The sequence below is a fragment of the Vicia villosa genome, unplaced genomic scaffold (genome assembly GCF_029867415.1).
Source record: "Vicia villosa cultivar HV-30 ecotype Madison, WI unplaced genomic scaffold, Vvil1.0 ctg.001659F_1_1, whole genome shotgun sequence".
NCBI lineage: Eukaryota > Viridiplantae > Streptophyta > Magnoliopsida > Fabales > Fabaceae > Vicia > Vicia villosa.
The window spans coordinates 177,647-245,000 of NW_026705690.1; the positions used below are offsets into that span (position 1 = coordinate 177,647).

Consider the following 67,354-nt stretch of genomic DNA (forward strand, 5'->3'; position numbering starts at 1 on the left):
CGAATGGTTGCCTACGAAACGATGATTGTCCCTTCGAATTTTCTAAAGGTACCTCTACTTGTTTCCTTCAACGACCTCCTATGACCCTTCGATTGTCCCGAACATCCAATCAATAGGATTACCTACCCTGAATGGTAAGGATAGCCATATCTCTCTTAGGAGAGTAAAAAGTATAGAAGAAGACCACACTTAAGGTAGTGTTCTTAATTTTCTTAGCTCAATTAAAAAAGCTTTTCGCACCTTTCTTTTCAAAGACTAAGGCTACACTTTTAAGCTAAAGTCCTTAAACTTCTTTGCTAAACAAACAAACATGAGCTAAGTGAAGTAAGAGCCCGTAGATAACTACGGATGAAAAGGATGCTAAAACCTTCCCTTTTCATAATCTACCCCCCGAGCCCGTTTTTCTTAAAAGGTCTTTTATGTTCTTTTTGCCCTTCCGAGTTATTGGATAAAATAAAAGTCGGTGGCGACTCTTGCTCACCGCAACATTGCTTGCAAAAATAAAGTTCTTCCACCGAGTTACAATGGGGATGCGGCTTGAAGAAGGTATCTGAGAAGGCCACCTAGTCAAAGAAGCCAGTTCATCACTTTCCGGTGGTGGCGTCAAAAGATTTGGTAGTAAGAAGGAAGAAACTATTAATCCATCTCAAGAGAAAGAAAGAGACGATATCAACCACAACAAATTGCTGATGTGACTCCAGTTGTTAGCAAGGTCCGCCTCAAAATGTGCAGAAGCCTCAGCTTCAACAGCCTCGACAACAGGCTCCTCAACAAAATCAACAAAGAAAATATCCACCTTTTGATCCTATTACAATGACTTATACAAAATTGCTTCCTATGTTACTTCAGAAAAATCTGGTTCAACTGAGGGATCCTCCTCCTCCTGCTAATCCACCATTTTGGTACAAGGCGGATGCTCGATGTGCTTTTCACAAGAATGCTCCTGGTCATACTGTGGACAATTGTTACCCTCTCATGAGTGAAGTACAGAAACTGGTTCGAAGCAACATGCTCACCTTCAAGGATGTCAATCCTAATATTCAAGTTAATCCACTGCCCAACCATGAGACTATCAATGCGATCCAGACTCAATCCGGTTATAAATACCTACATGATGTTTGTGAATCAACTCAATCCTTGGTGAATATGCACGCTTTTTGTGTGATCTTGACTATTTTCCTCCGCATGACTATAATGCTTGTCCAATATGTTCCAACACCATTCGTGGATGTACTCTCTTAGTTGAAGACCTTCAGAAATTGCTAGACCGAGGAATTATCAACATATCAAGAAAGAAAAGACATTAAGAAACTCACTCTGTTAATATGGTGCACGGATGCCCTGGGAAATACCAAGTTTGGGATATTCTCTTCATCAGAGAACCATTAGAACTTATGCACATAAGGCTATGTCGGTTGGCTTTCTTTCAATTTGATCATAATGCCTGTAGAATTTGCTCTAGAAATCCCCGAGGTTGTCGTCAAGTCAGAAGAGAAATTCAAAAGATGTTGGATGAGAGGACTCTCCATATTACCTATGAAAGAGATGATGACATTAATATGGTGATTGCTGAGTTTCCGATCCCCGAAGTGGTGGAGATATCTTATGATAGTCAAAACATGGCTGTCATTCCTCTCAAAATTCAAATGCCAAAGACATTTCCTTACAACTCAAGTACCACTGTTCCTTAGAGATACGGTGCTACTATCATAACAAGGAAAGAAGAAGTTAGTTCTGGACCTGAGTCGACTGTTGTAAACATTGCTGATGTAAGTCGTATGACTCGAAGCAGTCGTTTGTTTGCACCAATCCCCCCTAAGACGAGAGGTAATTTGTCTGTACAAGTTCCTCCTCAAAAGGATATACCTAGGAAGGAGCCCGTTATCACTGAGCCTGTCTTTGAGACTAAAGATGATGACACAGAAGAATTCCTGAACCTAATCAAGAAGAGTGACTACAAGGTGGTTGACCAACTCCTTCAAACACAATAAAAAGTATCCATGTTGGCCTTATTGGTACTGTAGCAACCTACCTAAAAAGTTATGTTCAAACGGATTCGCCACCCACTTTATTTGGGTAAGTAGGTTAATTAGACAAAGGGAATATCTTAGGCACCCTTTGCCTCCCTTGTATTCAAGGGGACCCATTTAGCCTTTAGGTTTAGGTTTTATAATAAGGGTTTTGAAAATTGTTGCCTAATAAATTAAAAAATAATATGCCTTTGGCCAAAATGGCAAAACCTCAAAGGTTTTGATAGGGTCATTGTCAGATCGAGACAACAATGACCATGGCTAAGACAAAATATAGCAAGAATAAATGGCCTCAATGTATCATCATTGGCCAAACAAGGTTTTAAGTAAACAAAGTTTTAAAAAAGAAGACCTCATAAAAATAATTGGCCAAACTAAAGGTTTGTAAAAAATATATTGACAATAGAAAATACCATTTTTAATAAAAGGGCGGCTTCATACCAAAAGGTTTAATCATCGGCCAAAAAGGTAAACCCAAGGGTTTTGACGGAGTCATTGTCAGATCGAGACAACAATGACCAAAGGCCAAAAGCCATGTATAATGAAAATAGGCCATTGTCAGATCGAGACAACAATGGCCAAAAACACATTTTTTGGGGAGACCGGCCATTGTCAGATCGAGACAACAATGGCTAGAAACCCTTTTTTGGGAGGCCTCATAGGTAATCATCGGCCGAAAATTTTTGAGTTTATGATTGAGTTTGAATGATTTGAAATCGCATTTAAGTGGTTTGAAAAGTTGCGTTTGAAAAAGGGAAAGAGTTTGTTGGTCGTTGTCAGTTAATCGACAACGGCGGGTTATGGTTGTTCGAGACAACCCTAAGACAAACCCTCGGAGGGAGAAGAGAAGCGTAGTAAAAAAGTTAAAAAGTGTGTTTTTTGTAAATTTGTAAATTGTACGTGAAAATGAAAGAAGGTCCCTTTCAGGGTTGCTAAGACCCCTTTTTATAGAGTTAGAAATTAGGTTAAAATACATAAAAGAAGATAACCCATATCCAAAAGCCCAACAACCCATTTTGAAAATTAGTAAAAAAATAGGAGAAAAAGTGTGGAAATGCCACTTGTGGTATTCGAACCCGTGACTTCTTACTTGTAAGCCTTATTTCTTCCCAATTGTGCTATGTTATTTATTTGAAATAAAAAAGACATTTGAAAATTAAAAAGGGTGGACAAATATTTGTTATTTAAGAAATACAGATAATTTAAATTAAACTATTCATATATTCTCAATTAAGCAGCATAATAAATCATCGTCAAAATGTTAGTAAAAATCCAAAAAAAATTTAAAACCCAAATTTAGAAATAATTCGACTGTTAGAAATAGGGCGGGAAAATTTGGGGTATGACAGATGCTCCTATTTAATTACTCTTAGATCGAAGAGCGTGAGAATAAGCAGGTCTCACGCGTTTCGGATTGGAGGGTTATTAAATAATGGAAGACCCCAAAATTTGCCCCGAGTTTTTAAAGTTGTGATAGTAAGTGGGAAGATAATGATGACGTGGGTATAGGAAATTCACGACGCGAGGGTCGGAAAGGCAAAAACTGTTATAAACTCACGACTCGAGGGTCAGAAAGTAAATGATATATTGAAAACTCACGACTCGAGGATCGGAAAGAAAATAGTATGTTAAATACTCACGACTCGAGGGTCGAAAAGGAAACGATATGTTTAGAAACTCACGACTCGAGGGTCGGAAATGATAAGTTGAAAACTCACGACTCGAGGGTCGGAAAGGTAGTGATATGTTTAAAGCTCACGACTCGAGGGTCAGAAAGGAAACGATATGTTTAGAAACTCACGACTCGAGGGTCGGAAATGATAAGTTGAAAACTCACGACTCGAGGGTCGGAAATGAAAAGTTGAAAACTCACGACTCGAGGGTCGGAAAGGAAGTGATATGTTTAAAACTCACGACTCGAGGGTCAGAAAAAGAGATATATTGAAGACTCGCGACTCGAAGGTCGGAAAAAAATGATAAGTTAAAGACTCACGACTCGAGGGTCGGAAAGGAAGCGATGTGTTTAAAACTCACAACTCGAGGGTCGGAAACTCACGACTCAAGGGTCGAAAACAAACAAATCATAACACCAGGGTTGGAAACTCACGGCTCGAGGGTCGGAAAACAAACAAATCACAACACAAGCGTTGGAAACTCACGACTCGAGGGACGGAAAGGAAATGGTGTGGAATATTCACAACTCGAGGGTTGGAAACTCACGACTCGAGGGTCGGAAACTCACGACTCGAGGGTCGGAAAAGAAAATGATATATTTAGAAACTCACGACTCGAGGGTCGGAAAGAAAATGATATGTATGGTTTAACACCAGAGTGTGGTAACTTTATGAATGATAAAGATTTATGATGACTTGGATTTTTTTGATGGGTGCTTCTGTGGTGGGCCATGAATTGATTAAGGCTTATAGTGAATGCTTGTGTATATTGATAATGCTTATGTACATGCATAGAATGTTTATGAGTGAAATTTCTGTCTCTTTTTAGACCATTGAGTCCTTAGCCAATCCCCTAATACCCTATGTTTGTTGATATCTAATTGTTTAGATAGTTTGATGTATGGAATGTAATGATTTAACCAATGTGTGATACGTGACTTAGTATGTTTCAATAATGCCCCAATGATGGGTCGTGGATAACCAAAGCGTAGATAGCTTGCTTAATGTAATAAGGTTGTTTGTGAGGGTAGGGTGTGATGCTAGCGTGACTTCCCAATACCTGCTTTTGAACTCGAAGATCGTAGTAGTAGGAGAGAGATTTATTGGGGACTGTAAAAGTATGAAGATATCTTTTCCTTTCATCGTATGTCTTGCTTCAGTTTGTTGGGTATTTTGCGGAGGTTCGCCATAATATGAGCTTGGACGCAGTTTTATCGTAGTACACATTTTGAGATGGCTAGCCCCATTCTTGGTTTTGTAATACGAGGCCCCTTGATTGGACGACTCTTGGGATCCACTCCTTTTGATTGGGCCTCGTAGTGTTTTGCCCCAACATTAGCTTTTGAAAAATATGTCCCTCGATCTACAAGACATGAAGGAAGTATCCTTAGAGGGGGTTCGAATTTCGCCATGTCGTGAACTTGATATGCGCTGCCCCATTTTTTATAGTTGAAAGGTTTGCCCTTAATCTCCAGGATATGGAGGGCTATCCAAAGTGTGGTATCAATTTGATACGGATTGCTCCGAGTATTTTACTTTTGCACTCGAAGTTGCTTCACAGTGGAACTCGGGTCCACCATTAAGATATGAACTGCCCAAATATTTGGATTTGTAAAAGATATGCCCCTGAGTGTTATAGCTTCGAGACGCGACCCAAGTCGATTGGATCTTATGGTGAATGTCCCTAGTTAATAGGATCTTTGTATACCCCTGTGATCATTGGGATTTTGCCCCTAGTTAGGAGAACCCCCTGGACGTGGTTCCCCCATTCCAGAGTCTTTATTAGAAATGATCGCCTTTGATTAAAATAATTTCAAGATCTCCTTGATGCTAAGTGTGTATTTGTAGATAAAGTTGTACCCTTTGAGAAGTAATTCCAACGTGAAGTACATGCAAGTTTTGAAATCGAAGTTTGTTATGAATTGGAAATGGATGATTAGAAATGGATGTTTGAGGAAGTGAAGTGGTTAGCCATTAACAAACAATAGGAATCAGTTTAACCAAATTAATGCCAAGTATGCTTTCGTAGTTGACCGAGCTTCAATTAGGACTTTTGAAGGTTGTAACGTGGTCGTGGTTCACGGTTTAAGAAACACAGGATATAAGGCTCAAAATTTATTTAACCCACCCCTTTCTCCTTGATGTTCTCCAATCCTAAAATTCGTTTAATCATACGAATGTGTTTCGTTTGCAAGAGAATTGTTTCAGTTCCGATGATGAGCGGAAGCATTAGTGAAGATCCAAGCAGCGTTGAAAAATGTTGTAGAGATCCAAGCATTGATGGGAAGCTTCGATGATTTAGCAGTCACAAGATTATCCTTTGTTTCTTGCTTTTGTTTTGTTTTTATCCCTTATTTTTTCATGGGCCAATTCTTTAGAATTTTGTCCATCGGGATGCCCTGATTTTTGCCTAAGTCAATTTTTGTTTTCTTTATGGAGTTTTCCATCTGACTTAGCGGGCCCTTTTTTTTGAAATTTTCTTTTTTTTTTTTAAAAATTTACTTTTTGGATTTTGAATAATGTGACTGCCATGTTGACTTTATTTTGTAAACTTTTATGCTTCCTCGATCTCGAATGATGTATTGAGGAAGAAGATCTTGTGAATGTTATCTCCATTGCTTCATCAATCTTTGATGAACGCAATGAAGAAGATATGCTTGAACCTTTGCTTTGCTTGACTGATTCTCTTGACCATAAAATACAACATTGAATTAATCAAAATCTACCCTGCCCCTGGTTGAAATTAAGGCTTATTTGAAAAATAGAAACAAACTCCAACTCCTGGCTCGAGGGGGTTGGCTACGGATTATCTCCTTATTTCTCCACTGTTTAGGGATTGAGACAATGCCTTACCTCATAAGCTCGATCTTACATTGAAAGCATATGTCTAGCAAAATTTAGTTATTTGTATTTCGTTATTCTCCTTTAAGTTTGTCAATAATTGAAAGTGGCAAGTTGAAATAGAATCGAAGAGTTAAAATGGAAAGTCGTAGTAATGCTAGAGAGAAGGGAATGAATCAATTCCAAAACATGCATGATTATTTTATTAGAATTGTAAGTTAGAAGGTACAACGCTTATACATGGTAACACTTAGTGACGTAGGGGTTGCAATTTTGACATGATAAACACCTATTAATCCTAGGGACAATCTCCTTTGTTAATCCAATAACTTTGTTTTACTTCTTAGTTTTGTGACTTGTAGAAGTAAAGGGTGACCTCTAACTCTCCTTGGGCATACCAACTTTGTTTGCTGGGAAATTGATCTTAGCGTAGGGGAATCTTCGATGAGAACAGAATCTAAGGCGAAGACATAGGCAGTCGTCTTTCGTATGTATATGCGTAAATGATATCTGAGGCGTGTAAGCCTTCCTCGTGGCATTGGATAGTCCTCTTAGCGGTGTGTGAGTATGACCTATCCTTCGAAGGACCAAATCCTGACATAAAACTTAGCGGCGGGTTTTCGTCACCCGGAACTTCATGAGTTTCCTTAGACTGAACCTCTTTTTCCTTTTCTTGTTTGTTCATAAGATCCTTCGTAAATCCCAACATCTGAGTCGTAGGCGTAGGCAGGCATGTAGCTTGTACAGTGAAGGGTGTCCTTTTCTTCTTGTAGAACCAAACTCATTTGAATCTCCAATAGTTAATTCTCCTCTCTCCATAGTTCAAAACCTTTTTTTGAGTTTCTTCGCGAGTCTCAGGGAATCAGCTAGCATAGCAAGGATGGATAAGGGCGCAGGTAGAAATGTAAATGCAAACGTATGAATGTATGAAAATAAAAATGTGGATGCATGGGTATGCAGAAGACTCCTTTTTTCCAATGTATGTTAGACCTCCTTATGTGCAATGCAATGCAGACGTATGGTAGATATAACCCTAAGGATAGCCTATACTGGTTTAGAGACAACAGTAGACCCAATGAAATCCTTACAAGATAAATGTGATGACATACCAATAGAAATCCCTATAGACTAGGGAGTACGTGGGATATAGCACATGGTGACCGTTCAAGACAGTTACCAAATCTCATGGCCATCTAGAGGTCGTTTGACGTGTATTAACAAAGATATCCCTCGTGGGAAGGTTCCTTACGAAGAACACAACCTTTTGAGGATAATGACGGACAAAGTGGAATCCCTACAGGCTAGGGATGGAAGATGTATAGACAGAAATCCAAGTCCTACAAGTCAGGCGACGAGCGGGAACAAGCACATGGTGACCGTTCAAGACAGTCACTAGATCTCATGTCCATTGGGAGACCAATCGACGTGCATTAATGAAGATGTCCTTCGTGGGAAGGTTCCTTATGAAGAACACACCCTATCTAAGGACAATGTCGGACGAAGTGGAATCCCTACAGGCTAGGGATGAAAGATGTATAAACCGAAATCCAAAACCCTACAAGATAGGGGATGCGTGGGGGCAGGCACATGGTGATTGTTCAAGACAGTCACCAGATCTCATGGCCATCTAGAGGCCAATCGACGTGCATTAATGAGGATGTCCTTCATGGGAAGAACACGCTCTTCTGAAAAGAAATCCCTACAGGCTAGGGATAGGGTTAGTAAAGCATTAAAACGCGGTTATGGTAATAGAAAAACATAAATCATATAGTCCTAGGTTCGTAGGTTCAATATGATGGCGTAAGGTAGTCTACCCTTCCCGTAGGTGGTTCTAAAAAGGTCTCATGGGGTCCCTCGTAGCCTCCAAGACTTTTTGTGTCTTTGGATTTTAGAAGGATCATTTACCCATGAGGTTCGAGTTTTAGGGGTAGGTTCCCAGAGAGATAATCTAAATACCAAGTCCTGCCCTCGACAAAGTCAAGCCTCGTCTCAGATATTTTCGGGTATTTAACCCACTCTGAGTTGAATTATCACTAAGACTCGTAGGCGATGCAAGTCTCCTCTGGTCTTAATGATAATTCCCACACTTAGGTTTAACAACAATATATTATCCTACCAACAAGTATAACAAAATGATAATTATACGAACAAAATAGAGATAATGAAACAAATATATAATTATCAGCAGAAAAATGAAACAATATAAACACCAAACAAAATTGAAAAAACCTAAGACTAAAGGGGAGGTGAGTTAATTGTTTGATTGATTCTTGATAAAGAATCGTGATCTTTATCAGAATTAATTCGCTCAAGGCGAAGAAATTTGACTCAGGTTTGTTTGTTAGGTGACTCGCCTTGGTTTCGCAACCGTGTGCCTACGTATCTCCATCAAAAGATGAGAGAAATCAGAGTCTCGTAGTTCGGGGGTTTGGTTGATATTTTTTTTATTGGATTGTGTAGATGTTTTTTTTTATATTTGGAAATAATAGCAAAAGATTAAAGTACTAATAAAGTGGGCTCAAAATAAAAATAAAATGCCCCAGGAGGGGGGTTTAATTCGCAGGCAGGGATGTGTAACATGGAAAAAGTATGATGCAGTATGGGAAAGGATTCGCTGGGCCAAGGAATTGCATCAAGGGCCCAATGTCTTTTCAATAATTATTAAGGCAAAGGGGTGCATCGTGTAAAGGTGGTGGGCTAAGGAGAAATAGAATTGGACTCTGGTTTTTTTTTGTTGCCGACCCGGCCCAAAATTACAACACAAACAACAAAAACCTAAAAGCTAATGAGGGAGCAGCCCTCCACACCCATTATTTTTTCAATTTTCGGTCTATTCTCCCTCAATGCACAGAGCAATAACAACCAAACCTATCTCACTAATTTCCTACTCCCTCTGTGCACGAAAATGGAGAAGAAAAACTCCATGAAAATCAAACAGATAGTCCCTTCTCATACCTCAAACTCAACATATCTCTCTCCAAATTTCTGCTTCTATGAACATTAAATCTACCGCAGAAAATCACAAAATAAAACGAGCAACAGCATCTCCAAAATCAAACTCAGAGATCGAATCCTAACTCTCAATCGGAGCCGAATTCAATTCATACAAACAGCAAAGTAAATGTAGTGAAGATCGAAACGTACCGATTGATTTCTTGATTCTAGTAATCACACCGCTTCTGACTTGACGTTGTTGCTGTGCGTGGCTCTTGAATGAATTTGATTTGAAGTCGAATCCGTGGAGCTGTTATACTTGCGTTCTTGTGCTAGTGAAGAGGTCATGGCTTGACGTTGATTTTTCGTCATTGACGGTGTTGGTCTGTGAGTTGTAGGTTGCATTGAATATGCTATTGAATCGTTGTGTTTCTTTTTCCTTCTTCTGTACTTTTTGCTGTGTTTGGCGGAGGTGTTGTGTTTGAAGCCTCAAGTGCTGTAGTTACGAAGATTTGTGGTTGAACTTTGATTCCAGATTCGCCTCTTCAACTTTGGAATTGTTGTTGTGATTGTCATGGGTTTCTTGGCCATTTTTCTGCAAAACAAGAGAACTGAGATTGCACATAATATGATTTCGTCATTTTCGTCAATCTTGTTTACAGAATTTGAAAAGAACTTGATATGTTTATTGTGTGATATTTATAGTGATTTTTAAAAAAAGCATGTACATAGCATGATTTGTGATATTTGATTAGTGATGACAACTTATAATGGTAGTATCGAATCTTGTGTAGAACTTGAACGTTCGATTTTATTTGCAACTTTTCGATTCGGTTTTATTGAAATCAGATGGATTAAAACATGAAGAAAAAAACTTCCGGTTGACCAAACTGGTAAACGAAATTAGTGGGTGTATGGTGAAAAGAAAGCATGTGAGTATTTTTGTGAATGAAATGGACCTCTAACAGAAAAAACATACATTTTCTTAAAACAAAAGATCATCAGATAATATCATCATATGACAAAAACGAGTTAGAAATTAAAATGAGAAAAGATGACAGATTGAGAATAAAATTGGGGTTACAAGGAACTAGTTTCAGAATAATTGTAAAAAAAATAAATTTATTATTATTATTATTATTTAAAAGTTAGTAAAATATTAATAAACAATGGGGAGAAATTAATAACAATTATTTAAAAATAAATTAAATGGGGAATAACCAAAATAAAACTCAAAATCTAAAACCTAAAGGCTAAATTAGGATAAACCTTTTTTTTTTTAAAAAAATTCCCCAGCAGAGTCGCCAGTGGTAGCAACTTGCCTAAAAATTTACGTTCAAATGGAGTCGCCACCGTGTTAGGCACCCTTTGCCTCCCTTGTATTCAAGGGGACCCATTTAGCCTTTAGGTTTAGGTTTTATAATATGGGTTTTGACAATTGTTGCCTAATAAATTAAAAAATAATATGCCTTTGGCCAAAATGGCAAAACTTCAAAGGTTTTGATAGGGTCATTGTCAGATCGAGACAACAATGACCAAGGCTAAGACAAAATATAGCAAGAATAAATGGCCTCAATGTATCATCATTGGCCAAACAAGGTTTTAAGTAAAAAAACGTTTTAAAAAAGAAGACCTCATAAAAATCATTGGCCAAACCAAAGGTTTGTAAAAAAATATATTGACAATTGAAAATACCCTTTTTAATAAAAGGGTGGCCTCATACCAAAAGGTTTAATCATCGGCCAAAAAGGTAAACCCAAGGGTTTTGACGGAGTCATTGTCAGATCGAGACAACAATGACCAAAGGCCGAAAGCCATGTATAGTGAAAATAGACCATTGTCAGATCGAGACAACAATGGCCGAAAACCCCTTTTTTTGTGGAGACCGACCATTGTCAGATCGAGACAACAATGGCCAGAAACCCTTTTTTTTGGGAGGCCTCATAGGTAATCATCGGCCGAAAATGTTTGAGTTTGTTAATGAGTTTGAATGATTTGAAATCGCGTTTGAGTGGTTTGAAAAGTTGCGTTTGAAAGGGGGAAAGGGTTTGTCGGTCGTTGTCAGTTAATCGACAACGGCGGGTTAGGGTTGTTCAAGACAACCCTAAGATAATCCCTCGAAGGGAGTAGAGAAGCGTAGTAAAAAAGTTAAAAAGTATGTTTTTTGTAAATTTGTAAATTGTACGTAAAAGTGAAAGAAGGTCTCTTTCAGGGTTTCTAAGACCACTTTTTATAGAGTTAGAAATTAGGTTAAAATCCATAAAAGGAGATAACCCATATCCAAAAGCCCAACAACCCATTTTGAAAATTAGTAAAAAAAATAGGAGAAAAAGTGTGGAAATGCCACTTGTGGGATTCGAACCCGTGACTTCTTACTTGCAAGCCTTATTTCTTCCCAATTGTGCTATGTTATTTATTTGAAATAAAAAAGACATTTGAAAATTAAAAAGGGCGAACAAATATTTGTTATTTAAGAAATATAGATAATTTAAAGTAAACTATTGATATATTATCAAATGAGCAGCATAATAAATCATCGTCAAAATGTTAGTAAAAAACCCAAAATTTTGTAAAACCCAAATTTAGAAATAATTCGACTGTTAGAAATAGGGCGGGAAAATTTGGGGTATGACAGGTACACTCAAAAGCTCACCGGAATGCACTGATGATGATTCTGAAGCAAGCCTACATTGAACCAGATACAACCCTCGAGCAGTTTGATAATGTTGTTTCCAACATCACCGTCAACAATGTATTGAGCTTTAGTAAAGAAGAACTTCCCCCAGAAGGATTGGAGCATCATCATGCCTTGCACATCTCTATGAAATGTGGAGAAGATACCCTGACAAATGTTCTAGTTGATACTGGTTCATCTCTAAATGTCATGCCCAGAAGCACCTTAGAGAGACTGTCCTATCAAGGGGCAACTATAAGGCTGAATGGGATTGTTGTGAAAGCTTTTGATGGTTCAACGTGCACTTGTGATTGGAGAAGTTGATCTTCCTATCCGCATCGGACCTCATGATTTTGAAATCACTTTTCAGATAATGGATATTTATCCCGCTTACAGTTGTTTGTTGGGAAGACTCTGGATTCATAGTGCTGGAGCTGTCACTTCCACTCTACATCAGATGCTAAAGTTTACTGTAAGAGACAAGTTGATTATTGTTTATGGAGAATAAGCTATGTTCGTCAGTCAGTTGTCTTCTATCCCCAATATTAAAGAGCTTGAAGCTTAATCCCATGCTTTGGAAGTTGCTAATCTTGGATACGGAAATAAAATCGGTGCTTCTATTTCATCCTGGAAAGATGCCCAACAACTGGTTGCCCAAGGATCATACGAAGGCGGGGGGCAAGTTATTGAACTTCCCACTAACAAGAACAAAAGTAGTCTAGGATTCACATCCCAGAAATCAAAAGGAAAAGAATATGAGTATGGAAGCTGCAGCAAGACTCTGCACGAGACTTTTTAAAGTGCTGGCTACATCAACCCAGATAAACAAGACATATCTACCATCATTGAAGATGTTCCAGAATGTTCAAGCTTCGTGACGCATGAAGAGGACAACTCCAAATGGACTTCCATCAACATCTCTTTTGTTATTCACAAGTCTAAGTAATTTTCTGTCATTTTAAAAACCTTTCGCTCTGTCCAAGGAGAAAGAGTAATGTGTCGGGATGTTTAAAATAATTCCTTTTATTCTGCCCAAGACAAAAGTGAGCTTATGTAGGGCTTTGTTTCAAATCATTAATAAAAAGCAATTTTTTGCTTCTCTTTTGTTTATCGTTTATCTTTTTCTGAAAATGATAACATCTAAAAAACCCATAAAATCAATCAAAAATTGTTTTTCTCAAATTTGCACATACACCTTTTCTTTTACTTGTTCCTAAAAAGCAAAACATAAATCATGTGTAGATTATCTCTTGATAAACCCGTTGAAAACAATGATCCTAGGCGCCCTCCCAAAGTTGAATACCCTTTGAACGAAGCTGAATGAGAGAGTAGTGAAGAGATCCCTGAAGAGATCACCCGTATACTTGAGCACGAGAAAAAGATCATTGGACCGCACAAAGAGCCTTTGGAAGTGATCAATTTGGGTACTGAAGAAGAGAAAAGAGAAGTGCGAATAGGGGCATTGTTAGAAGCAAGCATCAAAAAGAAAATGGTTGATTTGTTGAAAGAATATGTGGATGTATTTGCTTGGAGCTATCAAGATATGCCTGGGTTGGATACCACTATTGTAGAGAACAGGTTACTGTTAAAGCCAGAATGTCCGCCTGTTAAGCAAAAGCTAAGAAGAACTCACCCAGATATGGCAGACAAGATTAAAGAAGAGGTACAGAAGCAAATCAATGCCGGTTTCTTCATCACATCAAAATATCCTCAATGGTTGGCCAACACAATGCATGTTCCCAAGAAGGATGGAAAAGTCAGAATGTGTGTTGATTATAGAGACTTAAATAGAGCAAGTCCAAAAGATGATTTCCCACTATCCCATATTGACATGCTGGTGGATAACACTGCTAAGTTTAAAGTCTTCTCATTTATGGATAGATTCTCATGTTACAATCAAATCATGATGGCACCTGAAGATATGGAAAAACAGCTTTTATCACGCCCTGGGGCACGTTTTGTTACCGTGTGATGCCATTTGGTCTGAAAAATGCTGGAGCAAATTATCAAAGAGCCGTGACGACTCTCTTCCATGATATGATTCACAAAGAAATTGAAGTTTATGTGGATGACATGATTGCCAAGTCTGCATCAGAAGAAGAACATGTGGGGCACTTACTGAAGTTGTTCCAACGTTTGAGAAAATACAAGTTGCGTATGAATCCAACTAAGTGCACATTTGGTGTCCGCTCTGGAAAACTACTAGGTTTCATCGTCAGCCAAAGAGGTATTTAGGTTGATCCCGACAAAGTCAAGGCCATTCAAGAAATGCCTCCTCCAAAAACATAAAAACAAGTCAGGATTTCTTGGACGATTGAATTACATCTCCAAATTCATCTCTCATATGAATGTGTAGCAACCTGCCCTAAAAATTAAATGTTTTAGAGTCGCCACCTATTCTACCAGGGCGAATAGGAAGCCCTACACAGTTAAGAGATTCGGGGTAAGTTATTATATTCGGGTCAAGGGAAGGTGTTAGGCACCCTTAACCCTTTCCTAAGATTTGCATTGTAAGGTAAAGGTTTATGGCAAAATTATTGAGGTTAATAGCTAAAGAAGTGAAAAGGGAGAAAAGTGAGATTTTGAATGAATTGAAATTTTAGGGAAGGGGGACTCGCCTTGTTGCCAAGTGCCTACGTATCTCCTTAGGGAGAATCAGAGTCAACGTAGTTCGGGGCAGCGTTGTACGCCTTAGAATTTGATATGAAGTGGTTTGAAGGTATTTTGAGTTACCTTATCGAAGTTTTGAAATGCGAAGTTCGCAAGGTATTTTGAATTACCTTATCGTAGTTTTGAAAATCGCAGCATTGAAGAGATGAGTTTTGAGTGTTTTAAATGACGTACAACCCTGGTTTAATATGTTACCGTTAGTTGCGATGATCAATAGGTTTGATCACCATAGTTAACGAATTGAATGGAGGATTGCTAAACATTCTAATGTATAGATTCGATTATCACGAATAGCAAATGAATGTGTTTTAAATAATTTAAATTATTAATTTTATCGTTACCCCTCATAATTAATAAATTTGATTATTACATGATAACGAATTGAATATGCTAATCATCGTAACCAATAGATTTGGTTAAAACCATTTAGCAAAATAAATGTATTTTATTATTTTATTTCTCACCAATGCGACTATTAGATATAATCGGATCGAAGAGAAAATTGATAAATTAATCAAGAATCGATTGAATTAGAATTAATACTTTTGCCAAATGGTAGTGGGATTGGACAAACCCTAATGCATTGATAACCTTTCTAGGGTTTTTTTGTGATTTTTATTATTAAAGTTAAATTAATTAAAACGAAATAATCGGGAAATATTATAATCCTAAACCCTAATCCTGATTATATTATTAACTTAATTCTAAAAAAAAATCAAATTATATACATATAGCAAATATATTAATTTCAATTATTAACTACACAAACTAATATAAAAAAAATAAAAAAACCTGGGGCTCAATCATGTGCAAGGCATCCCAGATAGTCCATGGTGGACCTGCAGACCCACACGCATCAGATCTGACAATGGTGGGATCTTGTGGTTGCTGGTTGAGAGCGCATGGTGGACATCTCTGGGTCGTATGCACTGGATTTTGCAACTTGCTAACTTACCAAAAAAATATATAAAGGGACGGGGATCGAAACGTCCAGCCAATCCATCCACGTGCGCTAGCTGTTAATCCTTTTCCTACCACCGGTATATAACAAGATAAAACACGAATTTGAATTTCAAAAGAAAAGTGGCGCGCGTTGCTTCTCCGTCTTCCCCAATCCCTTTGAATTTCTGAACCAGACTTCTACCTACAGTTTTTCCGTAGAAAGAGCTTTTACCCACGGATTCTCGCCGTAGCTAAAAAACCTGCACACACAAAAACACCACACAAGTAATATAAACTCCAACTAAGACCATGTATCGATCCGTTTTGATTCCTTGAGTATGATGGTGCCCACAATTAAGTCCAATTTTGTCTCAAACAAGAAACCCCAATTTTGAAGCTCTAAAACCTAACAATGGTGGATTCCCTATCTTGCAACGAAACACCATATTGTCAGTCCAGAAACACTCCTTGCAATCATACAAACTCAAAAACATAATCAAAAACCGTTTATGACATATAAATTGGCATAATCGAATGAAAACTTTTCTTGACAAACCGTGGCATATGTACGATGACTTTGAACCTGTTGGATGTCTATGGAGGATGAGTAAGCTTCAGGGATGCTCCAGGGATGTACTTGAATCCTCAAAACTCTTTGAATTGGCCTGCCACTTTGAATTCGAATTTGATTTTTTTTCTTGAATTTCCAAGAACTCCACTATGGCTTTTGGCTGCAAATTCTCCCCCCTTGCATCTGAGTATGTTTGGATACTTATAAGGAGTGTATTAGTGTCATACCCCAATTTTTGACCCATACATTTTGCTCCACTAGATCATTGGCATATCATTCATTCATTCATTCACTAAGGCATGATTTCAAATGATCAACATTTGTACAAAAATCAAGGTTTCTGCATGGTTCAAACTGGGTATGTCAATTGAACGTGATTCAAGTGTTGTTTCTAGGGGAAAGAAATTAGGACTTTCTATTTCATCGATATGGTGATCCAATTATCAATTCAAGAATCATTTTTTGTCATAATCATTGGTTTTGAGTGAGTTTGTGTTTCTTTGCATTGAGAATACAAGATTAAGTGTCAAATTTGCAAATGCTTGATTCAAGAATTCAAAAGACAGAATTCATGTAGTTTTTGATAAATATTATGAGATAATTCCTTAAGTTACAAAGATATTTGTCATTTAAATCCTAAAGTCCATGAATCAAAACATGAAGCTATATTCCTTCAAAATCATGAGGTTTCATTCCATCCAATTTCCAATAGCTTTGCATCTTACAAAGAAAAAGAAAGATCTCATCTCTATTCCATTTGATCAAGAATGAATTGTATTCAATTGCAATTATATCTTACAAAAAAGGAAGAAGTTTCATTCAAAATTTCATTTGAAAAATTACAAGAATTGCAAGACTTTTTGCTAAGATTCTTAATCATTTGAAATAGTCATTTTTTTATTATTAAGAGATTACACTTGAATTGCAAAAGCTGTTACATAAAAGATAAAACCAGTCCATAAACTTCAACTCTAAAGGCCCTAAGTTATTTGCTTGCAAAGCCCAATTTGTTGCTGCTGAAACTATGCCCAAAGCCTTCTGTCCAAAACCAACCAAAGACTTGCAAGAAACCTGCTGCCTGCTGTGTGCACCAAGCCAAGAGTTACCCGAATTGACCAAAAAAAAGGCTGTAATAGAAAGAGTAAAGTCAGAATGCCATATCAAAGAAAAGGTTTGCAGCAAGACAACAAAATTTGCATTAAATTGGGGAGAAAAAAGAAAGCAGTGGAGAATCAGAGAAAGCATTGCCCAGAATTACCAAAGCCAGAAGTTTATTCAAATCTCTATTCCCCCCAATTCTTGAAGGCTGACCTAGTATAAATACTGATAAACCCTAGAGGAGAAAGAGATCGGCAGCCACACACAAAAAACCTAACAAAAATTTGCAGCCACTAAAACCTTGCAATAATCCTCTCAAACCTTTACTGCAATGGTCACACAACCCTTCTTCTAAACCTCCGCGCCCTCAATACAAAGCCAATCACTCACGCCATGATTCACATATAACCACACTCTGCAACTCAGACCTCACTCAACTATTTCACTCACAAATTGCAGAACCTAACAACAAGCCAACAATCATATTATAAAACCTCTGCCAAGTTACTCGCAGCTCGGGGATCCCTCCTAAAACTACTCTCAAATTTTCAACCAAAACCCATTTACCTTCAACAACCTCACGCACAGACAATTCAAACCCTCCCTAACCGAATCACTCACAACACACCTCAACACAACACCATCACGCTTAGCCGATTCATAAGCCATTTTCTCGATAAACCTTCATTCACTCCAAACACCTTCAACCTTGACTTTACGCACAACAATAACACCGGATTTTAGAAGGAGTAGAAATCAGAAAAGAATAAACGTTATTTGGAACTTCGCTCGCCGAAGCACTCGTCGGAGGCGCCGTCTCCTCTGAAGCGGACAAGAAGCAGAGACGAAGAGTAGAACAAGTGCAAATACCTGAAATCGTTGAGGGATTCACATCGGTATAATTTCTTCATCATTGTTGCTTTCATTTTGATTTTGGTTTCCATTATCTTCGTAACTGTAACTTATAATTCCTGGTATAATGAGAAATTGGGATATGGGCTTTGTTGGGGATAAGGGTATAATGCTGTTTGTTTCTGTTCTTGTTTGATTTGAATCTTGATTTGTGATGTCGATTGCGTGAGAACACGTGAGATATGAGATCGAGAGAGATTTTTGAGAGTGAAAATCGTGTGAGATGAGTGAAAGCAGAGAACGATTCCTTTTTCTTTTTCTGTTGGAACATAGAAGGGGCGTGTGTTTTGGCTCTTAGGGTTCCATAACCCATTTTTGTGTGTTGGATAGGTAACCGGGTTCCAATATGATCCGGCCCAACACAACTTTTTTTTATTCTATTTTTATGGGTTACTAACTTTGGGCCTGAGCAATCTCAGCACACCCGAACTTCTCTTATGCACACCCTTTGTTTTTTTTATTTTAGCCCATGTCATTGTTATCTTTTTTTGTTTACTTTATTTTAGTTAGTATAATATTCAAAATACAAAAACATGTTTTATTTTAGACCTTATTTCATATAACAAAACACACAAAATATTTTTATTACATAGGTTTTATAGATTTTACTTCTCATATTAAAACGTTAAAAATATTAGATTAATCTCAATTCAAAGTCAATAAACCTTGGTCCAACGCCAAGCGGTTACAAATAATTTCTCGATCCAACATCGAGTTTCTTCTCACAAAAATTCTTTAAACCATACCGAAAGATCGAGTGACAAGAAGTGTACACCTCTTGAATACCTCGATTCTTTTGGATTAACACCTTTTTTAATTCTTTCTTAATTAAATCGAAGTGATCGAGTGACAAGAAGTGCACACCTCTTGAATACCTTTGATCCTTTGAATCAAACTTTAAAAATTCTTTCTTAATTAAATCGAAGTGATCGAGTGACAAGAAGTGCACACCTCTTGAATACCTTTGATCCTTTGAATCAAACTTTCAAAATTATTTCTTAATCCAATCGAAGTGATCGAGTGACAAGAAGTGCACACCTCTTGAATACCTTTGATCCTTTGAATCAAACTTTAAAAAAAAAATTATTAATTAAATCGAAGTGATCGAGTGACAAAAAGTGCACACCTCTTGAATACCTTTGATCCTTTGAATCAAACTTTAAAAATTATTTCTTAATCCAATCGAAGTGATCGAGTGACAAGAAGTGCACACCTCTTGAATACCTCTGATCCTTTGAACCAAACACTAAACATCCTTCATAAAATTAACCAACGATCGCTCTGACTTTCCCATTGCACGAGGGAATACGTAGGCACAAGACACAAACGTCTTGGCGAGCATAATAATGAAAAATAAAAACCCCTTTTCTTTTATCGATTAATAAATTAAAGAACGCAAACATCCCGCAAACACTCATTCATAAAACTAACTAAATGGGTCCCATCGAGTACGATGGAGGTGAGGGGTGCTAATACCTTCCCCTTGCTTAACCGACTCCCGAACCCTAATTTGGTTGCGATGACCATCTTATCCAATTGTTTTTATTCATGGGTTTTATTCGACATTTTCCCTTTCCTTTTTGGAGCAAATAAAGATCGGTGGCGACTCTGTTCTTTTTCGAGTGTGTAGATACCTCGAGTATTTTTTAGCGCTACAATTAGGTCAACCTATTTGGGTCCCATCTTCATAATTTTTTGAGATTGATATTTGATTGATTCTTGAAGAAATATGATTTGTAAACTTTCTAAAATGTACTCAATTCTAATCCAATCTTGCCAATCTGGTCTAGAACGAAATTGGATGCAGATTATGGCCTTTAAGTGATTGAATTTGATTAGCAATCAAAACTAAAACAAATCTTGCATATTTCCTTCATTTATTTTGATTTAAATTATGTTTAAAATGAATAAAAATTCACTAAAATTATAATAAAAATCAAATAGTCATGGGATTGAGTTTAGAGCTCCTTAGTAACTTCATAACCAAGTTTGGATCATAAAAGGACAGGCCCATTTGGAAAAAAATCCAAGTTTAACCCTTATTTGCTTTACATTTCCCTCCGAAATCGACCAACTTTGACAAGGCATATCTCCCTCAATTTTTAAGATATGGAGGAGTTCTAGGACTTTTTGGAAACCTCAAGATGTCCTCTACAAGCCACATTAAAACATATTTTTCATTTGGGGATTTTATCTTGATGATATACCCTTTGACAAAAACTGCTTTTTAAAATAGGCTTTGGTTGGGAAATTTTTGATACTCCATGTGAAAGTTATGACCAGTCAAAGTTGAGTTGACTTTCTCCTATAAAAACCCTAATTTGAACCTTTTGAATTTGTTCATTTCTGAATTTTTATTAATGGATCATGATCAATCTTTGATCAAATGATGGGTATAACTTCAAATACTTGATGTTGACCAAAAGTTTTGAAGTTTGACTGTATTTTGACTATAGTTGACTTTTAGGTCAAACTAAACGACTGTAAATCATCCGAGCTTTTGAATGAGTAATGGAGATGCTTTGAGACATGTGAGATACCTTGAGATCCATTTGAGACCTTAGAGATTTAAACTCCTTTGATACAATGCAAACCCTAATTTTGGAGATCCTTGATTACGAGGAGCTTTGACTGATAGAACCCTGAGTGCTCTTGGATAATTGAGGAACCTATGATTGAATATAAGAGGGAAAATTTTGGGGTATGACAGACTGCAACTTGTGGACCGATCTTTAAGCTTCTCCGCAAGGACCAAAAGTATAAATGGATAGAAGAATGTCAGAAAGCTTTTGAGGATATCAAATAATACCTGCTGGAACCTCCAATTTTAAGCCCTCCAGTGGAAGGAAGACCTTTGATCATGTATTTGACCGTACTTGAAAATTCTATGGGATGTGTCTTGTGTCAGCAAGACGAGTATGGTCGAAAAGCGTATGCCATTTATTATTTGAGCAAAAAGTATATCGACTGTGAAACAAGATATTCATTGCTCGAGAAAACTTGTTGCACTCTTGTATGGGCTGCTCGCTGGTTAAGGCAGTACATGTTGACTCATACGGCATATCTCATATCCGAAATGGATCCAATCAAATACTCGTTTGAAAAGCCTGTGTTGACTGGAAGAATTGTCCGCTGGCAGATGTTGTTATTAGAGTACGACATCCAATATCATGCACAAAAAGCCCTCAAAGGAAGTGTTTTAGCCGACCATTTGGCCTCTCAACCTATTGATGATGATCAATCTTTGCAAGACGACTTCCCATAAGAAGAGATCATGTATTTAAAATCAAAAGACTATGAAGAACCTTTACATGGAGAAGGACCAGGTCCTGAATCCTGATGGGGTTTGATATTTGATGGAGCTGTTAATGCTTATGGTGAGGAATTGGGGCAGTCATTGTTATGCCACAAGGTTCTCATGTACTGTTCACTGCAAGACTGATGTTCGACTGCACCAACAATATGGCAGAGTACGAAGCTTGTACCATGGGACTAGAAGAAGCCATTGATCTTAGAATCAAGATTCTGATGTGTATGGATATTCCGCTCTAGTCATTAATCAGATCAAAGGAGAATGGGAAACTCGTTATCCTGGTTTAATTCCTTATAGAGATTATGCCCAAAAACTGCTAACCTTCTTCAACAAAGTTGAATTCCATCACATACCTCGTGAGGAAAATCAAATGGAAGATGCATTGGCTACCTTGGCTTCCATGTATCAAGTGAAGTTTCCAAATGAAGCTCTTCAAATTACAATCATGCACCTGGATAGGCCTGCTCATGTATTCACTATTCAAGCTGACACTGATGACAAGCCATGGTTTTATGATATTAAAATCTTCTTACAAAAACAAGAGTACCCACCTAGGGCATCTAGCAAAGACAGAAGAACTTTGAGAAGATTGTCTGATAATTTCTTCGTGACTAGGGATGTGTTCTACAAAAGGAATTTTGAAATGGTATTGCTCAGATGCGTCGATAGACACGAAGCAAACCAATTAATGCAAGAAAATCATGAAGGATCTTTTGGCACTCACGTTAATGGACATGCAATGACAAGGAAGATACTGAGAGCAGGATACTATTGGATGATGTCATACCCCAAAATTTGCCCATCTTATTTTAAAATATTTTGGCTCAAGCACTGAGAAATAAGCCTGACTATCTCTCTCCTAAGCAATCAACCCACAACTAGGGTTTTTCTTCTCTCAAAGTAAAATCAGGTCCTGACACCTTAAATGGACTTCATGGCCTCTCATATGCTTCAAAGTATCCTCATGCCAACTTTCAAGCTTTAGTTCATAAGATTGCTCAGTCAATGGTTCAAATGATCAACAGTCGACTAGTTTGACCTAAAAGTCAACTATGGTCAACATACAGTTAAAACTCCTGATTTTTTTGTCAACATGAAGCATTTGAAGTTACATTCATCATTTGATCAAGGGTTGATCATGATTCATCGAGGAAAGTTCAGAAATCAACAAAACTCAAAGTTTCTAAGTTAGGGTTTTTGAATTAAAAATAAACTGAACTTTGACTGATCATAACTTTCACATGGTTCATCATAAATTTCCCAACCAAAGCTCATTTTGAAGGAAATTGAATTATCTACAACTTTGTCTCTCTAAAGCCAAGGCAAAAAATGCTTCATTTTGGAGATATGAGCCAAAAAATTACAGGTCCTTTTTGAAAGTCAACCAAAAGCAGTTTTTTGTCAAAGTCCATATCATCAAGATAAAATCCCCAAATGCGAAAAAACGTTCCAAAGTGGTTTGTAGAGGACATCTGGGGATTTCCAAAAAGTCCTATAACACTTTCATATCTTAAAAATTGAGGGAGATATGCCTTGTCGAAGTTGGTCAATTTTGGGTGAAATATGTGAAGCAAATAAAGGTCAAATTGGATTTTTTTCTGTAAAGAAGCCCGATATTTTATGATCCAAGCTTGTTCCCCAAGTCACTAAGAATCTCCAAATCCATTCCCACGCCCATATGATTTTTAATCCTATTTTTATTGAATTTTATTCATTAAAAATACATTTTAATCAAATAAGTTGAAGAAAATATGAAAGGTTTGATTTGGTCTAGTTTCTAATCAATTCCAATCATCAAATACTCCATATTTGATTCAAAATTCATGGATGCAAGATTGGTGAGAGAATGGAGTGATTTTGGCCAAAATTGGAAATATTTACAAATCAAATTTCAATCAAATGCAATCTTTGATTCAATGAAGATTCAAGCCAAGTTTGTTGCCCTGATTCAATCTTATATATACATGAAACAATTCCATATGCCAAGGATAAGGATTGCAGTCCTAGAGAACACGTTAAAAGCTCACAAAATTTCAAGAAAGTGTGAAAGTCGGTTTGATGGTTGGAGGAGGATTCAGAAACTTTTGAAGGCTCAAAAACGACCCTTGGAGATCCAGGAAGTTGTCCCAATCATTCTCAAGGCTTGTGGCATCTGGATTTTCGCCCAACACCCCACGGTTTGCATCAAAAGTTTTTGAATTCAATCATATTCATACACCAATTATAAACAACATGTGAATACATATTTTGAATTGTGATGATGTTTAGAAGCCTTCTGTACCATTTAATTTGTATTTAGTTGCAGGTTAAAGATTGTGCCATGGCTAGGGTTTATGAGTTTTGAATTAGGAACTCTAGTTACACGAAAAATTGGCCGAAACTAGTGGTCATATTGGATTCGTAAGGTGATTTACATTTGATCTGGGTTATTCTCTTGCATTATTTGATGATGATTTGCAGGTTGGAGTGAGGAAGACCTACGGCCACGACGTGAAACCGTGGCTAAAGGCCCTGCGTTTCTGAAGATCCACGAAGAAGAAGAAGTCTGTGGGCGCGTCTTTTTTTTCTCTTTCAAATTTTCCTAAAAGGTTTTGCGTTATAATGTTATTGCTGCGTAAATATGTCAAATAAATAAGTCTGGTACAAATGGCAAGGAGCATTTTGGGTGTTTAGCAAGCGAAGGACCCGGGATCGATCCTCATAGCCGACATTTATTTTTCTCTATTTTCTTTGATAACTCACATTTGCATATTCAATGCATTGCACCCATGAATGACCAAGGTGCATCCTCAGACGTACACCGCCAGATTCACAAGAGGGCCAATCCATAGACTCAGAGCACGCTTGGGGGAAAAGGGTATACACTACGCATAAAGACTCGTCTATCACATGCATTTTATTAACTAACAAAAAAAACAAAACATACTGAAGGGAAATAAAAGTGATAAATACTCCTCCCACACTTAAATCGGACATTGTCCCCAATGTTCCAAGATAAGGTAGGTAGGAGGCACCTGAAAATGCTAGTGGGGTCCACTAGTACCCTCACCGTCCTGGGTGGTACGGCCGGAACGGCGGCTACAGCTGTGACAGCGGCTCTCTCTGCCCAAGGCTAGCTGCTCCACTCACTCTGTCAAAACGGCATTTGCCACTTGTAGCTCTCGTGTCCTACCAAGGAGGGTACCTTGGGTAGCTTCCATCAACTGGAAGTGACTATCATATGTGGTCTGGTGAAGGTGCTGCTGATTCTGGAAAGCCAGTTGACTTTCCATAATAGTGCACAAGGAGAGGGCATTCTGCTCTTGCGATGCTCGCATATAAGCCATGTTATCTGCCACCTGTTGCTGCAGGGTAGCAAGGAGGGTATCCCTCTGGGCCTCTCGGGCCATATACTCACGCCATATGTCCTCAGTGACATGGAAACTAGGAGCGGTACCTGCATGTGGGTTAGAAGAAGAGGATGCAGTGTGTGATGGTGAAAAGTGGGGTGGTTCCTGTGTACGGTAGTCAAACTCATCATCAGTGTTTTTACCCTCATCCAGTTGTGCTCAAATCTGATATCAGTACGACGGGTACAAGGCATAACAACACTGGGTACGGCGGCACCACCAACCATAAGGTAATAACCACCTTCCGGACTCGTCTTGCATAAACGCATATCCTTTAAAAACTTAAGATTTGCAATACGAGGGGGGAGTGGTTCAAGGGTGGCAAGCTCCATGTCCAAACCAATGGCACGAGCAATAGAAGTAACCAGACCACCAAAGGAAATCGGTCCATGATCGCGACTTTACGTGTCTATAAATCTGATAACTGCAAGTGCACAGTCGTGTCGTGTAGTTTTAAAAGATATCGAATCCACAGGGACTATGAATCAATCTACCGTTATCTAAGGTTACTATGTAAAGCTAGGAGTACTAAAATTTCGATTGTTCCTAAGGGAAAGTGATTGTGAGAAAATAAAGAATAATAATAAAAGACAGGTATCAGTATGTATTTCGTTTAACTAAAGGTAATCCGAAGGTCCATTGGCTTTTGCATAATTAAATTAAAAATCTTTACTAATTCCAATTGATTAAAAATCCTCGTCTCAAACTTTCGCTCTGTTGATTCAGACTACTATCCTAATCCTAATGTACGCTTTCGCCATCCCATTAGATTTTAGAAGAGCTTTTTGGAAATAATGTAATTAATAAAATGCCTATTTTACGAGGTTGTTATCTATTTAAATCTCCTAATCTCAAACTTTCGCTCTGTTGACTCGGAGCAAGCTAATAACCCTAACGTACGCTTTCGCCATCCCGCTCGAGTGTAAAAACAATTTTTGAAAATAAATAAGTTCCAATTAGTTTTAATACGCTTTCGCCATCCTTAAAACTAATGTCCTATGTCTACTATCCAGTTAAAGTCCTCAAACTTTCGCTCTATTGGTTTTAACCTTTGACCGTCCTAAGCCCTCAAACTTTCGCTCTATTGGTTTTAGGACTTACTAATTAAATTAGACATATAAACCAAAAATAAGTGATAATTAATAAAACATAATTTAAGCCAACTTATTTCGGATCCCTACGGTTAACTTACTTTACATACCGACACCTTTAGTAATTTAGCCAGACATATTAATACGATTAAACATGCATAAATCGGTTCGGTTCATAATAATAGGCATATTAAATGGCATATAATATATCATGCAATAATAATATAAATAAAGGCGGTAAATAAAAACCTGAATTAAAATAAATCTGAATTGAATTGAATCTTGAAGTACTCGAACTTCCACCACAGGTTGGCTGGATCGTTCTTCGGAATTTAAATGGCAGAAAATAAAAACAATGAAATAAAACGATAAATCTAACGTAAGGCTAGATCTACGAAAAGTTCACAACAATTTCCAGTGTAGAAATCGTTGTGAGAAAATAAACGGTTAAATGAAAGCAGAATAAGGAAAAGCAGTTCGCGGTACAATTTCGGCAGCACTTCATTGGCATGAAATCGGACCCTTTGGAAGTGAGATAGCAGGTCCTATTTATAGGAGAGGCTTTGCAGTTGGAATCCGTGAATTGAGGGAGCTTTTCTGACTGGGACTTGGAGACGTGCGTCTCCGTTTCTTCAGGAAGACTTGAGACGTGCGTCTCAAGTGGAGGAAAGATAGGGGCAGTTGGAGACGGGCGTCTCCTCTTGGTGACGTGGCAGAAGAGAACGTGGAGACGTGCGTCTCCACTTGCTTGCATGGTTTGGGCTACGCATTTTTGTTCCTTTGTGGGCTGGTTCATCTCTTTTGGGCCTTTGGGTCCTAATTGCACCCCTCTTTCGCTTCAGCACTCCTTTTTCGTCTTTTAGACATAAATATCGGTCATTTAAGCTCTATTTTCTTTCCTTTTCGCAAATAGTCGTAATTGAAGTGTAAAACCTGAAATAAAGCAAATACACGCGTAATATCATAATAAATTAACATAATAAACGGAAAATGCTATAAATATCTATGGATTTTAAGCTAAATATACGATATAAAATCGTGTTATCAGTCCACCTTTTCTTAAAACATGGTGCATATGGGCAATCATAAATAGGACCGGATTAACTTTGGTGTCAGCTAGGCAGCTTTGCATGATAATTAGCTCTTTAGCATTCACCTTGTTCGGGTTCTCCCGAGCAAAGATGGTGGATGCTAGAAGAAATCGAAAGACACGAAGGGCAGGATTATGGATATGCGAAGCAAGTAGGCCATCAAAAGAGTTTGCATTTTGTTTAGTGATCCTGGCCCAGAATGCTTCAAATGCCCAATCCGTGTCCAAAGGTGCTTCTTAAATAGCACCCTCCCCATAAGGCAACCCTAACATGGCTGCTAGACCGTCGGTGGATTAATCATACTCAACATTAAACATTCTAAATTTGACTCCACCTAGGGTGCTAGCAGTGTTAGGCGAGACGTTATAGATTAAGGGACTAATAAATTCGAACGTCATCCTAGGGTAGGTGGGTGCTTGAGTAGCAAATATATCATGCATGCCTAGTTTGTCGAGAAGGAAGAAGACACTATGGTATATCCCTAATGAATAAAGAGAGTTTTCATCGATATACCTGGTGGAGTGGATTGGTGTGGTTAGCAACTTCTCAAGCAGTTGACGTTGCTTAGCCCTGGGCTTGCCTTCTCGCAAAGTGTAGCCTTCAAACTCCATAGGATCTTCTTTGGATGAATGTAAAGAGAGCAGGGAGGTTATGGAATGTAGAGGTAGTGAAGATGTGAGAAAGAAAATAGAATAGGGGGTATTTATAGGTAGTGAAGAAAGTGGTGGTTGATGAGTATTTATGGTAGAAATTAATGTAGTGGAGTACTTATGGATGACAATGGGAGTTATGGGGGGTTAGGAATGGAATAAAATGGGATTGGAAATGGAAAAAGGGGAAGAATGGGGGTGGTTTTCGAGCAACTAACCGTTAGGTGACCGTTGCGTCACCGCGGCCGCAACAGGCCCACCGTGGGCGCGGCTAGTTCAAAAATGGTTGGGCAGATTTTTGTCCTCTTTAGTTTTTGGGCCTCTCTTCCTTGTCTTTACTTACACCTTGGGGGTGTACCTAGTACCTTTTTTTTTCAAAAATAGAATATATATGCATATTTGCATATATATATATATATATATATATATATATATATATATATATATATATATATATATATATATATATATATATATATATATATATATATATATGTGTGTGTGTGTTCGCCTACATATGTATATATATTTTTAGAAAAGGATAAAATATATATATATATATAATTTTTTTTCTTCTTTTTTTTTTTTGTTATGATGACCAGAAAAACAAAAATATTAGTAGAACAATATAATTACAAATAAGGGAAAAACACAAACACATATATATATATATATATATATATATATATATATATATATATATATATATATATATATATATATATATATATATATATATATATATATATATATATAAGTACGAACGTCAGGTCATCACAATGTAAATAGTACTATAGTGCATAAAGCAGAGAATGCAGCAAGTGTATCAAATGAGACTGAAAGGGAAATCAACATAAGGGAAATCACACACACACACACACACACACACACACACACACATATATATATACTAAGACAAGAGATCTCGTGAATAGCACAGATCTATCACAAACCGGGAGTAGGGGTGGAAATAGGCCAGGCCTATAATAGGGGCCTACAGGCTAGCCTATATAGGCTCAGGCCAGGCCACACATTATTTTTAAATAGAAAAGGCCTAGGCTTCTTTATAAGCCTATTTAGTTAAAAAGGCCAGGCCCCAGGCCCTAAAAAAAGCCTTTTAAGCCTATTAGGCCGGCCTATTTAAATAAATATGAATACTTATTTTATGATCATTATGTTATATTTTGTATTTTGAATTAAAATACATAAATAAAACATGGTTATCTTAAAGAATTTGTGAAAATAAGATGAAAACACCTGATGAAAATTGTTTTCATAAGTTTTCTTAAACAAATAGTCTCTTAGAACTTATGCTAATAGATAATTTAAAATAAGTTAGTCTATTTAAACATTATTTTAATTGGTTATTTATATATGTCTAAAACAAATAGGCTTTTATGTAGGCTAACCAGGCCTTCGAAAAGGTCAGGCTCAGGCCTAAAAAATAAGCCTACGACAGGCTACAGGCTAGGCTTAGGCTTCGGTTTTTTTGAGAGGCCAGGCTCAGGCTTGGCAAAGCCTAGCTCGGCCCAGCCTATTTCCACCCATAACCGGGAGGATGCTCTGCAGGAGGGTCTGGGCCACGTAGCTCAGTCAACTGGCGTCGAATCTCTGCCACCTCGCGAGCTAGATCATCTAACTCACCAGTAAAGGAGGCATCGTTTAGCTCCAACTGTAAATGAAGGTCAGCCACCTCATTGCGGAGCGTGGCTATCTGTCTGATCATTGATGAGTAGCCTATACTGATATGGATGGAAGGAGGCCCTCCTCATGAGTCCACGATCCATACAGAAATCTAGATCCAGAAAGGTATACCCGCAGTATGGAGTCAGCTGAAATAACATCATGTCCAAGCCCAGAGCAGAGGCTATCTGTGTCACATTCCCTCCGGAATGTATGAATCCTACAGTAGATCTGGCAGTGTGGTCTAAGCTCTCTATCAGAAAACCTCCACTAGTGATGGGTCTGGACTGGCTGGCACAGTATATGAATAGGACCTCCTCAGCAGTGACTAGGTGGTCACCATAGCTCCTCCCAAAGAATGTGTGGCAAAGGATTATCTCAAAGTATCGGAAAGCTGGATTGTGGATCTTCCTTGACAGCTGGGTAGAAGGGTCAAGGCTAGCTCCATCAGTAATGTCCTGCCATAATTTGTCAATATCTCTGCTCAAAAAGTAATTCAATGGCATCTCAGTGATGGCGGTCGGTCCAGTTTGGAAACCAAGTAAATCCCCAAACTCCTTGATGTTCAGGGTGTACTCAGTGCTAAACAATATGAAGTTAATCCGCCCTCGGCCATCTCCTTCACCCACCCATGGGTTATAATCTAAGGAGCTAAGGAACTCCAGAGTAAGGTTCCTATAGGTCTTGTGGACATCATCAGCATAATCATTCCAGCCAAGTTGGTTGCACAGATACCTGATACTCGGCTCAATCCCGAGTGCTTCCATGCAGCTTTGATCGGGGTACCTAGTGGGTACCATAGGTCTAGCAGATAAAGCAGTAAATCGGGCTCTCTGTGCTTCATCCCTGAAAACCACAACCATTCCATCGAGGTAATTCATCCTGAAAATAAGAAAACACGAGAAATTAGTCCAGATAAAATATATATATATATATATATGTACTAAAACAAAATAAAAGTAAAAATAAATCATGGGCTGCCTCCAATGCAGCGCTTGTTTAACGTCATTTGCTTGACGATTAGATCTTACTTCATGTAGGTATTGGAGGGTCTATCAGAATATGACTAGAGTAACCAACGGGCAGATCTCCCCCTTTGTATAACTTCAATCTTTGTCCATTTACCACAAACGGAGCACATGAATCATTTTTAATTTCCAGTGCTCCTGACCTTAGAACTTTTGATACTTCAAATGGACCTGTCGATCGTGAGCGAAGCTTACTAGGAAAGAGTCGTAACCTTGAATTGAATAGGAGAACTGGGTCACCAATGTTGAAATCTTTCTTTATGATCTTCTTATTATGCCATATCTTGGTTCTTTCCTTATATATGATGACATTCTCATATGCATTCAAGCGAAGCTCTTCCAACTTGTGAATGTCCAGGATACGTTTCTCTCCGGCCTTTAGGTAATCTAAATTCAAGGCCTTAATTGCCCAATAGGCTTTATGTTCCAGTTCGAAAGGTAAATGACAGGACTTTCCGTAGACCAATTGATAAGGGGTTGTTCCAATAGGGGTTTTATAGGCTGATCAGTAAGCCCACAGAGCATCTCTAAGTTTCGCTGACCAGTATTTTCTAAACAATGACACAATTTTCTCTAAGATCTACTTAATTTCCCTATTCGATACCTCCACTTGGCCACTGGTTTGTGGGTGATATGGTGTTGCTACTCTATGTTTTACTCCATACTTACTTAGAAGCTTGTCAAATATCCTAGATATAAAGTGTGATCCTCAATCACTTATGACTAACCTCGAGGTTCCAAACCTAGGGAAAATGATATTCTTGAACAGTTTGATAACTACCTTGGTATCATTTGTGGGTGATGCAACAGCTTCGATCCATTTTGAGACATAGTCAACGGCTACTAGGATGTACTTGTTACCCATTGAGGAAGGAAAAGGTCCCATGAAATCAATACCCCAAACATCGAATAATTCTACCTCTTGAATGTTACTCAAGGGCATTTTGTCACGTCTTGAGATGTTCCCAGTGCGTTGGCATCGGTCACATTTTGAAATGTAAGTGTGGACATCGCGCCAAATGGTAGGCCAGTAAATACCTGCTTGGAAGATCTTAGCGCATGTCTTAGACGTGCTTGCATGTCCGCCATAAGGTGCAACATGGAAGTGTTCAATGACGTTGCCTACTTCCTCTTCTGGCACACATCGTCTGAATATGTTATCTATGCATCTTTTAAATAGGAGGGGTTCGTCCCAAAAGAAATGTTTAACATCACTGAAAAACTTCTTCTTCTGTTGGTAACTTAGGTCAGGGGGTATGATATCAACGGCTAGATAATTTACAATATCTGCGTACCATGGCACGTTGTTCAAGGTTGAGATCTCCTTATAGGTTTCCTCTCCAGAGGTATGCAGAGTATCCTTCTCAATTGTGTTCATTCCAGCTACTAGTCTTTCATAGGTAGAGTGATCATCTATAGGTATTAGTTCAGGTTTAAGATGTTCTAACCTAGAGAGGTGGTCAGCAACTAAGTTCTCTGTTCCCTTTTTATCTTTGATATCAAGGTCAAATTCTTGGAGTAAAAGAACCCATCTGAGCAATCTAGGCTTAGCATCTTTCTTACTTAACAAGTATCGGATCGCTGCGTGATCAGTGTAAACTATTATCTTGGCTCCTACCAAATAAGATCGGAATTTATCGACAGCAAACACTACAGCTAGCAATTCCTTTTCTGTGGTTGTATAATTAAGCTGGGCAGCGTCTAGGGTTCTACTAGCATAGTAAATGACATGTAGTTTCTTATCTTTTCTCTGCCCTAGTACGGCTCCTACAGCGAAATCGCTAGCATCACACATGATTTCAAAGGGTTGTGTCCAATCGGGGGGTTGTATGATAGGCGCTGAAATCAGTGCTTGCTTTAAAACTTCAAAGGCCTCAAGAAATTTTTGGTCAAATTCAAACTCGAGATCTTTCATCAATAAGTTTATTAAAGATTTTGTTATTCCGGAAAAATTCTTGATGAAACGTCGGTAGAACCCAACATGACCTAGAAAACTCCTCACTTCCCTAATGGTCTTAGGTGGTGTCATACCCCAAAATTTGCCCATCTCATTTTACTTCCCAAGCTCATACCAAGACTCAAGACTAAAAGACACATTCTCTTATGCAATGGCTCAATAAACTAGGGTTTTGATTCTTCTGAAGAAACTTAATAAATCAAGATCCCCAATGCATTTCATATGGCTTATGATGCTTCAAACTATCTCCATGACAAAGTTCAGGTTTCAATTCCAAAGATTGCTCAGTCAATTGCCCAGAAAGTCAACAGTCGACTGGTTTGACCTAAAAGTCAATTGTGGTCAAAGTACAGTCAAAACTCCTGATTTTTTGTCTACGTCCTTATTTTGAAGTATCATTCATCATTTGATCAAGTATTGATCATGATTCATCAAGAAAAGTTCAGAAATCAACAAAAGCCAAAGTTTCTAAATTAGGGTTTTCATAGGAGAAAGTCAACTAAACTTTGACCAGCCATAACTCCTACATGGAACATCAGAAATTTCCCATCCCAAGCTCATTTTGAAGTAAATTTAATACTCTACAATTTTGTCTCTCACAAGCCAAGGCTAAAAATGCTTCATTTGAGAGATATGGATCAAAAGATTACAGGTCTTTTTAGAAAGTCAACCAATTGCAGTTTTTTGTCAAAGCCAATATCATCAAGATTAAATCCTCAAAAGCAAAAATCTTCCAAAGTGGTTTATAGAGGACATCTTGAGGTTTCCAAAAAGTCCTAGAACTCCTCTATATCTTAAAAATTGAGAGAGATATGCCTTGTCAAAGTTGGACAATTTTTAGAGAAAAATGTGAAACAAAAAGGCCTAAAAATGAAATTCTTTGCAAAAAAACCCAATCTCTTTTGGCCCAAGCTTGACCCTAAAGTTATCCAATATTCAAAATCCAATTCTCACGAAATTACATGATTTATTTAATTTATTATGGATTTTTATTCATTTAAAAGATAGTTAAAATCAAATAAATCAAATAATAATCAAAGATTTGATTGGAGGGAGTATTTTAGCCATATTCAATCATCAATTAGGCAATATAACTGATTCAATTTCATGAAGAGAAGATTGGTAAAAGAAATATTGAAATTGACTAATTTTAGAAACTTTCAAAACCAATTTCCAATCAAATTTCAATAAATGATTTATGGAGATTTTATTCAGTTCGCATTGACCTAATTCTGCTCCTATAAGTACTTGACTAACACAAAGCATTAGGAGAGTTTTTTTGGCAGCAGAAAGAGACCTAACTCGTGTCTTCAAGAACCAAAGAAATCTCAAAATCAATTTGAGGTTTGAGGCCAATTCAAAGCGTTGTGACCATCCCAAACGATTCCCAGGAGATCCCCAAAGCTTTCTGAGTTATTGTTTGCAAGCCAAACGTCCAGGATCACCCACCATACACCACGGTTTGTCACTTTCTATTTTGAATCGATTCATATGATTTACGAAGCATAATCGTGTTTTGAACATATATCTTGGTTTATCATGATGCTCTGAAGCTTTCTGGGTTGTTAATTTGAGTATTGCGCACGTATACCGTATATCACCATGTTAGGGTTCATCCCTTTAAAATTAGGGATTATGGATTTAGGGCGAATTAGGGGGAAACACAGGTATTATTGTGTTCGTATGACCAATAGGATCACAACCATGGCTTTGGATTGTATTTTTGGTGCGTATACACGACTTTTGTGATTACAGGTTTAATTTGCTACGAACGGAGTCGCAGCCAATTCGTAGCGAATATTAAGGTGAATTACAGGTCTGGAGCTTGAAGATGAAGGCCTGTCGCTTGGTAATTGGCCCGTTCAAAAACGCGCGCCCTTTTTTAATTAAGTAATGCCTTTTAATATAATTTGTTCCGTTTGTATAAATTAACAATTCAAGTGGTTGGTGGGAATGGTAAGTGCGCAAGCCTTTCACCCAAGGGTTCAGGGTTCGATCCCTGGCCTTGGTGTTATTTTTTTCAACAAATATCAATCTCTGATCCCATGCCCCTCACTAAGAGAGTCTGCCATGCGCTTTCAATTCATCCACCATCAGATCTCCAATGTTCCAGATCCAACGCATACGATCATGCAGTTACACCATGGACCTCCCTGGGTGCTCCACACTGGAACATTTCGCTAAGTTTTCATTTATTATTTATTGTTTTTTTCTTTTTATACTTTCTTTTCCTTTTGTTTTTTTTAATATTTTTGTTCATTTTTATTTCTTTAAGAAAACTAAAACCTTTTTTATAAAATTATAATCATTTTATTTTTAATAAAATTTATTTTATAATTAAATGATTAAATTAATTTAGTTGTTTAATTATTAATTGATTAAAATACTTGTTAGGGTTAGACAATTTAATCGAAAATTTATTTTTGCCGATTTAATTAATTAAGTTGAACACCGTTGATTAATTAATTTGGTTTTCATTATTTTATTAACCATGGTTAACTTGTACCCTAAATCAGGGTTTGCGAGGTTTGTCCTTAGATCATTCATACACTAAAAATTTCTCTTCTTTGTGTCTGACTTTTTCAGGGTTAACCAAGATCCTCCGACTACGCGCCATACCAATCGAAAGCTAAGTTTCTAATTCTTTTCTTATTTAAATATTAGTTTACTTTTATTTTTGCCTTATAGATTGAATTAGGGTTTACACAAATAGTCAATGAATTTCTCCTACACTCACCCCGTCTTTTGCCTTTATTGATTTTCAAGGTTAACCAACCGGTCAAAGCTCGAACCTTCGGTAACCCTAAAACTCGTTCCTTTTTAATTTCTTCTTTAATTATTACTTGTGTCAAACCTATTGCTTTGTTGGGGTTTATTTTATTGCTTTTTCCCCTTCCCCATGGCTTATTTTGTAACTGCTTCTGGTTGTATTGTTTGGCCTTGAAGGCACTTAAACTGCTATTATGTCTGCGTGGTTATTAATTTAGGGAGTGCAACCTCAAACTGAATATAGAATAACTAATTTACAAAATAATTATTTAAATTGAATCACGTGATTGTGAACCCACACACCTTTTATGGTAAACCCTCTGTTGCCTGTTGCCTGTTGCCTTGTTGCCTTTTCAGTTCAGAATAGTCAAGTCCCTCGGATACGAGGACGCCTTAGCAAATGTTGCCCTCGGTTCATTCTCATCACAAAAGATCATAAGTCCGAATGATGTTGCCTTCGGTTCGGTTATATGATCTCGTCCATCGAAGTTGCCTATGATGATGTGATAGTCCCTTTCGATTATTGCTGAGGTGTCCTCTTGGTTTCCTAATAATGACTATTCTTTTCCTTCCCCTAGACTACCTGCCCTCTCTATGAAAAGGGACAGTCTTATGGCGAATGAACTCTCGATGACCCTTTAAACCTCCAAATAAAAGGACTTCCTACCTTCTTATGGTATGGATAGCCCTGAAAGGCTAAAAGAACTCTTTTTAAATTTTAAGGTAATTACCTCATAATTGCTTGCTATGGTTTAAATCCTTTTTTACCCTTTTTATCAAAAACCTTCAAAAAGGCTACGCTTATTTACAAGCTAAAGTCCTTATTCCAATGCTTTTTCTATGTATTTCTAAACCTTTGAAAACTAAAGAGCAGAGCAATTAAGAGCCTATGGAAAACCATGTATGCAAAGGGTGCCTTGCACCTTCCCTTTGTATAAATTACCCCCCGAACTCAAAATTTCTTTTAAAGGTTTTTTTCTGTTCTTTTAGCCTTTCTATAATTTGGATAAAATAAAAGTTGGTGGCGAGATCTTGCTTACCGCGACATTTCTTTAAAAGTCAGTTCACCGTATTACAGGTGGATTTAGGTTTTCTATAACTTCTATCTTGGACTTGTCGACTTTTATGCCTCTCTCAGAGATGATGTGTCCTAAGACTATCCCTTCGTTCACCATGAAATGGACACTTCTCCCAGTTCAACACAAGGTTCACTTCCACACATCTTTCCAAGATTTTCTCTAAATTTGAAAGGCAGTTTTTAAAATCAAATCCACACACCGAAAAATCATCCCTAAATACCTCCATAATTCCATCGAGGTAGTTTGCGAAAATCGACATCATACAATGTTGGAAAGTGGAAGGTGCATTACAGAGCCCAAAGGGCATTCGTCTATAAGTGAATGTTCCATAAGGGAAAGTAAATGTGGTTTCCTCTTGGTCCTCTAGGTGAATAGGGATTTGGAAAAAGCCAGAATATCCATCAAGATAGCAGAAATACGAGTGTCTAGATAGATGCTCAAGCATCTGATCTATAAATGGAAGAGGGAAATGGTCTTTCCTAGTCGCCTTGTTCAACTTTTTGTAATCTATACACATGCGCCATCCTCCTTTTGTTTGTTTTGCTACACGCTCACCTTTCTCATTTTCCACGACGGTGATACCTGCTTTCTTTGGTACCACATGGACAGGGCTTACCCACTCCTATCCGAAATCTGGTATATGATGCCAGCTTCTAATAACTTAAGGACTTCTTTCTTTACTACATCACTGATGTTCCCTTGAGGGTTTCAAATTTTCCTCTAGCATAATCCGATGCATGCATAAAGACGGGCTTATTCCTTTTAAATCAGAGACTTTATAACCTAAAGCTGAGGGATATTTCCGTAAGGTATCTAAGATTTGGTTTGTTTCGATTTGGTTTAGAGTGGCACTTATTATGACAGGTCGATTCATCTATTCATCCAAAAACTCATATCTTAGATTCTTGGGTAGTTCCTTAAGTTCTATGGTAGATTTCTTGGTGCACGGCATAGGGTCAGGGGTAAGTGCTAAGCATTCAAAAAGGTTGTCGTCAATGTAAGGTTCATTACTCTTAAATCCGTCATCCTCTAAAATGGGGGTAGAAGGTAATCTAATTAAGGATCCGCTGAGCTCATTTACACACTCATCAATGACATCGATGGCATAACACGCATCTCATATCACTGGTGCCATTAGAAATTTGATAGAATGAACTCGATCTTTTCATCTCCTACCTCAAAAGTCAGCTTCCCTATCTTAACATCTATTATAGCTCCGCTGATCGACATGAATGGTCTGCCTAGGAGGATTGGGATGTCATCATCTTCTTTGATATCCATAACTACGTAGTCGGTCGGAATGTATAACTGACCAATTTTGATAGGTATGTCTTCTAAAATACCCATGGGGTATTTGATAGATCTATCGGCTAGTTGTAATGACATCTTAGTAGGTTGAATTTCTCCTAGTTTTAACCTCTTACAGACTACCAAAGGCATCGAACTTACGCTTGCTCCTAGGTCTAAAAATGCTTTGTCTATCATATGATTTCCTAGGACGCAAGGGATAGAAAAACTTCCAGGATCTTTGTCTTTCTTGGCAAGTTTATTCTTGGATATGGAATGGCATTCTAAAGGTTTGGGATCGTCGAGTCGCCGTTTGTTGGACAAAATATCCTTCAAGAACTTAGCATATGAAGGTATCTGGGTTATTGCTTCGGTAAAAGGGATTTCTACGTGGAGTTTCTCTATTACCTTAATGAACTTTTGGAATTGGTTTTCTGTTTTGGTGTTTTTCAACCTTTGTGGGAACGGAATAGGTGGCTTGTAAGGTTGTGGTGTGCTATTCTCTACCTCTGGTTTTGAATGCTTTTCGGGTTTCTCTGGTTCCTCTACCTGGTCCTTCGGTTCAGCATCTTCCTTAGGTTTTTCTGATGTGCTTAGGTTAGGATTTCTAGGTCCTTCATAAGCGGTTCCACTTCTCAAGGTGATAGAATTTGCTTGGCCTTTGGGATTGGGTTGAGTTTGTCCAAGGAATTGTCTTCCAGGTACAACTTGTGCAAAGGTGGTTTGGGCTACTTGTGAAAGTTGGGTCTCAAGCATTTTGGTGTGGGTCATCATCTAATCAAACTTGGTTGCCAGTTGAGTAACTAATTTGTTTGTGTGAATGTGTTGATTCATAAACTCTTTATTTTGCTGAGTTTGATTCTGAATAAAGGTGTATATGGTTTCTTTAAGGTTTGGTCTTGGTGGCACAACTTGCATAGGTTGGTTTTGTTTTTGTGTTTGGAATCCTTGGGGTCTCGAAGATCCGGAATTTTGGATGGGGTTATTGTTTTTGTAAGAGAAATTTGGGTGGTTCCTCCATCCAGGATTGTAGGTATTCGAGAAAGGGTTCCCTTGGGTATAGTTAAATTGGTCTGAGCTAGAGTCGTTCAAAAGGTTACAGTCAATGGTTTGATGTCCTTGAGTTCCACGGAGTTCGCACTCAGATTGGATTGCTGCCACTGTGGTAGGGGTTTGAGACATGTTCTCGACTTTCAAGGTCAAGGCGTCCATCTTAGTATTCATCATGTCCATGCAACTTATCTCATGCTTTCCTCCATGGCTCTCCTTTTTCTCTATCGTCGCTCGTTCTATTCCCCACTGGGCGTGGTTTTGGGCTATGTCCTCTATCAGAGCACAAGCGTCGGGGTAAGGTTTGTTCGTCAACGCTCCGCCAGCGGCAGCGTCAATGGACATCTTCGTGTTGTAATCGAGTCCATTATAAAAGGTGTGTATGATTAACTATTGCTCTAGGCCATGGTGCGGACAGGCTCTCAAAAGTTCTTTATATCTCTCCCAAGCATCAAAAAGTGATTCGCCTTGGTTTTATGTGAAACTAGTGATCAGGTTCCTAAGGACAGCGGTCTTACTTCGTGGGAAATATCTGGCAAGAAAAGCTCTCCTAAGGTCTTCCCAAGTCGTTATTGAGTTGGCTGGAAGGGCATCTAACCAGTCATGGGCTTTACCTCTAAGGGAGAAAGGAAACAATCTTAAGCGGATGGCTTCGGATGTGGCTCCATTTACCTTAAGGGTATCAGCTAACTGGATAAACACTTTTAGGTGTTGATTCGGGTTCTCTGTAGCGAGACCACCGAATTGGTTTTGTTGTACTAGTTGTAGTAATGAGGGCTTATGTTCGAAATTGTTGGTTGTTATAGCGGGGTTTACGATACTAGAACTGGGCTCCTCATTAGATGGTTGAGCAAACTCTTTAAGCGGTCTTTGGTTATGGTCTTCGGTCATAGCTTTCCTTAACTTAAGGATAAACAGACGTGCTCGGGCGTAACTGTCGGGTTCCACTAAAGGGTTTAATAGGTTACCGATGCTACAATTTCTACGCATCTACCGGCTAGAATAACCTTAGTTTAAACGGGATAACAATAGGATACGAAATTTGACGAAGTTGGTCCCCGGTAACGGCGCCAAAAACTTGATGGGTTGTTTACGTATAGCCTAAATATAAAACTGCAAGTGCACAGCCTATCGAAGTAATATATAAGAATATCGAACCACAGAGACCAATCGTCAATCTATCAACTCTATTGCTAAGGTGCTTATCTAAGGTGAACAAGAATATTGTTGTGAGTGCAGTGCAACAAGGTAAGTAAGCGAAGTGAATAACAGTTTAAGCGACAGGTTGGAATGTAAACCATGAAATCAGACTATGATCCAGACATGCATAAATGAAACGACTCATGGGGCAGTATTTTCTATTCGTAGCAAAGAATCAATTTAACGGGAACTTGTAGCTTTTGGCTACTAAGAACCGAATTTATCTTTAATTTAACTTCCTTTATTCTCACATATAAAGGGTGCCTTCCGCATTAAAGAGGTAAATCTATTTTTAAGAAATTGATAGTTTTGACTTAACAGAAAAGTAATTTTGACTTGGAAATATTAACTTAAAGAGACTCTTGGCTTTTGGCCAAGAGTCAGATTTCAAACCTACAAACGCATCCGAAAATAGTTTCAAAATCGTTTTCTAAAAAGAGTTAATGATTCCTATCTAACCAACCAAATCGCTTTCGCTTCTTTTGTTTGGTTAAATAATAATCAAGTCATATCTTTGATATGGACGGCTTTCGATCTTACCCAATAAACATTTAAACACAAATTGACTTAAGTTAAAAGAAAAACATCCCTAGAGTATTTTCACTAGCATGATAATTGGAACACAATCATGATGACAATCATTACATTCAAACCTTTATAATTTATCCAGACATAATAAGTGCGAGTCTATAACACATGTAGACTATGATAAGAGCGAGTAATTAAAAGGGTGTGAGTCTATGAATCGTGTAGACTATGGTAAGAGCATTTAGAGTCTATAAAACATGTAGACTAGGGTAAGAGCATTTAGAGTCTATAAAAACATGTAGACTATGGTAAGAGCAAGAAGATAAATAAAGCAATTAAATTGAACCTTACTCCGATCGGAGATTTGAATTTGATACAAAGTGAAGGCTGGTATGATGAACTTCAACCAAAGTGCTCCAAGACTCGATTACAACTCAATCTACACCGTAGTAACTCCCCGATGTGAAAAGATTACTACTTTACAGAAACTGATAGTATATGGCTTAAGTTTGTACTAAGCTTGGATAAAACTTAAAAAATGAAAAACGAAAACTATATATAATGGATTCTGGAAGTGCGTAAGGACAGGAGTGTCCCTCAACTCCTTCTGAGCGGGAACTACTTTGTGAAGGCCACGGGCGCGGCAGCCTCACCGCGGGCGCGGTGCTGAGTAACGGACGGGATCGTGGGATCATGGCAGTTGGCCCCATCATGGAGTGGGCCACGTCATGGCGCCCCCTATGGTCGGTGCGGTGCTGAACGCCACAAGTGTGAATCTTCTTGAAAAACCTTATTTTCTCGGCGTTTTGTCTCGTTTCTTCACTAAAGGCTCCGAAAGGTCAAGAATCCTGAAAACAAAGGAAATAGAAGCATAATACAAGAAAATGATAATAAAAACTAAGGAAAACATGTGATTTTCGAGTCAGAAACATAGTGTGTTTTAGTGCGATCACCCTTCATGACTCTTAGGATACTTTTCTCTCCTTGGAAAACATATCATTTCTTGTCGAATTCACCAAGAGAAAGCAAATTTCTCTTCAAATCAGGAACATACCTGACTTCATTCAACAACCTTATTGACTCATCATGTAGCTTGAATCTCACAAATCCAACACCTGCAATCTTGCAAGCTTTGTTATCTCTCAGCAATACTGATCCAATATCTTAATCACACAGTTCCTCGAACAAGTCTCTGTTTGGAGTCATTTGTTAAGTGCAACCTGAATCTATAATCCACTCTCTTCTAGAATCACTGTTCGAAACCAAAAGGACATCAGATGATTCGAAATCATCTTGAACAATGGTTGCATTGCCATTATCCTTACCTCCATGATCTTTCAGGCGTTCAGGACACACCTTTCTTGTGTGACCCTCCTTCTTACAATGACAGCATTGAATACCAGATGCATCACCACTATAAGACTTTTGCTGACTTTTTCCCTTCTTCTTATCAAACTTACCATCCTTAATAGAATTTGCCCTTAACGGCCAAACCTTCACCAACAGTTGAAGGTTTATGCTCCTTTCGTTCATTCAAGTCCTTAGAATACAAGGTTGATTGAACTTCTTCAAAGGTCAGGGACTCCCTTCCATACAGGAGAGTTTCTTTGAAGTGAGCATATGATAGAGGCCAAGCGCACAATAGTAACAGCGCTTGATCTTCGTCATCGTTCTTCACATCAATATTTTCAAGATCAAGAATCTGCTTGTTGAACATATCCAACTGCTCAGCCAACAATTTATCTTCAATCATCTTGAATGAATACAAAGCTTGCTTTAGGTAGAGTCGATTTACCAACGATTTGGTCATGTACAAACTTACAAGTTTCACCCGTAACCCTGATATCGCCGTCTCCTTTGATACCTGTCGGCGAACCTTATCCCCAAGGCTCAACAAAATTGTGCTGTGTGCTTTCTCGGTCATGGCCGTCTTCTCTCTATCCGTTAACGCAGCGTCCATAGCCGCCGTTCCCTTTAATGCTTCCAAGCAACCCTGTTGAACCAGTAGGGCTTTCATCTTCAAGCGCCACAAACCAAAATCATTCACTCTTGTGAACTTTTCAATCTCATACTTTGTTGAAGGCATCTTCTCCACGCTCACCGCACCAATTTGTTGTGAATTCAATGTCAATAGCGAAGTATAAAACAAGGAAAGAATAAAGGACAAGGAAGAAGAAGAATACAAGAATTGGTTATAACTGTTATTGTTTTACTTTCTCTTAGAAAACAAGATTACAAGTTTACAAGAATAACAAATAACCTCTCTCACCCTAAATTAGGATTTGCAGTATGCAGTGATGAAAGACTAGTATGCTATTTATAATAAAACCTAACATACTAACTAATGAGCTTTTTCCACAAGGTCCATTACACAAGTTAACTTAATAAACTAACTAACTTAACAAATTAGGGTTTAAACACTAAAACCTAATTTAACATGTTAACAACCCTAGCATCTTCGACACCAGTATGTGAACAACCTTCGACTTCATGTTTAATCCTATCGAACCAAGAAACTATCATTCGATCATACTAGAGTTTAATCCAATATCTCACATCGTGCCGAGAGGTCATGGTTCAAGCTAAGTATTTTTCCTTCATCTATTTGTTATAACGACAATGAATGCTATTTACCAAATGCTACCAAAGGCAAAAAGGTTTCAATATTACCCGTTATCCAAAGTAGAATTGCAATGAACTATTTTGTAGTTACTGTCTTAATTAATTAATTAAGTAGCTAATTAATTAATGAAGTTATAGGGGTTACTAACAATAGAAAAATCGGAAGTTTATCAGCCGTTTAATGTATTTTATTTGTTTGATTATTATTTATTAGTAATTAATAGTAACAGAATTTTGATAGGACAATTTAGTAAAAAAACTTATAAAATTATAATTTACTATGATAGATATTATTTTACACAATTCTTATATTCTAAGATAATATATGAAATTGATTTCCCATAACCACACCATAGAAAGTTCAAGTATAAAAAATTATTATTTAACTAATGAAAAATCTGTTTGTCAAAAAAAAAAAAACTCAGAATTTTTTTTATTAGTTTTAAATTGATTTGGTTATGAATATTTAGTCAACATTTTTTCTAGTCAAAATCATATTTTAATGGTAAAATTTGAAATAGTTTTAAATATTTAATAATTTATATTAACATTTAATTTGTTCATATTCTTTCTAAAACTATAAATTTCCTAGATCATATAAAAATTAATAATTAATAAAAATATATATTTCTATTCAATCTTAAAACCTCCTATAAATATATGTTTTTCTTTAGAGCAAATATTTCCCCATCATGTAAAAAAAGTATTTCACCTTAAGAAAAAAATTAATTAAATGCAATGTTGACATTTATCCAAATATTCATCTTGCTCAATTTATTTACATTGCTACCTGTTCACTGCATTATTGGAGAGAAACGTGTGATGGTTGTTAACCGTATGGAAGACAGATCAGATTTGACTGTTCATTGCAAATCTAAAGATGATGATCTTGGACCTCATCTTCTTCATTATAATTATGCTTATAGTTTTAAATTTCTTAATAACTACTGGGGAACAACACTATTTTTTTGTTCTTTTAAGTGGAATAATAGGACTGAATATTTTAATATTTACATAGCAATAAGGGATTCATATATATGTGATATATGTAGATGGAACGTAAAAAAAAATGGACCATGTCGAGTTATACCTAATGATGGTGCTTATTGTTTTGAATGGAAATAAGAACTAAGATTTTAATAAATATTAGTATATCTCAATAAATGTTGTAAGTGGGTTATTGAGGGTTATTGAGAACCCATTATTTATTTCTCAATCTAAAAAACTACACACATAATTTAAGAAAATCTCTCATTCTACCCCGTATCTTTCATTTTACTCTGTGGATCTCTCACGCATCATGTGCGCTTCTAAAAATATTTTATGTTTTTAAAAGTGTATCTCTGAAAGTTTTTTTTTTTAATTTTACGTTGATTTGTTTCGAAGATGCATCTACGGAACTTTTTTTTAACGTTGTTTAAATGGATCTACGTAACGATTCAATGTAAAATAAAAAAAAAAATACTTTTGTAAATACATCTACGGAAGCATGAGCAGAAATAAAATGTCACCGAGTGCTTAAGAGTATTATAGGGTGGATTGAGATATCTTCTAATCTGAAAACATTTGTCACACATTTTTCTTTGTATTGGGTGAGAAGATGGCGTTTGTGGATGGTGCAGAAAAGAAAAGGGAATAGTTTGTGTTTCCTATTTCTTAAGAAATGATTATGGACTCCAAAAATAAATTAAGTTGACATGGTTTCTGCACAAGAACACATGCTTGTTTATTTGTGATTATGTTGACATGGTTTCTACACAAAAACACATGCTTGTTTATTTGTGATTATGTTATTTTTTTTTACAAACAAAATTTTGTTAGAATGAAAACAATTTGGACAACATGGTACATTTCTCCCTAAGTAACCTATATAACTATTAATTTAAATTTTAATTGAGTTTTGGTTTAATTGACAATTTAATGATAAAAGTGATATTTGTCATATATTAAGCAAACATGGATGAAATAATTTTAAAAAATTTCAAGAAAAAACCACGACTATTACAAATTTTTTTTTTTAAATGATGATAGATAAAAAAAATTGTTAAAAAGAGATAAGGGGACAAAACCAAAACCCTATTAAGAGGAAACAAACCTAAAAATGAAATTTCTATTCTAATCTTTACAAAATCAGTCCTTAAACAAGAAGGGGTGGAAGAAAAGTAAGTAGATTCAGTTAGATTAAGTCCTAGGTTAACAAGAAGGGTGGAAGAAAAGTAAGTAGATTCAGTAAGATTAAGTCCTAGGTTAGCAAGAATGTCTGCACAACTATTCACGTCCCGAAAAATATGAGAAAACACAAAATTCTAATTAGCAACTATATTTATACAGTTCACCCATCTATTTTTAATAGACCAAGGCACTACAAAAGAGGATTTAAAAGCTTTAACTACTGCTGTCGAATCAGTTTCCAGCCAAAGGTTGTTCCAATTTTTCTCATAAGCAAACTTAATTGCCAACATTCCACCTGAGAGTTCGGTCATGAGAGAATTGGAAGCTCCCAAAAAGATACAAACGCACCCAAAAAACTACCATCACAATCTCTCACAATGCCACCACACGCAAAAATACTAGAGAGAAATTGAAGCTCCATCACAATTGGTTTTAATTTAATTTCTTGGAAGGGATTTCTAAATAACCTTTAAAATATTAGGGGCTTTGGGAGGACGAATAATAATAACCTTGAATCTATTCAGAATCTCAAAATCCTGCATATTCAGAAAGTTGTCAACGAAGGAAGAACTATCATCAAAAGAAACTGCTTTTAAAAAAAAAAGATATGGAGGCAGAAAGATTAACAGCGATGTTCTCAAACCTCACCTTATTTCTAGCTAAGCAAATCGCATTTAGAACGAAAATACTATTACAAATAATACATTTTATAATAAAGTTTTCTCCTCAAGAACCAAAAATAAATTAAGTAGGCATGGTTTCTCCACAAGAACACATGCTTGTTTATTTGTGATTATGTTATTTTTTTGAAAAACAAAATTTTGTTAGAATGAAAACAATTTGGAGAACATGGTACATTCCTCCCTAAGTAACCTATATAACTATTAATTTAAATTTCAATTGAGTTTTGGTTTAATAGACAATTTAATGATAAAAGTGATATTTGTCATATACTAAGCAAACATGGATGAAATAATTTTAAAATTTTTCAAGAAAAAACCACCACTATTACAAATAATATTTTTTTTTTTAAATGATGATAGATAAAAAAAAGATTCCTATAAAGAGATAAGGGGACAAAACCAAAACCCTATTAAAAGGAAACAAACCTAAAAATGAAATTTCTAATCTAATCTTTACAAAATCAATCCTTAAACAAGAAGGGGTGGAAGAAAAGTAAGTAGATTCAGTAAGATTAAGTCATATATTAAGCAAACATGGATGAAATAATTTTAAAATTATTCAAAAAAAAAACCACCACTATTACAAATAATATATTTTTTTAAATGATGATAGATAAAAAAAAAGATTGTTAGAAAAGAGATAAGAGGACAAAACCAAAACCCTATTAAGAGGAAACAAACCTAAAAATGAAACTTCTAATCTAATTTTACAAAATCAGTCCTTAAACAAGAAGGGGTGAAAGAAAAGTAAGTAGATTCAGTAAGATTAAGTCCTAGGTTAACAAGAAGGGGTGGAAGAAAAGTAAGTAGATTCAGTAAGATTACGTCCTAGAATAGCAAGAATGTCTGCACAACTATTCACGTCCCGAAAAATATGAGAAAACACAAAATTCTAATTAGCAACTATATTTATGCAGTTCACCCATCAATTTTTAATAGACCAAGGCACTACAAAAGGGGATTTAGAAGCTTTAACTACTGCTGTCGAATCAGTTTCCAGTCAAAAATTGTTCCAATTTTTCTCATAAGCAAACATAATTGCCAACATTGCACCTGAGAGTTCGGTCATGAGAGAATTGGAAGCTCCCAAAAAGATACAAACGCACCCAAAAAACTACCATCACAATCTCTCACAATGCCACCACACGCAAAAATACCAGAGAGAGAAATTGGAGCTCCATCACAATTGGTTTTCATTTAATTTCTAGGAAGGGATTTCCAAATAACCTCTAAAATATTAGGGGCTTTGGGAGGACGAATAATAATAACCTTGAATCTATTCAGAATCTCAAAATCCTGCATATTCAGAAAGTTGTCAGCGAAGGAAGAACTATCATCCAAAGAAACTGCTTTCAAAAAAATGATATGGAGGCAGAAAGATTAACAGCGATGTTCTCAAACCTCACCTTATTTCTAGCTAAGCAAATCGCATTTAGAACGAAAACACTATTACAAATAATACATTTTATAATAAAGTTTTCTCCTCAAGAACCAAAAATAAATTAAGTTGGCATGGTTTCTCCACAAGAACACATGCTTGTTTATTTGTGATTATGTTATTTTGTTGAAAAACAAAATTTTGTTAGAATGAAAACAATTTGGACAACATGGTACATTCCTCCCTAAGTAACCTATATAACTATTAATTTAAATTTCAATTGAGTTTTGGTTTAATTGACAATTTAATGATAAAAGTGATATTTGTCATATACTAAGCAAACATGGATGAAATAATTTTAAAAAATTTCAAGAAAAAACCACGACTATTACAAATAATATTTTTTTTAAATGATGATAGATAAAAAAAAGATTCTTAGAAAAGAGATAAAGGGACAAAACCAAAACCCTATTAAGAGGAAACAAACTTAAAAATGAAATTTCTAATCTAATCTTTACCAAATCAGTCCTGAAACAAGAAGGGGTGGAAGAAAAGTAAGTAGATTCAGTTAGATTAAGTCCTAGGTTAACAAGTAGGGTGGAAGAAAACTAAGTATATTCAGTAAGATTAAGTCCTAGGTTAGCAAGAATGTCTGCACAACTATTCACGTCCCGAAAAATATGAGAAAACACAAAATTCTAATTAGCAACTATATTAATACAGTTCACCCATCTATTTTTAATAGACCAAGGCACTACAAAAGAGGATTTAAAAGCTTTAACTACTGCTGTCGAATCAGTTTCCACCCAAAGGTTGTACCAATTTTTCTCATAAGCAAACTTAATTGCCAACATTCCACCTGAGAGTTCGGTCATGAGAGAATTGGAAGCTCCCAAAAAGATACAAACGCACCCAAAAAACTACCATCACAATCTCTCACAATGCCACCACACGCAAAAATACTAGAGAGAGAAATTGAAGCTCCATCACAATTGGTTTTAATTTAATTTCTAGAAAGGGATTTCCAAATAACCTCTAAAATATTAGGGGCTTTGGGAGGACGAATAATAATAACCTTGAATCTATTCAGAATCTCAAAATCCTGCATAATCAGAAAGTTGTCAGCGAAGGAAGAACTATCATCCAAAGAAACTGCTTTCAAAAAAAAAGATATGGAGACAGAAAGATTAACAGCGATGTTCTCAAACCTCACCTTATTTCTAGCTAAGCAAATCGCATTTAGAACGAAAATACTATTACAAATAATACATTTTATAATAAAGTTTTCTCCTCAAGAACCAAAAATAAATTAAGTAGGCATGGTTTCTCCAGAAGAACACATGCTTGTTTATTTGTGATTATGTTATTTTTTTGAAAAACAAAATTTTGTTAAAATGAAAAAATTTGGAGAACATGCTACATTCCTCCCTAAGTAACCTATATAACTATTAATTTAAATTTCAATTGAGTTTTGGTTTAATTGACAATTTAATGATAAAAGTGATATTTGTCATATACTAAGCAAACATGGATGAAATAATTTTAAAATTTTTCAAGAAAAAACCACCAGTATTACAAATAATATTTTTTTTAAATGATGATAGATAAAAAATAAAAGATTCTTAGAAAAGAGATAAGGGGACAAAACCAAAACCTTATTAAGAGGAAACAAACCTAAAAATGAAATTTCTAATCTAATTTTTACAAAATCAATCCTTAAACAAGAAAGGGTGGAAGGAAAGTAAGTAGATTCAGTAAGATTAAGTCATATATTAAGCAAACATGGATGAAATAATTTTAAAATTATTCAAAAAAAAACCACCACTATTACAAATAATATATTTTTTTAAATGATGATAGATAAAAAAAAAAGATTGTTAGAAAAGAGATAAGGGGACAAAACCAAAACCCTATTAAGAGGAAACAAACCTAAAAATGAAATTTCTAATCTAATTTTACAAAATCAGTCCTTAAACAAGAAGGGGGGAAAGAAAAGTAAGTAGATTCAGTAAGATTAAGTCCTAGGTTAACGAGAAGGGGTGGAAGAAAAGTAAGTAGATTCAGTAAGATTACATCCTAGAATAGCAAGAATGTCTGCACAACTATTCACGTCCCGAAAAATATGAGAAAACACAAAATTCTAATTAGCAACTATATTTATACAGTTCACCCATCTATTTTTAATAGACCAAGGCACTACAAAAGGGGATTTAAAAGCTTTAACTACTGCTGTCGCATCAGTTTCCAGCCAAAGGTTGTTCCAATTTTTCTCATAAGCAAACTTATTTGCCAACATTGCACCTGAGAGTTCGGTCATGAGAGAATTAGAAGCTCCCAAAAAGATACAAACGCACCCAAAAAACTACCATCACAATCTCTCACAATGCCACCACACGCAAAAATACCAGAGAGAGAAATTGAAGCTCCATCACAATTGGTTTTCATTTAATTTCTAGGAAGGGATTTCCAAATAACCTCTAAAATATTAGGGGCTTTGGGAGGACGAATAATAATAACCTTGAATCTATTCAGAATCTCAAAATCCTGCATATTCAGAAAGTTGTCAGCGAAGGAAGAACTACCATCCAAAGAAACTGCTTTAAAAAAAAAGATATGGAGGCAGAAAGATTAACAGCGATGTTCTCAAACCTCACCTTATTTCTAGCTAAGCAAATCGCATTTAGAACGAAAATACTATTACAAATAATACATTTTATAATAAAGTTTTCTCCTGAAGAACCAAAAATAAATTAAGTAGGCATGGTTTCTCCAGAAGAACACATGCTTGTTTATTTGTGATTATGTTATTTTTTTGAAAAACAAAATTTTGTTAAAATGAAAAAATTTGGAGAACATGCTACATTCCTCCCTAAGTAACCTATATAACTATTAATTTAAATTTCAATTGAGTTTTGGTTTAATTGACAATTTAATGATAAAAGTGATATTTGTCATATACTAAGCAAACATGGATGAAATAATTTTAAAATTTTTCAAGAAAAAACCACCAGTATTACAAATAATATTTTTTTTTAAATGATGATAGATAAAAAAATAAAAGATTCTTAGAAAAGAGATAAGGGGACAAAACCAAAACCTTATTAAGAGGAAACAAACCTAAAAATGAAATTTCTAATCTAATTTTTACAAAATCAATCCTTAAACAAGAAAGGGTGGAAGGAAAGTAAGTAGATTCAGTAAGATTAAGTCATATATTAAGCAAACATGGATGAAATAATTTTAAAATTATTCAAAAAAAAACCACCACTATTACAAATAATATATTTTTTTAAATGATGATAGATAAAAAAAAAGATTGTTAGAAAAGAGATAAGGGGACAAAACCAAAACCCTATTAAGAGGAAACAAACCTAAAAATGAAATTTCTAATCTAATTTTACAAAATCAGTCCTTAAACAAGAAGGGGGGAAAGAAAAGTAAGTAGATTCAGTAAGATTAAGTCCTAGGTTAACGAGAAGGGGTGGAAGAAAAGTAAGTAGATTCAGTAAGATTACATCCTAGAATAGCAAGAATGTCTGCACAACTATTCACGTCCCGAAAAATATGAGAAAACACAAAATTCTAATTAGCAACTATATTTATACAGTTCACCCATCTATTTTTAATAGACCAAGGCACTACAAAAGGGGATTTAAAAGCTTTAACTACTGCTGTCGCATCAGTTTCCAGCCAAAGGTTGTTCCAATTTTTCTCATAAGCAAACTTATTTGCCAACATTGCACCTGAGAGTTCGGTCATGAGAGAATTAGAAGCTCCCAAAAAGATACAAACGCACCCAAAAAACTACCATCACAATCTCTCACAATGCCACCACACGCAAAAATACCAGAGAGAGAAATTGAAGCTCCATCACAATTGGTTTTCATTTAATTTCTAGGAAGGGATTTCCAAATAACCTCTAAAATATTAGGGGCTTTGGGAGGACGAATAATAATAACCTTGAATCTATTCAGAATCTCAAAATCCTGCATATTCAGAAAGTTGTCAGCGAAGGAAGAACTACCATCCAAAGAAACTGCTTTAAAAAAAAAAGATATGGAGGCAGAAAGATTAACAGCGATGTTCTCAAACCTCACCTTATTTCTAGCTAAGCAAATCGCATTTAGAACGAAAATACTATTACAAATAATACATTTTATAATAAAGTTTTCTCCTGAAGAACCAAAAATAAATTAAGTAGGCATGGTTTCTCCAGAAGAACACATGCTTGTTTATTTGTGATTATGTTATTTTTTTGAAAAACAAAATTTTGTTAAAATGAAAAAATTTGGAGAACATGCTACATTCCTCCCTAAGTAACCTATATAACTATTAATTTAAATTTCAATTGAGTTTTGGTTTAATTGACAATTTAATGATAAAAGTGATATTTGTCATATACTAAGCAAACATGGATGAAATAATTTTAAAATTTTTCAAGAAAAAACCACCAGTATTACAAATAATATTTTTTTTTAAATGATGATAGATAAAAAATAAAAGATTCTTAGAAAAGAGATAAGGGGACAAAACCAAAACCTTATTAAGAGGAAACAAACCTAAAAATGAAATTTCTAATCTAATTTTTACAAAATCAATCCTTAAACAAGAAAGGGTGGAAGAAAACTAAGTAGATTCAGTAAGCTTAAGTCATATATTAAGCAAACATGGATGAAATAATTTTAAAATTATTCAAAAAAAAAACACCACTATTACAAATAATATATTTTTTTAAATGATGATAGATAAAAAAAAAAGATTGTTAGAAAAGAGATAAGGGGACAAAACCAAAACCCTATAAAGAAGAAACAAACTTAAAAATGAAATTTCTAATCTAATCTTACAAAATCAGTCCTTAAACAAGAATGGGTGAAAGAATAGTAAGTAGATTCAGTAAGATTAAGTCCTAGGTTAACAAGAAGGGGTGGAAGAAAAGTATGTGAATACAAGATTACACTCACAAAGATGTTTTTGATTCATGGCAAACTCAATAAGCATGGCAAACTCAATTAGCATACAAGCAACAAGGGGCAAACTCAAAGAAAAGCAAGCATTAGTCACTTGTAACAGAGCAGGTCGACCCATTATGCGTATAGGTCGACTCAACACAAGCAAAAACAAGAAAAATGCAGAAAAGCAGCAGCTAGGTCGACCTACTGTCAACCCAGGTCGACCTAAAATGGAGAAAAATTCATATGCTCCTGCTAGGTCGACCTACACATCAACTAGGTCGACCTAAACTGAAGAAAAGTCACAAAAATGCATTTCAACTGACTTTAGGTCGACCTAAACCTTCAACAGGTCGACCTAACTGGAAACAACTGACTTTAGGTCGACCTAAACCTTCAACAGGTCAACCTAACTGACTTTAGGTCGACCTAAATCTTCAGCAGGTCAACCTAACAGATTTTAGGTCAACCTACAGGTCAACCTAACTGGGACAATTTCAACTCTGCTTCTGTTAGGTCGACCTAAGCACTAAAGTAGGTCGACCTATCTGCTGATAACTTCCCAAATTATGTGTTTTCTCTGCTCCAACACACCAGCAACATATATATATATATATATATTGTCCAAGGTTCAATTATCACAATTAACACCAACGACTGAAAGATACACAAACGCTTCTCATCTTCGTTCTTCATCATCTCCAACACAATTACACATAATCATTCTTGCGTTGCGGGTTAGTGATGAGTTCGATAACGTCCATGGAACGGAATTGAAGATTCCTAGTGGGTGAAGGTTTGTGGGGTTTGTTGGTGAATAAAATCTGCGGGTTTTGTCCTCCACGACGGGTGGTTCTTGGGGGTTTTTATCAAGAGGCGTTCATTGAGGATTCGGCTGAGTGTAACGATTGAGGAACGGGGAGTTCAAGGAATCAAGACACTGCAGAAGGGAATCAAAGTGAAGCTCTTGGATAACCTTGATCTTGCTCAAGATTAAGGGGGAAGAAGATTCAAAGGATCGACATAATTGGTTTATCGTTTATCGCTTTGTTATCTTCTTTGTATATACTACTTTCAACATTAATGAAAGATTACCCAATTTCAATTTGGAATTGGGGGCAGACGTAGTCGTAGCGAGGACGATCGACGAACTGCCTAAACAAATATCGTGTTCTTATCGCTTTTGCTTTTTCTTTTACATTCTGTTCATATTTGGTTATAATAGCAAATTGATCAACGATTCGAGTGTTAAGATTGTGAATTAAGAACCTATATAAACATCACAATCCATCACATATTGAATCACCATCCATTTGATCATTATCACCAAGTGTTTGTATATTTGTCTCTATCACTCTTACTGCATTGCAAACATTGTCCATCATACAAGAAGTTAATCTGATTTTCAATAAAAGCAACGCTTTGATTCTGCAACATATACTCTTATCACTTATCTCAAGTCTTCGACTGGTTTTAAACACATATACAATCGTTTCGATAGTGGTTCGGAATAGACGCGAGTCGATTCAGAATCACTTCCGCTGAAAAGTCATTTAACTCCGTAAAACTGTGAACGATCTATTCACCCCCCCTCTAGATCCTAAGGCCAGCGTCTAACAAGTGGCATCAAGAGCTCTGGTTTATTCCGTGCTACGTGAAACACTTATTGGAAAGATGGCTTCTGGACCTAAAGGGGCTCACAATAGAGCTCCAGTTTTCAACGGTGAAAACTATGGCTATTGGAAGGATTGTATGTGTGTCCACATCAATGCAATTGATAGGAACATCTGGACAGCTATTGTCAATGGCCCCTTTCAGATCACCATGACAAATGCAGCTGGTGCAGTTGTTCCAAAACCAGAAAATACTTGGGATGCTGAAGATGAAAAGAGATATGCATACGATTGGAAAGCGAGAAACATTCTAATCTCAGCTCTAGGAGTTGATGAATATTATCGCGTTTCCCATTGTAGATCAGCTAAAGCTATGTGGGACACATTGCAAGTTGCCCACGAGGGAACGGATGATGTCAAACTAGCTAGGATCAATACGTTAACTCAAGAGTTCGAACTCTTCCACATGGAAGATGGTGAATCCATCGAAAACATGCAGAAGAGATTCGTTCATCTGAAAAATCGGTTAAATTCTCTTGATAGACCTGTTTCCAATGCAGTTGCTACTAACAAAATCTTAAGATGTTTGAACAGGGAATGGCAACCCAAAGTTACAGCAATAAAGGAAGCAAATGATCTAAACACTTTAGACATCACAACTCTATTTGGTAAATTAGAGGAACATGAACAACACCTTAAATGCCTTGACATGCATGAGAAAAGGACAAAGAAAGAAAAGAACATGGAGAAAGAGGTAGAGAAGAAGTCAATAGCTCTAAAAGCTTCGAGCTCCAAGACCTCAAAACGAGAGCCAAAGGATAGTGACACAAGTGATGACGAAGACTCCGATGATGAGGAAATGGGACTGTTTGTGCGAAGATACAACAAATATCTAAAGAAAAATGGAGCAAAACATTCTGACAAAGGCTTGATCAACTATAGAAAGCAATCAAACATGTTCAAACAAGATGACGACAACAAGGGAAAAATCAAAGGTCTTTGCTTCAATTGTGGGAAAGCCGGTCACTACAAACCGGATTGTCCATACCTTAAGAAAGAAAAGGAGAAGAACCAAAGCAAAGGTCATAACAAATCTAAAAGAGCCTACATAGCATGGGAAAGTGATTCATCTAGTGAAAGCTCATCAAGCGATGAAGAAGAATCAGCAAACCTATGTTTCATGGCTCATCAACACAAGAAAAAGAAAGCTGTAAGTCATCTTAAACCTGAACTCGTAGATAAGGTATCTCATTCTCAACTAAAACTTGCTTTTGAAGAATTACATAGAGATGCAATTAAAGCTTTCAAACTTTTGGCCTCAAATAAGAAAATATTTTCATATCTTGAATCAAAAGTTGAGAAAACCGAAAAGGATATGGAAGCTTTAAAACAATCTATGCTAGACATTCAAAAGGATAAAGTTGAAATAGATCCTACATCATGGTTTGGTTGTGAGACATGTCACATTTGGCAAAAAGAAGTAAGAGATCTAAAAGCCAAGTTAGACAAGGCTCTACAACCAAAAGTGACTTTTGCGGTTGATCCAAATAAGTTCAAAAGATCGTATACTCCTTTATATAGTAAATACACTTTTGTACCAAAAATATCAACTAGCAAAACTCCATATTCTCATCATATTACCTATCACTATTGTTGCAAAAAGGGTCATACCATTGAAAAATGCAAATTTAGGAGGATTTTAGTTCCTAAAGGAGTATTTCAATGGTTGCCTAAGTGCAACAATTTATGTACTCACCACCTAGGACCCAATGAAGATTGGGGACCTTCCACTTTAAATTAATTTTGCAGGAAAAGTGTCTTGACATTGCCGAAAGGTTGTGGTTCCTTGATAGCGGATGTTCAAGACACATGACGGGAGACATATCACTCTTTGTTGAGTTCCACGCAAAGAAAAAGGGGTATGTCACCTATAGAGACAACAATCGGGGAGCTATACTTGGTAAAGGAAGTGTAGGTAACCCGTCTACCACAACTATAACTGATGTGTTACTAGTAGAAGGTCTTAAACATAATCTCCTAAGTATTAGTCAATTGTGCGACAAAGACTTCAAAGTAACTTTTACAAATTCTGGCTGCACAATAGAACATATTAAGAAAAGAGATATCATGTTTAATGGCACATGAGTAAACCACATTTATATGCTAAAACTTGGACGAAGGCATATTTTTTTTGGTTACTCTCAATCTAGTAAGGCATATAGGCATATAGGTTCTCTCAATTCAGTTACTACTTATTGTTGAAGAGTCAGTTCATGTGTTCTTTTGATGAATCTTATGCAAAATGTGTCGAGAAAGGTATATATTTTGATAGTGCAGGCCCATCTACTGAAGACATTGTCAAAGATAAGGAAGACGAAAGTGAAAGTGTTGCAAAGGAAGATTCTAAGAAAGAGAAAGATGAGTCTCATGACAGTGTTGAAAAAGAAAGCATCTTAAACAAGGAAGAACTTCCTAAGGCCTGGAAAAATGTAAAAGATCATCCAATCGACAACATAATAGGGGACATCTCAAAGGGCGTGACAACACGCTCCAAGATAAAATTTTCTAAGTCTATGCAGAGTGAAGTTGAGATGAGTCTCATGGAGCTGCTCAAAAGATTGGGAATGAGTGAAGCGAAGGAGATTGACACACCTACGGCAACAAATTCTAACCTAGACAAAGATGAGAAAGATATCAATCTTGTCCAAAGGAATCTCACTTAAAAGCTGTCTAAAGAATTCTGCGATATCTACGTGGAACTCCTACATATGGCCTATGGTATCCGAAGGGAAATGAGTGTTATTTGGTAGGATTCTCCGACTCAGATTTTGCTGGCTGCAAATCCGATAGAAAGAGCACCAGTGGAACATGTCATTTATTCTCAAATTCATTGATAAGTTGGCATAGCAAGAAACAAGTATCGGTTGCATTGTCTACTGCTGAGACATAATATGTAGTTGTCGGAAGCTGCTGTGCGCAGATAGTATGGCTCAAGCAACAACTTCTTGACTTTGGTATTAAGCTTGATCGTATACCTATCATGTGCGACAACACAAGTGCCATAAACTTGAAGAGCAAGAAGCAACTAGCTGACATCTTCACCAAATCTCTTGCAACGGAGCAGTTCTTCAACATTCATAGGGATTAGGGATATTAGATATCTCTAATTTTGAGCTAAATGCGTTTGTTTTCTCAATTTTATTCCTTTACTTTATTCATATTGATTATGCTCAAGCTAACATCTCGCTCAGTATGAAGGTAGTTCATCATCAAATCAAGCATCATTCCACATTGACTAGAGGAATATACTTCATTCTACGAAATGATGACGAGATATCTACAATTGAGAAAGTGGTAACATGTTTGTTGTTCACTTCCAAAAATATCATTGATGCTATAATATGCTATCAATTAACATGTTTATAGTGACTTCTTATATGCTTCTCCACCTATCTCATTTACATGTATATGTTGTTCATCATTACTCATAACATATCATGTTTGGACATAAAAATAGTAGAATAAGCATACATCTAACATGTTTGGGCAAACGTTAGTGAGCATTGCATTAGTTCATTTCATTGCATTGCATCTCATTTCTGTCATGTTATTATGTCTTTTAATTACTTGAACTTAAGCTTGGTTTGTACCTTTAAATATGTTTGGATATTATGCTTGGTTTTGTTATTCTCTTCTATTTTCGTAGTATCTCTTTTTGATGTTGTCAAAGGGGGAGATAGATGCTGAGTTTACGGGGGAGCTAAGCTGAGTGTACGTGGGAGATAGATGCTGAGTGTACGGGGGAGCTTTGTTGAGCCTTTATCACTTACTACCAAAGCTTCGACTACTGGTTTGCCATCATCAAAAAGGGGGAGTATGTGAATACAAGATTACACTCACAAAGATGTTTTTGATTCATGGCAAACTCAATAAGCATGGCAAACTCAATTAGCATACAAGCAACAAGGGGCAAACTCAAAGAAAAGCAAGCATTAGTCACTTGTAACAGAGCAGGTCGACCCATTATGCGTATAGGTCGACTCAACACAAGCAAAAACAAGAAAAATGCAGAAAAGCAGCAGCTAGGTCGACCTACTGTCAACCCAGGTCGACCTAAAATGGAGAAAAATTCATATGCTCCTGCTAGGTCGACCTACACATCAACTAGGTCGACCTAAACTGAAGAAAAGTCACAAAAATGCATTTCAACTGACTTTAGGTCGACCTAAACCTTCAACAGGTCGACCTAACTGGAAACAACTGACTTTAGGTCGACCTAAACCTTCAACAGGTCAACCTAACTGACTTTAGGTCGACCTAAATCTTCAGCAGGTCAACCTAACAGATTTTAGGTCAACCTACAGGTCAACCTAACTGGGACAATTTCAACTCTGCTTCTGTTAGGTCGACCTAAGCACTAAAGTAGGTCGACCTATCTGCTGATAACTTCCCAAATTATGTATTTTCTCTGCTCCAACACACCAGCAACATATATATATATATATATATATATATATATATATATTGTCCAAGGTTCAATTATCACAATTAACACCAACGACTGAAAGATACACAAACGCTTCTCATCTTCGCTCTTCATCATCTCCAACACAATTACACATAATCATTCTTGCGTTGCGGGTTAGTGATGAGTTCGATAACGTCCATGGAACGGAATTGAAGATTCCTAGTGGGTGAAGGTTTGTGGGGTTTGTTGGTGAATAAAATCTGCGGGTTTTGTCCTCCACGACGGGTGGTTCTTGGGGGTTTTTATCAAGAGGCGTTCATTGAGGATTCGACTGAGTGTAACGATTGAGGAACGGGGAGTTCAAGGAATCAAGACACTGCAGAAGGGAATCAAAGTGAAGCTCTTGGATAACCTTGATCTTGCTCAAGATTAAGGGGGAAGAAGATTCAAAGGATCGACATAATTGGTTTATCGTTTATCGCTTTGTTATCTTCTTTGTATATACTACTTTCAACATTAATGAAAGATTACCCAATTTCAATTTGGAATTGGGGGCAGACGTAGTCGTAGCGAGGACGATCGACGAACTGCCTAAACAAATATCGTGTTCTTATCGCTTTTGCTTTTTCTTTTACATTCTGTTCATATTTGGTTATAATAGCAAATTGATCAACGATTCGAGTGTTAAGATTGTGAATTAAGAACCTATATAAACATCACAATCCATCACATATTGAATCACCATCAATTTGATCATTATCACCAAGTGTTTGTATATTTGTCTCTATCACTCTTACTGCATTGCAAACATTGTCCATCATACAAGAAGTTAATCTGATTTTCAATAAAAGCAACGCTTTGATTCTGCAACATATACTCTTATCACTTATCTCAAGTCTTCGACTGGTTTTAAACACATATACAATCGTTTCGATAGTGGTTCGGAATAGACGCGAGTCGATTCAGAATCACTTCCGCTGAAAAGTCATTTAACTCCGTAAAACTGTGAACGATCTATTCACCCCCCTCTAGATCCTAAGGCCAGCGTCTAACAAGTGGCATCAAGAGCTCTGGTTTATTCCGTGCTACGTGAAACACTTATTGGAAAGATGGCGTCCGGACCTAAAGGGGCTCACAATAGAGCTCCAGTTTTCAACGGTGAAAACTATGGCTATTGGAAGGATTGTATGTGTGTCCACATCAATGCAATTGATAGGAACATCTGGACAGCTATTGTCAATGGCCCCTTTCAGATCACCATGACAAATGCAGATGGTGCAGTTGTTCCAAAACCAGAAAATACTTGGGATGCTGAAGATGAAAAGAGATATGCATACGATTGGAAAGCGAGAAACATTCTAATCTCAGCTCTAGGAGTTGATGAATATTATCGCGTTTCCCATTGTAGATCAGCTAAAGCTATGTGGGACACATTGCAAGTTGCCCACGAGGGAACGGATGATGTCAAACTAGCTAGGATCAATACGTTAACTCAAGAGTTCGAACTCTTCCACATGGAAGATGGTGAATCCATCGAAAACATGCAGAAGAGATTCGTTCATCTGAAAAATCGGTTAAATTCTCTTGATAGACCTGTTTCCAATGCAGTTGCTACTAACAAAATCTTAAGATGTTTGAACAGGGAATGGCAACCCAAAGTTACAGCAATAAAGGAAGCAAATGATCTAAACACTTTAGACATCACAACTCTATTTGGTAAATTAGAGGAACATGAACAACACCTTAAATGCCTTGACATGCATGAGAAAAGGACAAAGAAAGAAAAGAACATGGAGAAAGAGGTAGAGAAGAAGTCAATAGCTCTAAAAGCTTCGAGCTCCAAGACCTCAAAACGAGAGCCAAAGGATAGTGACACAAGTGATGACGAAGACTCCGATGATGAGGAAATGGGACTGTTTGTGCGAAGATACAACAAATATCTAAAGAAAAATGGAGCAAAACATTCTGACAAAGGCTTGATCAACTATAGAAAGCAATCAAACATGTTCAAACAAGATGACGACAACAAGGGAAAAATCAAAGGTCTTTGCTTCAATTGTGGGAAAGCCGGTCACTACAAACCGGATTGTCCATACCTTAAGAAAGAAAAGGAGAAGAACCAAAGCAAAGGTCATAACAAATCTAAAAGAGCCTACATAGCATGGGAAAGTGATTCATCTAGTGAAAGCTCATCAAGCGATGAAGAAGAATCAGCAAACCTATGTTTCATGGCTCATCAACACAAGAAAAAGAAAGCTGTAAGTCATCTTAAACCTGAACTCGTAGATAAGGTATCTCATTCTCAACTAAAACTTGCTTTTGAAGAATTACATAGAGATGCAATTAAAGCTTTCAAACTTTTGGCCTCAAATAAGAAAATATTTTCATATCTTGAATCAAAAGTTGAGAAAACCGAAAAGGATATGGAAGCTTTAAAACAATCTATGCTAGACATTCAAAAGGATAAAGTTGAAATAGATCCTACATCATGGTTTGGTTGTGAGACATGTCACATTTGGCAAAAAGAAGTAAGAGATCTAAAAGCCAAGTTAGACAAGGCTCTACAACCAAAAGTGACTTTTGCGGTTGATCCAAATAAGTTCAAAAGATCGTATACTCCTTTATATAGTAAATACACTTTTGTACCAAAAATATCAACTAGCAAAACTCCATATTCTCATCATATTACCTATCACTATTGTTGCAAAAAGGGTCATACCATTGAAAAATGCAAATTTAGGAGGATTTTAGTTCCTAAAGGAGTATTTCAATGGTTGCCTAAGTGCAACAATTTATGTACTCACCACCTAGGACCCAATGAAGATTGGGGACCTTCCACTCTAAATTAATTTTGCAGGAAAAGTGTCTTGACATTGCCGAAAGGTTGTGGTTCCTTGATAGCGGATGTTCAAGACACATGACGGGAGACATATCACTCTTTGTTGAGTTCCACGCAAAGAAAAGGGGGTATGTCACCTATAGAGACAACAATCGGGGAGCTATACTTGGTAAAGGAAGTGTAGGTAACCCGTCTACCACAACTATAACTGATGTGTTACTAGTAGAAGGTCTTAAACATAATCTCCTAAGTATTAGTCAATTGTGCGACAAAGACTTCAAAGTAACTTTTACAAATTCTGGCTGCACAATAGAACATATTAAGAAAAGAGATATCATGTTTAATGGCACATGAGTAAACCACATTTATATGCTAAAACTTGGACGAAGGCATATTTTTTTTTGGTTACTCTCAATCTAGTAAGGCATATAGGCATATAGGTTCTCTCAATTCAGTTACTACTTATTGTTGAAGAGTCAGTTCATGTGTTCTTTTGATGAATCTTATGCAAAATGTGTCGAGAAAGGTATATCTTTTGATAGTGCAGGCCCATCTACTGAAGACATTGTCAAAGATAAGGAAGACGAAAGTGAAAGTGTTGCAAAGGAAGATTCTAAGAAAGAGAAAGATGAGTCTCATGACAGTGTTGAAAAAGAAAGCATCTTAAACAAGGAAGAACTTCCTAAGGCCTGGAAAAATGTAAAAGATCATCCAATCAACAACATAATAGGGGACATCTCAAAGGGCGTGACAACACGCTCCAAGATAAAATTTTCTAAGTCTATGTAGAGTGAAGTTGAGATGAGTCTCATGGAGCTGCTCAAAAGATTGGGAATGAGTGAAGCGAAGGAGATTGACACACCTACGGCAACAAATACTAACCTAGACAAAGATGAGAAAGATATCAATCTTGTCCAAAGGAATCTCACTTAAAAGCTGTCTAAAGAATTCTGCGATATCTACGTGGAACTCCTACATATGGCCTATGGTATCCGAAGGGAAATGAGTGTTATTTGGTAGGATTCTCCGACTCAGATTTTGCTGGCTGCAAATCCGATAGAAAGAGCACCAGTGGAACATGTCATTTATTCTCAAATTCATTGATAAGTTGGCATAGCAAGAAACAAGTATCGGTTGCATTGTCTACTGCTGAGACAGAATATGTAGCTGTCGGAAGCTGCTGTGCGCAGATAGTATGGCTCAAGCAACAACTTCTTGACTTTGGTATTAAGCTTGATCGTATACCTATCATGTGCGACAACACAAGTGCCATAAACTTGAAGAGCAAGAAGCAACTAGCTGACATCTTCACCAAATCTCTTGCAACGGAGCAGTTCTTCAACATTCATAGGGATTAGGGATATTAGATATCTCTAATTTTGAGCTAAATGCGTTTGTTTTCTCAATTTTATTCCTTTACTTTATTCATATTGATTATGCTCAAGCTAACATCTCGCTCAGTATGAAGGTAGTTCATCATCAAATCAAGCATCATTCCACATTGACTAGAGGAATATACTTCATTCTACGAAATGATGACGAGATATCTACAATTGAGAAAGTGGTAACATGTTTGTTGTTCACTTCCAAAAATATCATTGATGCTATAATATGCTATCAATTAACATGTTTATAGTGACTTCTTATATGCTTCTCCACCTATCTCATTTACATGTATATGTTGTTCATCATTACTCATAACATATCATGTTTGGACATAAAAATAGTAGAATAAGCATACATCTAACATGTTTGGGCAAACGTTAGTGAGCATTGCATTAGTTCATTTCATTGCATTGCATCTCATTTCTGTCATGTTATTATGTCTTTTAATTACTTGAACTTAAGCTTGGTTTGTACCTTTAAATATGTTTGGATATTATGCTTGGTTTTGTTATTCTCTTCTATTTTCGTAGTATCTCTTTTTGATGTTGTCAAAGGGGGAGATAGATGCTGAGTTTACGGGGGAGCTAAGCTGAGTGTACGTGGGAGATAGATGCTGAGTGTACGGGGGAGCTTTGTTGAGCCTTTATCACTTACTACCAAAGCTTCGACTACTGGTTTGCCATCATCAAAAAGGGGGAGTATGTGAATACAAGATTACACTCACAAAGATGTTTTTGATTCATGGCAAACTCAATAAGCATGGCAAACTCAATTAGCATACAAGCAACAAGGGGAAAACTCAAAGAAAAGCAAGCATTAGTCACTTGTAACAGAGCAGGTCGACCCATTATGCGTATAGGTCGACTCAACACAAGCAAAAACAAGAAAAATGCAGAAAAGCAGCAGCTAGGTCGACCTACTGTCAACCCAGGTCGACCTAAAATGGAGAAAAATTCATATGCTCCTGCTAGGTCGACCTACACATCAACTAGGTCGACCTAAACTGAAGAAAAGTCACAAAAATGCATTTCAACTGACTTTAGGTCGACCTAAACCTTCAACAGGTCGACCTAACTGGAAACAACTGACTTTAGGTCGACCTAAACCTTCAACAGGTCAACCTAACTGACTTTAGGTCGACCTAAATCTTCAGCAGGTCAACCTAACAGATTTTAGGTCAACCTACAGGTCAACCTAACTGGGACAATTTCAACTCTGCTTCTGTTAGGTCGACCTAAGCACTAAAGTAGGTCGACCTATCTGCTGATAACTTCCCAAATTATGTGTTTTCTCTGCTCCAACACACCAGCAACATATATATATATATTGTCCAAGGTTCAATTATCACAATTAACACCAACGACTGAAAGATACACAAACGCTTCTCATCTTCGTTCTTCATCATCTCCAACACAATTACACATAATCATTCTTGCGCTGCGGGTTAGTGATGAGTTCGATAACGTCCATGGAACGGAATTGAAGATTCCTAGTGGGTGAAGGTTTATGGGGTTTGTTGGTGAATAAAATCTGCGGGTTTTGTCCTCCACGACGGGTGGTTCTTGGGGGTTTTTATCAAGAGGCGTTCATTGAGGATTCGGCTGAGTGTAACGATTGAGGAACGGGGAGTTCAAGGAATCAAGACACTGCAGAAGGGAATCAAAGTGAAGCTCTTGGATAACCTTGATCTTGCTCAAGATTAAGGGGGAAGAAGATTCAAAGGATCGACATAATTGGTTTATCGTTTATCGCTTTGTTATCTTCTTTGTATATACTACTTTCAACATTAATGAAAGATTACCCAATTTCAATTTGGAATTGGGGGCAGACGTAGTCGTAGCGAGGACGATCGACGAACTGCCTAAACAAATATCGTGTTCTTATCGCTTTTGCTTTTTCTTTTACATTCTGTTCATATTTGGTTATAATAGCAAATTGATCAACGATTCGAGTGTTAAGATTGTGAATTAAGAACCTATATAAACATCACAATCCATCACATATTGAATCACCATCAATTTGATCATTATCACCAAGTGTTTGTATATTTGTCTCTATCACTCTTACTGCATTGCAAACATTGTCCATCATACAAGAAGTTAATCTGATTTTCAATAAAAGCAACGCTTTGATTCTGCAACATATACTCTTATCACTTATCTCAAGTCTTCGACTGGTTTTAAACACATATACAATCGTTTCGATAGTGGTTCGGAATAGACGCGAGTCGATTCAGAATCACTTCCGCTGAAAAGTCATTTAACTCCGTAAAACTGTGAACGATCTATTCACCCCCCCTCTAGATCCTAAGGCCAGCGTCTAACAAAGTAAGTAGATTCAGTAAGATTACGTCCTAGAATAGCAAGAATGTCTGCACAACTATTCACGTCCCGAAAAATATGAGAAAACACAAAATTCTAATTAGCAACTATATTTATACAGTTCACCCATCAATTTTTAATAGACCAAGGCACTACAAAAGGGGATTTAAAAGCTTTAACTACTGCTGTCGAATCAGTTTCCAGCCAAAGGTTGTTCCAATTTTTCTCATAAGCAAACTTAATTGCCAACATTGCACTTGAGAGTTCGGTCATGAGAGAATTGGAAGCTCCCAAAAAGATACAAACGCACCCAAAAAACTACCATCACAATCTCTCACAATGCCACCACACGCAAAAATACCAGAGAGAGAAATTGAAGCTCCATCACAATTGGTTTTCATTTAATTTCTAGGAAGGGATTTCCAAATAACCTCTAAAATATTAGGGGCTTTGGGAGGACGAATAATAATAACCTTGAATCTATTCAGAATCTCAAAATCCTGCATATTCAGAAAGTTGTTAGCGAAGGAAGAACTATCATCCAAAGAAACTGCTTTAAAAAAAAAAAGATATGGAGGCAGAAAGATTAACAGCGATGTTCTCAAACCTCACCTTATTTCTAGCTAAGCAAATCGCATTTAGAACGAAAATACTATTACAAATAATACATTTTATAATAAAGTTTTCTCCTCAAGAACCAAAAATAAATTAAGTAGGCATGGTTTCTCCACAAGAACACATGCTTGTTTATTTGTGATTATGTTATTTTTTTGAAAAACAAAATTTTGTTAGAATGAAAACAATTTGGAGAACATGGTACATTCCTCCCTAAGTAACCTATATAACTATTAATTTAAATTTCAATTGAGTTTTGGTTTAATTGGCAATTTAATGATAAAAGTGATATTTGTCATATACTAAGCAAACATGGATGAAATAATTTTAAAATTTTTCAAGAAAAAACCACCACTATTACAAATAATATTTTTTTTAAATGATGATAGATAAAAAAAAGATTCTTAGAAAAGAGATAAGGGGACAAAATCAAAACCCTATTAAGAGGAAACAAACCTAAAAATGAAATTTCTAATCTAATCTTTACAAAATCAATCCTTAAACAAGAAGGGGTGGAAGAAAAGTAAGTAGATTCAGTAAGATTAAGTCATATATTAAGCAAACATGGATGAAATAATTTTAAAATTATTCAAAAAAAAACCACCACTATTACAAATAATATATTTTTTTAAATGATGATAGATAAAAAAAAGTTTGTTAGAAAAGAGATAAGGGGACAAAACCAAAACCCTATTAAGAGGAAACAAACCTAAAAATGAAATTTCTAATCTAATTTTTCAAAATCAGTCCTTAAACAAGAAGGGGTGAAAGAAAAGTAAGTAGATTCAGTAAGATTAAGTCCTAGGTTAACAAGAAGGGGTGGAAGAAAAGTAAGTAGATTCAGTAAGATTACATCCTAGAATAGCAAGAATGTCTGCACAACTATTCACGTCCCGAGAAACATGAGAAAACACAAAATTCTAATTAGCAACTATTTTTATACAGATCACCCATCTATTTTTAATAGACCAAGGCACTACAAAAGGGGATTTAAAAGCTTTAACTACTGTTGTCAAATCAGTTTCCAGACAAAGGTTGTTCCAATTTTTCTCATAAGCAAACTTAATTGCCGACATTGCACCTGAGAGTTCGGTCATGAGAGAATTGGAAGCTCCCAAAAAGATACAAATGCACCCAAAAAACTACCATCACAATCTCTCACAATGCCACCACACGCAAAAATACCAGAGAGAGAAATTGAAGCTCCATCACAATTGGTTTTCATTTAATTTCTAGGAAGGGATTTTCAAATAACCTCTAAAATATTAGGGGCTTTGGGAGGACGAATAATAATAACCTTGAATCTATTCAGAATCTCAAAATCCTGCATATTCAGAAAGTTGTCAGCGAAGGAAGAACTATCATCCAAAGAAACTGCTTTCAAAAAAAAGATATGGAGGCAGAAAGATTAACAGCGATGTTCTCAAACCTCACCTTATTTCTAGCTAAGCAAATCGTATTTAGAACGAAAACACTATTACAAATAATACATTTTATAATAAAGTTTTCACATCAATCAATAAATAATTGAAGTATATACATTTTAATCTTAAAATATCATATATTCTCTCAGTTGGAATAGATAACTGAGGAGAAAATTAATTCAAAGAACATGCTTTCTAATCCTCGAATTTGCAGTTTATATTTTTATTTCTTTAAAAGTGACGTATTTCTTTTTATTTTATTTTTTACTTAAAAATTAAATGATTTATTCCGTCGATTACTTAAAAGCCAAAGTCATACATTATCACCCTATTCAAGCAACGCATTAAAAATAAACGTCCAATGTTTAAGGATGTCATTTTAGTCATCAGGGGAGAAAGATGTCCTGTCCGTAAATGTCTACAT

The 67,354-nt window shown here is 36.5% G+C and overlaps 2 protein-coding genes and 1 non-coding gene across 3 annotated transcripts; 1 reads left to right on the forward strand and 2 right to left on the reverse strand.

The window, feature by feature from the left end:
- Positions 1 to 29,413: 29,413 nt before the first annotated feature.
- Positions 29,414 to 32,385, reverse strand: LOC131636188 (uncharacterized). Its single transcript, XM_058906835.1, has 3 exons — positions 31,319 to 32,385; positions 29,695 to 30,444; positions 29,414 to 29,597 (listed from the first exon to the last, which is right to left on the reverse strand). The coding sequence occupies exons 1-3, from the start codon at positions 32,383 to 32,385 to the stop codon at positions 29,414 to 29,416; spliced, it is 2,001 nt and encodes a 666-aa protein (XP_058762818.1).
- Positions 32,386 to 37,529: 5,144 nt separating this feature from the next.
- On the reverse strand, positions 37,530 to 38,438 carry LOC131636189 (uncharacterized). The gene has a single exon (XM_058906836.1). The coding sequence runs from the start codon at positions 38,436 to 38,438 to the stop codon at positions 37,530 to 37,532; it is 909 nt and encodes a 302-aa protein (XP_058762819.1).
- A 694-nt stretch (positions 38,439 to 39,132) lies between these two features.
- Positions 39,133 to 39,239, forward strand: LOC131636196 (small nucleolar RNA R71). The gene has a single exon (XR_009293978.1). It is a non-coding gene; the product is annotated as a small nucleolar RNA R71 (small nucleolar RNA).
- Positions 39,240 to 67,354: the final 28,115 nt, after the last annotated feature.

Excerpts from the sequence above, each read along its gene's own strand:
- LOC131636188 (XM_058906835.1), bottom strand. The coding sequence starts at position 32,385 with ATGTGTGATGCTAGCGATTTCGCTGTAGGAGCCGTACTAGGGCAGAGA. Across the intron at positions 30,445-31,318 it reads CCTAGGTTTGGAACCTCGAG|GATGAATTACCTCGATGGAA; the intron begins GTTAGTCATAAG and ends TCTTATTTTCAG. Across the intron at positions 29,598-29,694 it reads CAGCTGACTCCATACTGCGG|ACAGATAGCCACGCTCCGCA; the intron begins GTATACCTTTCT and ends ATCAATGATCAG.
- LOC131636189 (XM_058906836.1), bottom strand. The coding sequence starts at position 38,438 with ATGCTTGAGACCCAACTTTCACAAGTAGCCCAAACCACCTTTGCACAA.